General features: G+C 35.6%; 1 protein-coding gene and 2 non-coding genes across 3 annotated transcripts; 2 read left to right on the forward strand and 1 right to left on the reverse strand.

The window, feature by feature from the left end:
• Positions 1-20,730: 20,730 nt before the first annotated feature.
• TRNAE-UUC (transfer RNA glutamic acid (anticodon UUC)) lies at positions 20,731-20,804 on the reverse strand. The gene has a single exon. It is a non-coding gene; the product is annotated as a tRNA-Glu (tRNA).
• Positions 20,805-41,211: 20,407 nt separating this feature from the next.
• TRNAR-UCG (transfer RNA arginine (anticodon UCG)) lies at positions 41,212-41,284 on the forward strand. The gene has a single exon. It is a non-coding gene; the product is annotated as a tRNA-Arg (tRNA).
• A 2,816-nt stretch (positions 41,285-44,100) lies between these two features.
• On the forward strand, positions 44,101-44,499 carry LOC149182288 (UDP-glycosyltransferase 86A1-like). Its single transcript, XM_089414512.1, has one exon. The coding sequence runs from the start codon at positions 44,101-44,103 to the stop codon at positions 44,497-44,499; it is 399 nt and encodes a 132-aa protein (XP_089270638.1).
• The last annotated feature ends 18,664 nt before the right edge of the window (positions 44,500-63,163 follow it).

A 63,163-nucleotide genomic window follows, 5' to 3' on the forward strand; every position in this document is an offset into this window, starting at 1 on the left:
CCTTCAACATTTCAAGTTTTGATGAATTCCATTTTCAAACCATTCCTTAGAAAATTTGTGTTAGTATTTTTTGATGATATACTAATCTACAGCAAGTCTTGGAAGGATCATGTTGAACATGTTGACAGGGTGCTAAATTATTAGAGGAGAAACAATTATATGCAAAAAGATCCAAATGTTTCTTTGGAGTACAGGAGGTGGAATATCTGGGTCATATTGTATCTCATGAAGGAGTTAAGGTAGACCCTAGCAAAATTAAAGCCATTAAGGAATGGAAAATCCCCACATCCATAAAGCATCTGCGAGGATTTCTCGGGTTGACAGGGTATTATCGCAAGTTTGTTAAGAATTATGGGAGAATAGCAACACCTCTAACAACATTATTGAAGAAAGATGCATTTTCATGGACTCCAGAAGCAACAAAGGCCTTCGAACATCTTAAAGAGGCAATGTGCCAAGCATCGGTCTTAGCTACACCAGACTTCACAAAAACCTTTATTGTGGAATGTGATGCTTCAGGAAATGGAATTGGTGTTGTTTTAATGCAAGATGAAAGACCCATTGCTTTTGAAAGTCGTCCAATCAAGGGAAAGTTTTTACACAAAGCTATTTATGAGAAGGAAATGTTGGCAATACTCCATGCACTTAAGAAATGGCGACCCTACCTAATGGGAAGACACTTCAAGGTAAAAATGGATCATGATAGCCTTAAATACTTTTTAGAACAAAGATTATCCTCTGAAGAGCAAAAAAAGTGGGTCACAAAGATGTTGGGTTATGACTTTGAAATCATCTACAAAAAAGGGAAGCAAAATGTGGTGGCAGATGCACTCTCAAGAAAGGATGAGGATGTGGAAGCATTGTTGTGCGCCATTTCTATTATCCAACCAGATTGGATAAATGAAGCAAGGGAGGAATGGAAGAATGACGAAGAAGTGTGGGCACTTATTCGAAAGTTACAACAAGATTCCAGTACGTCTGATACATTTAGCTGGCAAAATGATTCGTTATGGTACAAAGATCGCTTATACCTATGTAAGAATTCCCAGCTAAAACAAAAGATTCTTATGGAATTGCACACTTCTCCCTTAGGAGGGCACCTAGGATTTTTAAAAACTTACCACAAGGTTAAGAAGGAATTTTTTTGGGATGGCCTTAAATCAGATATTCAAAATTTTGTGGCGGAATGTTTGGTTTGCCAACAAAATAAAGTTGAAACAATTAAGACACCGGGTCTATTACAACCTTTATCCATTCCAAGCCAACATTGGGAGGAGGTTTCAATGGATTTTATCACAGGTTTACCCAAGTCTGAGGGAAAGAGTGTCATCATGGTGGTAGTTGACAGACTTACCAAGTATGCACACTTTTGTGCATTATCACATCCATTTAAAGCAAGTACAGTTTCTACTGCATTTATGGAAACAATTCAAAAGCTACATGGAAACCCAAAGATTATTGTAAGTGACAGAGATCCCATTTTCACTGGAAATTTTTGGACAGAATTATTTTCTTGTCTTGGTACTTAGTTAGCTCATAGCTCATCTTATCATCCTCAATCTGATGGGCAAACTGAGATAGTAAACAAATGTTTGGAAGGATATCTTCATTGCTTTGTATCTGATAAACAGACACAATGGGTCAAATGGTTGCCTCTGGCTGAATGGTGGTATAACACTTCCTTCCATACAGCAACAAAAATGACCCCATTTATGGCACTTTATGGATATCAGCCACCATCCATCACATCATATTTAAGAGAAAATTCTAAGGTTCAAGCAGTGGAACATCACATCGAACATCAACAACAATTCCTCCAACTCTTAAAGGATAACCTCATGTTGGCACAGAATAGAATGAAACAACAGGCAGATCAACATCGCAGCGAAAGAAGTTTTGATGTAGGTGATTGGGTATTCCTACGGCTACAACCATATAAGAAAATGTCCCTCAAGCAAGCTAAGAAGGATAATAAATTATCACCAAAGTATTATGGTCCGTACAAGGTGTTGCAAAAGATTGGTACTATGGCATACAAATTGGAGCTTCCTGCAGCTTCTCGATTGCACCCAGTTTTCCATGTTTCATGTTTAAAGAAGGTTATAGGTGACAAGCTCCCAGTTCAAACAATATTGCCAGAACTTGACGAGGAAGGAAAAATTATATTGGAACCAGAAGCAGTCACAAAAACAAGAACTCGATAGCTACGAAATCGATCAATTTCGGAGTATCTTATCAAGTGGAAGAACTTATCCGCTGAAGATTCCACATGGGAGGATGAGAATTTTATACAGAAGCATCTAGAACTACTCAAGCGTTGAGGACAACACTTTTTTGAAGGAGAGGGGCATGTTGGGTCCCTATAATACTAGTGATTACCCCATTACTATTGTAGTTGTATCCCTTATTAATATTGTTGTGCACCTGTTGCCCCCATATTGTTATTACTGTGCCCCATAAAATCCCTCTATTGTTATTTTTGTGGCTTTATATTATTATTGTTAGGTCGGCTGGGTTATATTGTGACTCTTTAGACTCCTATATATAGAAAGGAGGTTTTGTCATTTGAATCATCCAAGAATTGTTCATTTATGTAATGTAAAGGAGGTTGCCCCCTCGAAGAGGCTGAATTCTAAGGCGTTGATCTATCTTTTCTATCTTTTTCTTGAGTTGGTTTCATAACATAGCTCGTTCATGATCCAAGCAGTAGCATGTCTATGTTAGATTCAACAATGGTAAAAACATTCTATTAAATGATGAAAGTGTCTGATCACTCATTATTTTTGGACCTCTAGCCATTATTATACAACCAATCAAAGGTATAAACAAGTTTTCATTTACTTTGATTAAGGCAATGAGTGTAAATAATGGATTCTAATTAGTGATCTTGCCTCCATCTAGTCGAGTCATGTGTTATCATAATTTCATATGATCCTCCCTCATGGAATTGAAATTCGTTATTGTCAGTACTCTAGATTGCTTTATCTAAAATGTATTTTACTCATTAACCTTTCATCATGATACATACACTTTGGTAGTTGCACCATCATTACAATTGAACAGTTTTTGGAATCATTTAAGAACATGGTTGTCTTTTCTAATTAATCCTTAGCTTATTTGAAACTCCAAGAAGTGAAGAATCGTTCGTCTCTACAGTGTTTCAAAACTTCATAAGCACCCCGTGATTAACTTGTGATTCCCTAATTTTACCTTTGGATTTGACATTGTTCTATCGCTGGCATGGAGGCCGACAGACATGAGCCTACCTTTGCACAATTATGTGCCATCCCAGAATATGCATCTTGCAGAAGAAGGTTTGAGGAGAAGGGGTGGATTAATTTTCTCAAAAAGTTTCAAGGATACAATGACAAGGTTGTCGTGGCATTCACACAACTTTGACAAGAGGATAGAAAAGGTTGGAAATTTAAAGGTTAAGGTTACAGAGGAATTTGATAAGCAAGGCAACAGGGTTACTCCATCTGGCAAGAGGCATTTCAAAGGCGGACCACTCGAATGGGAGGAATGTTCAAAGTTTACAAACCCGCATACAAGACGATCAACTGGTCAAAAGGGGTCTTGACAGGTTGTATTGAAGAATAATTGTGGCCACTCATCACTATGTTACAAAGGTTCATAACCTATGAAAGGAGCTATATGACTATGTTCCTCTATCATATTAGACTTCTCTTGCACTTTACAGATGGGCGCGAGCTTAGTTTCCCTTTCTTCCCTCATCAAATTTTACATAAGGTTGCTAGAGGTGTTCAATCGACTTCTAAGAAGGTTGAAACCGATTTGTGTCATTTTAGTCTCATACAAATTCTTGTTGTTCATGAACTGGGTCGATGAAAGGAAACGTGGGAAAGGTTATTAGCTAAAACAATTCGTGGGGAGGAAAATCAAATAAAGGGGAGGAAATAAATTATTAGTCCACGCTCTAATAAATCAGACAAAGAGATTGAAGCCCTTTCTGAATCATCCTCTAAGCAAGACAAAGCCTCTAAGAAAATGCCAGGACCAATAGAAGTTGAGGCAATTATGATGAACCCCCTGGCTACACGAGAATCGACCAACCCCATCACCTCTACAAAGAAAGAGCCCCTAGCTTCAAAGGGGAAGAAACAAAAAGAAATACAAGGACAAGAGAAAGAACCTGAGGTGAAGGATGCAACATCTGAGGAACCCCAGTAGAGTAAGCAGAATAAATCATGGGTGGAGGTTGAAAAATCATTCGCTTCAGCAACTGAAGAGCGGGTAGATGAAAAATAAAAAATTGTTCCTAAGAAGGGGAAGAGGAAGCTATTCCATGAGAAGGATGAAGCGGTGTCGATATTGACTCCACCACCACAATCAGAAGAGATCCCAAAAGTACCAAAGATTATGACCGCATAGCAAGGTCGGCGACACACGAGAAGTATGACTCATCAACAATGCCCTCCTCAGCGCACTCAAACCCTTGAGCCGATAACTATCTTATCCTATCCAAAGTTACAAGCAAAGAGTCCCTCTTAGGCATTCGAAGAAACAAAGAAGTTGAACAAAACCTCGCCTGAGGAGGAAGGGCTAGTTGATAATTTTCATGGTCTTCAGAGTGATTTTACACAAAACGATTTGTCTGAACTAGGCCCAAAAAAAGGGAAGTGAGTGGCCAAGGCAATGGTTAGCCAAACTCATAAGAAGTTAACTCGTAAGGGAAGCAATTAATAGAAGCATATCCTACACCCTGAAGATGTCTTTTTTCATAATGAAGGGAACTTGTAGCTGCAAGTAAATAAACCGCAAAAGAATAATATGAAGCTCAAGTATAGGTATCATAAGTATAAGACCCTATTTCTTCATTTTAAGAGAGAAAATGAAATGTATATGACCCAAAATCTAGATTTGGTATAAAAGAATGATAAACTAGTCTTGAATAACAAATGAATTCTTAGTTGGAAGGTGAGGCAATTAAAGCCTATTAAAGGATTCAATGTTCATGAACAAGCCTGGAGGTTTTGACAACAATAAATGAAGAAAAATCATGGTTTATAGGTTTTGGTTAGCACGGCGGGAATCTAAAAAAGGAGGATGACCCAATTTTGATGTCTGACCAGTTTTGAGGAAGATAGTTGCATGAGGACATGCATTCCCTCTGGCATGGGGGGATGTTGGGCCCTACTTTTGACACATTATCCTACTATTTTTCATTATATCCTCCCCCATTTTGCTCTTTTTTCCACCTCCAAACCATCCTATACTTGTTAAACTATTTTAACTCATAAATGGAGGTAATATTCATAATTAGGTCTGTTTTTACATGTATTTGGTCATTTCAAGTAGATGCTAAATGAATTCATACTCTTTTGACTCAATTTGGATGACATTTTTCTAGGGTTCCTAAATATGAGGATGGAGAATTGAATTCATTGACAGGTCACTCATGATTCAACATTCAGCTCTGAGTGCAATGGGCAGAAATTTGGTACCTAATTTTGTACTCAATTCGGTACCTAATTCTATACTCTATTCAGTACCTTACTCCACAATTGGCATCAATCAAACAAATGAACACTCTGAGGCAGTTTCTGATGATCATGATAGCAACAACAACGCATTCAGCCTAAAGATAGAATGTCTTAGATTTTTGTGGATATAAAAGAATGAACGAGTGATCCTTAAGAATTTGGATTATCTTAATTAAGCTCATGTCATACTCGTATTATTTTTCTTGATCACGTAGTTACATCTATCTTTAGACCATAATTTCTTTAAGAGGGCCAAGTACTATTATTATGGGTTAGGAGTTGAAGCAAGAGAATTGTGATTGTGAACATTGTATAACATTGTTTTAATTTTAGTTTGGAACTATTGTATCCATGTTTTATTGAAGACTCTTAATATAAGTGATAGTTGCTTTTATACATGTGAATTCAGTTTCTCTATATTGTAAAGTTTATTGAGGCAATTTAGCTTGTCTCAGGTCATGGCAAGGGGCCACCATCGACCTCAGCCAGGTCTTATAATTGATCTTAGTTATATAAGAAGTGTGTGTGTGTGGATTGGTATAGAGTAATTGCATTTGAAATATTTGTTCTGTTGTGGTTTTCAGATATTCAATACTTAGGGTGCGATCGAATAACATCTGGAATCTTCTATAGATTTTAACGCTTTGTTTCTTGAGCTCTCGGTTGATGGTTGACTTTTAAAATAATATATTCCCATTTCAAATTTCTTAATTTTATGAAGTCATTTTCATAGGAGTTACTTGAATCTGTAGGAATTTCTTTTACCAAGAATTTCTGAGTTTGAATGAAAATGATTTAATTTGAATTGGATTTATGAAGGTCAATTTTTATACAGTCTTAAGACTAAAATCTTTGATTTGAAATGAAATATTTTACTTTCTGTGAATAAGAAGTCCCAATAGAAGGTCTTTGCAACCAATGTTTGATATCTGGAAGTTTTCATAGGTTTGTGTAGGGACTGTAGATCATTTATCTCGTTCTTCAATTAGTTTTGAATGGATTTATGGAATTAGAGATTTGTGTGAATGAATTCTAAGTTTAATAGCATTGCTAGGACTAATTTTCAATTTATAGTTTGACCTTGTGGTTAGTTTTGTCTGAAGGTAGTGAGTGAAACATGTTACTTGAGTTGAATTTTGAAAATTCCAAAACATCTCTTTCTAGTGGATTGGCCATTTGACTTACAAAATTCTAAATACATATCACCATTATTTACAATTTTTCTTATAAAATGATATATTTTTCTTTTTTCCTATTTAAAATAACTAGTAGAAATGACAACTAGGAAAACCTTATACTTACATGACATAGGGTTGATTTTGTCTACTACCACTATAACCACTAGTTGCACTACCACTATAACCACTAGTTGCACAATGATGCACCTAACATGGAAATAGGTTAATCAGGGGAGTCAAACCCGGGACCTCATAATATTTTACTTAACACTTTACATAACATGCTTTTCCAAGTCAACTACACCCCTAGGAACTAAAATGATATCTAATGTCAATGTGCTTGCTATTTTTGTGAAAAGCGTGATTCTTAAACAAATTTATGGGTAAATTGTTGTCATAATAAACTAGAATTGGTCCTTCTTGTCCTTGTTGAAGATCACTTAATACTCTATGTAATTAAATGACTTGAAAAGCTATTGTTATTGCTATTGCATGCTCATCTTTTATTACTAATATTTTCATAATGGGATGCTTCTTGGATGCATGTTAAATCAGGGTTTGAGTATTAGAAGAAAACATATCTTATTGTTCCTACAACATATCTCAAAATCATTTTTCCAAATTCCCAATGCATTTCTCTAGGTGTATCCATAAACCTATAAATTAGGCTAGCTACAAACATAATGTTTGGTCTAGTGGTAGTGAGGTGCATGAGACTACCAACTCATCTCTTAAGCAATGTAAGATCTACATTTGAACCTTTATCTTCTTTGTTGGTTTTTGTTCTTGTTTCTATTGATGTGTGTGTTGCCTTGCAATTCATGATTTTAAACCTTTTCTTTACATCAAATGCATATTTTTTTGGAAATAAAAATATTTTAGAATCTAACTAATTTACTTCTCTGTTAAGCATGTACTTCATCAATCCCAAATCTATCATCTCAAATCCTTGTTTCATATTGATTTAATTGATCTAATGGAAAGTTTCCAATAAAAGTAATGTCATCAACATATAAACAAATAATTATAATTTTCCCTTGATAATTTACATTTATATAAAAAGTTGGTTCACTATTGCTTACGTTGAATCTATGGTTGATCAAATAAGAGTCTATCTAGAGTTCTTTGAGCTTGTTTGAGAACATAAAGAGCTTTCTTCAACCTATATACCTTATCTTCTTATCCTTTTATTTCATAGCATAGTGGTTTTTGCACATAAACTTCTTCTAGAATTCCATTTAAGAATCCATATTTCACATCCATTTGGTATATATTCCATTTGTTTTGAGCAGCTATTACTACTATTTCCCTTCCTCGGTGATCTAGAAATATCTGTAATGGGATGTAAAGAAATGACTCGGTGATATCACCTGAATAATCCCTAGGAAATCTGGATAGGGGTGTTATGAGAATATATCGATTGAGCATAGATTTGTACCCCTATGCGGCATCATAAGGAGATGGGGGGTGAGTTGTCTATTATACGTCAACTTAATGCCAACGAGGAATGTGGGATTATGGATTCAGTATTGGCCCAATGGAAAGTAAAGGGAAATGAGTGATACCTCAGACTAAGATGGGATTGAAAATAGACTGGCTCGTGAAACAATTTTTTATCCAACAACTTTAGTTTTACTTGATTTAGATGTCTCCTTTTCTAAAGAACATGAAGGAGAATTTTTTCTATTCCTCTACCTTTGGTCCATCCTGCTTGCATATCCTAATTGTATCTAATTTTCTAGTGGTGCAAATGTTTTTTTAATGTCAATTCTAGGTTATTGTGCAAACTCCTTTGCTACTAGTCTTTCCTTATATCTTTAAACTTCACCCTTCTCATATAATTTGGTTTTCTAAACCCATTTCACACCAATACAATCTATCTTTAGGTAAATCATTAGAGCCCATGTATCATTCCTCTATCTGGAATCTATTTGCTTTGACTCAATGTTCTTCTTTAATTGCTTCTTTAAATAGTGTAGGTTGACTTGAGGACAATGCAAAATTTAATGGTTGTCTAATTCTTCATAAATTTCTTGAAGATTTCTAGTGTTTCTAGTGTTTGGGCCAAATTCATTACTTGAAAAGGAACTAGGAGTATACTAACCTATTGGCCTTGATGACACACCTTGAAAATCATTTATTAGAGTCCTTGTTGGAGTACCCTTGATAGGTAATTGATCTTGTGTATCTTGTTGTCATGCTTGCTCATTCTTATCTTCTATGTCAACATTTCCATAAGGATTTTTTTCTCTTAACTGTCATAGTTTTCCTACACTTCCATTCCAAGATTTAATTTCTTTAAACTCTAAATCTCTACTGATTATAATTTCTTTGTCATTGGATTTTGCAATTTGTATGCTTTGGACCACTTACTATAAATTGTCAAATATACTTGTTGCTTTTTCCATTTAGTTTTATTCTTAGTTGTTCAAGTATTTAAGCATATTCCACACATCCAAGCACCTTGAAATGTGATACAATGCACTTATACCACTCCAAGCCTCTTGTGGAACTTTGTTTTTGACATTTGTTTTAGGAGACTTGTTTAAAATGTATACATAACAAGAAATTGCTTCACCCCAAAACTCATTAGATAAATTTTTTTATTTCAACAAAATTTTACCCATGTTCGTTATTTCTATCCTTCCTTTTTGTTATACCACTTTGCTACGATGTGTACTTAATTGTGAATTGTCTTTTGATTCCAAGGTATTTACAGTTGTTATAAACTCTTTGGAGGAATATTCTTCTCCTTAGTCAAACCTCAATATTTAAACCATTAACCACTTTTCTTTTTAACCAGGGCTTTAAACTTCTTGAACTTGTCAAAAGTTTCAAATTTGACTTTCAAGAAGTATACCCACATCTTCTCACTAAAATCACTAATAAATCTCAAGAAATAAAGTTTCCTCCAATACATTGGGTTTGCATAGGGGAACCCAAATTTGTGTGCAATAACTCCAATGGTACCTTTTCCATGTAAGAAGCAGTAGTGAGAAAGTTGTCACTATGCTCTTTTGAAAATATGCGACTCTCACAAGAGTTGGATGGTTCATATGTGATTGGTAGGCATTTAACCAATTACTTCTATTGCAACAAATATAGTCCTCCAAAATGCAAGTGATCAAATCTCAAATGCCAAATCCAAGACCCATTTAGACTAATTACTTTATGGGAAGTGTGGTTGACTAATTTACAATCGTCATAGTCAAATGATACATCCTATTCTTGGTCATTTCAATTCTAGAAATTAGACTCTTAGAAATTTATCGAAGATTGTATAAGTATTGCAACTGGAAATAACTCTGTAAAGATTTTGAGTATGTTGAACAACAGTCATAAGGTTATGTTTTAATCCTTGGGCTAAATAGACATCTAAAATGTTTTTATTTTCTCCCTTTTTAGCAAGGACATTGACTATACCCTTTCCAACAACATTAACAACATTTTCATCACTTAATTTGATTTTTTCCTTAACATAGTTATCTAGGCTTGCAAATAGAATCTTATTTCTGGTCATAATCTTCCTACAACCACTATCTAGTAACGAAAGTTCCTTGTTACTCTCTTGGGAAACATCACAAGTAATAAATAAACTTATAAATACTTTGGTACCATCAATGATTTGGTTGATGTTTTGGTACCATCGGTCAATAGTAATCATCAATGAGTTCAAGTGACTTTTCTTTTATTACGATCAATAGATCAACTATTGTTATATCAAGATAACAATGCACAAACTCAAAACTTGTTTCTAAATAAAATTAACAATGTTACCTGATTACTACGCCATGTTTAGACAACCAAGAACTCAACTCAATGAATCAATACAATGAAATTCTCATCAATATTTTATATTCTTCCAAGTAATGGTAGTTCCATGAATTAAGCTTCATTACATTCCAACTACCATGCTTTGAGTTATGCCTGCACATATTCAAAAGTATTATGTCAAAATAATGGGAAGGAGCAGCATTACAACCCATCCAATCATCCAACTCAATGTTCACAACCCAATAAACACAATGCAATGTGGTACGTTGAAGGGAGATAGGCATATGGCCTATACAAAGTTGCACGACCTTTAGCTTTCTCTTGGAATGCATATGGCCTCACAAGCATCTTTCGATTACTATGTGATGCAAGAGCATGCGGCTTAAAGAAAAAAGGCCTCATTTTATTCAAAAAATCCAAAAAAAGTTTACAAGCAAAGGAGTGGGATCCTTTAGCTGTCAATTTACAAAGTTTTCTAAATAGGATTTGAGCTAGAATATAGGTATTTTCATGATTTTGTAATTACTCCAAGTAGTTCAGACTTAGTTGATATTCTCGAGGAGAATATCAAGCAGCTTAGGTATTTATCTAGGATTAGATAGATTTGATCCATTGATTGAGGACCAGATTGTTGAATGTAAAGTATTTATGTAAGTTTTGAACTATTGTAAGAGGATTTGGCTGGATTTGGTTATGGAGAATTAGACTCTAAAAGAATTGGAATATCTTTGCATCTCTGTGTATTTTATGCATGAAAGATTAAATCCCAAAGTTGGATTCCTTCGAAATATCTCTGTGTATTGTTGAATTCCAATTGGCCTATAAACTTAGAGTTCTATATGATCTGGTGTTCTCGTGTTTAAATTCCTCATTCACTATGTATTAAGTTAAGTCGAATGTGTTTTGAACCCTAGAATTTTAATTAGCTAAACTCTGAATTCATTAGTGAAGAGCTAAACTTGGTGGAAGCACTAAAATCATAGCGGAAGGAGGAAAAAGTATGATAAACTTGTGAAGAAAACCGAAGAAGCCTAGAACCGTTAGATCTACAGTAGTCGCGTGCATATCAACGTCGAGGTTTAACCCGAAAACCGAACGTGATATTTTATCAAACTGGGTTAATAGTGCAGTTGATTTGGGCTGTCCGATTAGAGGAGCGAGATCCAACGGATATCACATGGAAAAGTGAATGGTGATTAATAATATTTTCGGACCCGATGAGCAATTCAACTGTGGCTTAATTGCGTTGAAGTACAAATGATCATAACCGTCCGTTGTGGAGGCTGCGATCCAACAGTGGTCGCGTGGTAAAAGTATACATGGGTTGATCCATATTTCAGACTCGAGAAATTATAAGCTGGAGATTTGTTTTCTTTCGATTCCAGGTAAGTGAAGTTCTGCGATTTTCCGGGTAATATTAGCAATTCGGTTGTTTTAGTAGAATATCTAACTTTGGAGGCAGATGACTGAAACTCCAAGGGAAATAGAAGAAGAACTTCCACCTGCACTTGAGGAGATCGTTTCAGGATTTGAACAATTATCCCTTACACCTGCAACCAGTCCACCATTTGTGGTATCAGAGCAGCCTACTGACACTGAACAGGATCTCAAGGATCAAAAAAATAAATCCAACATGGCTTTTAGAGTTGGAAGAAGAGGTGGTGGTCGAAGAAGAGGAAGACCAGTTGCAAATGCTGAAGTATTAGAAGATAATCAACATATGCAAGCTAGGATAGAAGCAATGGAAATGGCAAGAGATGAAGTTGTTGGAGATGTCAGTGAGCCTGAAGTTGGAGCTGCAGAAGAAGAGGAACCTGCAGATGTAACTCCTGAAATGAGATTATTTAAGTCAATATTGAGATCCACATCTAAACCTAGACTTGAAGTTTCAATTTATACAGGAAGTTTAAGCCCTGAGGAATTGATAGATTGGATTAATGACATGGCGAAATTATTTGACTATAAACAAACAGAAGAAGGAAAGAAGGTGAAGTTTGTTGTCACAAAATTTAGAGGACATGCAACACTTTGGTGGGATGGAGTGCAGGCAGAAAGAAGAAGACTTGGTAAATAGCCAATTAAGAATTGGAATAGAATGGTGGGAAAGCTGAAAAGTAAGTTTTTTCCAAGTGATTATCAATAGACATTATTTAGACAGATGCAGAATCTTAGATATAGGTCTATGACAGTAAAGGAATACACAGAGGAATTCTATAAAGTGAGTATAAGAGTAGGACAAATCCAAGATACAGATGAGAAGGTTGTAAGATATGTGAATGGTCTCAGAATGGAAATCCAAGATGAGATAAGTGTGTTGTCTCCTAAAACAGTAGAAGAGGCTTATTAGATGGTATCAAAGGCTGAAGAAAAACTCATGAGGAAGAAATCTGCCAGAAATAGAGTTACTTTCTGAGGAAGGGGAAGTCAAGGTGCTAGAGGAAGGTCTACAACACCTAGAGATGGAGCTAGCAGCAACTCAAGTCATCATGCACACACAGGAGGTGATGCAAGTGGTAGAGGGAGTTTTTCTAGAGGAAGAGGAGGCAGAGGCAGAGGAAGAGAAGTCAGATGTTACAGATGTAACAAGCTGGGACACAGAGCCTATGAGTGCCCAAAAAACATAGGAATGAATCAGAGGAATGCAATTGTTGCTAAGACTGAAGAGGAAGCAACAAAGGTAATAGAAGAAGATAATGTACTAGAGAAAGGGGAATATTTGGTAGTTAACAAAGTTTTGTTAAAGCCAACAAAGGAAGTTGTTGAACCAGCATAGAGAAAGATCTTGTTCAGGACTATGTGCAAGGTTAAAGGAAAATGTTGTCAGATGATAATTGATAGTGGCAACACAGATAATTTGGTTTCTACAGAAGTGGTGGAAAAGTTGAAATTAAAGACAAGGAAACATCCAAAACCTTACAAGGTGTCATGGCTTCAAAAAGGAGATCAGTTGTTAGTGAAGAAGTAGTGTGAAGTAGAATTGTAGTTGGGCAAATACAAAGATAAAATTATGCGTGATGTGATGCCTATGGATGTGTGTCATATATTGCTGGGAAGACCTTGGCAATATGACAGAGGAGCTATGCATGATGGAAAGAAGAATACATACAAATTTAGTAAAGATGGTGTCAATCATACATTGTTGCCTATGGAAGAAGAGGATGTATCAAGGAAACCTGATCCAAAGACCCTATTGTTGAGTGGAAAGGAGTACCTGCGACAGATTGAAGAGGATGAGGTAAATTTTGCATTGATTTGCAAACCCAAGGTAATAATTACTTCCACAAAAGTTTATGATTTACCAATTGAAATTCAAGAGATGCTGGATAATTATTGTGATATCATTGTAGATGATTTGCCTGATGAGTTACCACCCATTAGAAAAATCAGTCATCATATAGATTTGATTCCAGGGGAAAATCTGCCAAATAAAGCAGCTTACAGGATGACTCCCATAGAGAATGAAGAAATCAGGAAACAGGTTCAGAAACTGTTAGATAAAGGACTGATTAGAGAGAGTTTGAGTCCTTGTGTAGTGCCAACAGTGTTGAGTCCAAAGAAAGATGGAGGCTAGAGAATGTGCACTGACTCAAGAGCAATCAACAAGATAACAATCAGGTACAGATTTCCTTTACCTAGAATTGAAGATTTGATGGATTGTTTAAGTGGAGAAAGATATTTTACAAAGCTGGATTTAAAAAGTGGATATCATCAAATAAGAATTAGAGAGGGAGATGAGTGGAAAACTTCTTTTAAAACAAATGAAGGATTGTATGAATGGATGGTAATGCCTTTTGGGTTATCAAATGCTCCTAGTACATTTATGAGGCTCATGAATGAAGTTTTGAAAGAATTTATTGGTAAATTTGTAATAGTATATCTAGATGATATATTAATTTACAACAGAGCTAAGGAGGAACATGTGAGACATCTGAATTATGTCTTACAGAGGCTACAACAAGAGAAGTTACTATTAAATTTAAAGAAATGTTCATTCATGAAGGAAGAGTTGGTATATTTGGGTTTTATTGTTTCTGCTGATGGGTTAAAGATGGATCCAGAGAAGATCAAGTCAATCCGGGAGTGGCCTTCACTAAAAAGTGTCTTTGAGGTAAGAAGTTTTCATGGTCTTGCTAGCTTTTATAGGAAGTTCATAAGGAATTTTAGTAAGATCAATGCTTCTATTGTTGACACTATAAATAAGGACAGACAACTATTTAAATGGACTGCTGAAGCAGAAAAGAACTTCCAGCTATTGAAGAGAAAGATTACTGAGAAACCTATTTTGATTTTGCCTGATTTCAATAAACCTTTTCAAGTGAAGTGTGATGGCAGTGGAGAAGCCATTGGAGCCATTTTAAGTCAGGAAGACAGACCTGTAGTTTATTTTAGTGAAAAATTGAATGATTCAAAGAAGAAATAATCTTCTTATGACAAGGAGTTTTATGCAGTGGTGCAGTCTTTGAAGAAATGGAGACATTAATTGATGTCTAAGGAGTTTATACTTTATTCAGATAACCATGCATTGTAGTGCATTATGCAACAGCCAAATCTTAACTAGAAGAATGCAAAGTGGGTAGAATATCTTCAAAAATTTAATTTTGTGTTGAAACACATAACTGGCCAATCAAACAAAGTAGCAGATACCTTAAGTAGAAAAAGCATTTTAGTTCAAGAAAGTCAAATTCAAGTGTTAGGTTTTGATTTTCTTAAAGAATTATATGAGGAAGATTTAGATTTTAAAGAGGCATTTGAAGCTTGTAGAAACTCTGTTTTGTTAGACTGAAGTAAGTGGCTGGATTATTTTGTGCAAGAAGGACTGTTATTTAAAAGAAATCAGTTGTGCATACCAAATTGTTCTATGAGAGAAAATTTGTTCAAGGAAAAACATAGTGGTGGACTTGGAGGACATTTTGGTGCAGACAAGACTTATGAGCAATTGAACCAGTTTTATTTCTGGACGAATATGAGAGCTGAAGTAGAGAAGTATGTGAAAAATTGTAAAGTTTGTCAGTATGCAAATGGAAGGAGCCAAAACACAAGTTTGTATGTTCCATTACCTATTCCAGATAGGCCATGGGATATGGTAAGTATGGACTTTGTTTTGGGTTTGCCAAAAACTCAAAGGGGACATGATTCAATTTATGTAGTAGTTGATAGATTTTGAAAAATGACACATTTTATTCCATGTTATAAAACCAGTGATGATACTCATGTTGCTAACTTGTTTTTTAAGGAAATTGTAAGGTTGCATGGGTTACCTAAGAGCATTGTTTCAGACAGAGATACCAGATTTGTTGGTCATTTTTGGAGAACTTTGTGGAAGAAACTTGGTATTAAACTGAGTTTCAGTTCTGCATATCATCCTCAGACTGATGGGAAGACTGAAGTTGTGAACAAAATCTTGGGTAATCTTCTGAGAAGCCTTGTAGGTGAACATCCAAAACAGTGGGATCAAGTTTTGGCACGGGCTGAGTATGCTTATAATGATTCTCCTAATAAGAGTACATGGCAAAGTCCATCCATATAGTTTATGGAATGCACCCAAAAGGAATGCCTAAATTGAGAGATTTGGGTAAAACTTAAATGAGGAGTGCTCAAGGAGAAGATTTTGCTTTAGTGATTCAAGCAATACATAAACAAGTAAAACAACAGTTACATGACAGCAACACAAAGTACAAGAACAGAGTAGATTTGAAGAAGAGAGAAGTAAATTTTGAGGTTGGAGATTTGGTTTTGGCACACCTAAGGAAGGAAAGATTTTCAAAAAGGGAGTATAACAAATTAAAATTCAAGAAGATTGGACCATGAAGAGTTTTAAGGACATTTTCTTCAAATGTATATGAAATTGAGTTACCCCATGGTATTGGAATATCTCCAATTTTCAATGTTGTTGATATGTACAAGTATGAAAAGGGACAGGCAGATGACACAACAAAAGAAAGGAAGAACAAGAGGTGGATTGGGTAAAACAGTTACCTACAGCAAAAGCATTTTAGCCAGAGAAGATATTGGATAAAAGAGTTTTTAAGAAGACAAGGGGACAAAAGTATTTTCAGTACTTGATCAAGTGGAAAGATCAACCAATTGCTGATGCTACCTGGGTGACAAATACCATGCTACAGAAGTTGGGCAGTTCTATAGAAGATCTCATGGACAGGAGCCCATGAAGAATTTTGTCCTCAGGAGTCTGATGGAGGAGCATGAGGCTTAAAGACAAAAGGCTTCATTTTATTCCAAAAATCCAAAAAAAATTACAAGCAAAGGAGTGGGATCCTTTAGTTGTCAATTTACAAAGTTTTCTAGATAGGATTTGAGCTAGAATATAGGTATTTTCATGATTTTGTAATTACTCCAAGTAGTTCAGACTTAGTTGAGATTCTCGAGGAGAATATCAAGCAAATTATTTATTTATCCATGATTAGATAGGTTCGATCCATTGATTGAGGATTGGATTGTTGGATGTAAAGTATTGATGTAAGTTTTGAACTATTGTAAGAGGATTTGGCTGGATTTGGTTATGGAGAACTAGGCTGTAAAAGAATTGTAATATTCTTTGTATCTCTGTGTATTTTATGCATGAAAGGTTAAATCCCGGAGTTGAATTCCTTCGAAATATCTCTGTGTATTGTTGAATTCCAGTTGGCCTGTAAATTTAGAGTTCTATATGATCTAGTGTTCTCGTGTTTAAATTCCTCATTCACTGTGTACTAAGTTAATTCGAATGTGTTTCGACCCCTGGAACTTTAATTAGCTAAACTCTGAATTCATTAGTGAAGAGCTAAACCTGGCAGAAGCGCTAAAATCATAGCGGAAGGAGGAAAAAGTCTGATAAACTTGTGAGGAAAACCGAAGAAGCCTAGAACCGTCTGATCGATAGAACCGTTAGATCTACGGTAGTCGCGTGCAAATCAACGTCGAGGTTTAACCCAAAAACCGGACGTGATATTTTATCAAACTGGGTTAATAGTGCAGTTGATTTGGGCCGTCCAATTAGAGGAGCGAGATCCAACGGATATCGCATGGAAAAGTGAATGGTGGTTAATAAAATTTTTGGACCCGATGAGCAATTCAATTGTGGCTTAATTCCATTGAAGTCCAGATGATCATAATCGTCCGTTGTGGAGGCTTTGATCCAACGGTGGTCGCGTGGTAAAATTATACGTGGGTTAATCCAGATTTTGGACCCGAGAAATTATAAGTTAGAGCTTTGTTTTCTTTCGGTTCTGGGTAAATGAAGTTCTACTATTTTTCGAGTAATATTAGCAATTCGACTGTTTTAGTAGAATATCTAACTTTCGAGGCCAATGACTGAAACTCCAAGGGAAATAGAAGAAGAACTTCCACCTGCGCTTGAGGAGATCGTTTCAAGATTGAACGATTATCCCTTACACCTGCAACCAATCCACCACTATGGATGACTTGCATGCAACCATGAACAACCATAGATTTTTCTTATGTATTCTCTCAAAAATAAATAAGCTTAAGAATAGAATTGGAAACTAACCAAATTTATGAAATAAAGATGCAATGAAAACCATCTATCTCTTATCTAGGAATAAAATGATGGTGAATAGAGAGATGTTGGAAATTTTTAATTGCTAAAGAAAAAATAAATTATGAAGTAAATCTATAGTTTGCAAAGCTACAATAGAGATTGAACTCTCCCAACCATAAAAATAGCCATGGAGCCACTGAAATACAAAATATTAATAGGAAAGTGATTTTTTAAGAAAATCTAACATAAATACAATCATGAATTCTTTATTTTAACTATAATTCAACTATAGGCAACATATTCAGCGTAGACAAAAACAATAATATCTCCACAGGGGCTTCACTGGGGAAGCAATACCATACCACGTGCGTTCATATTGGGGGATATGTATTGAGGAAAAATGACATAATATATTGAGCATACAATACAAGGGTAAAGGGTTTTTATATTGACATGTATAAAAAATGGAGCTCAAAGTTAATGAAAAAATATAAAGGGGTATAAAAAATGTTAATGAAAAACAGATACCTACAATATTTAGTGAAAGTACGGGTCTTTAATTGGGAAGGTGTATTGGATTCATATTTTTAGAGGGTTAAATAATGTGATTTTTGGAAGTTTATTCCGATATGTAGTCAAATTAAGGGTATTGTTTAGCATGCCCCAAACACACGTGAGATGTCAAAAGTTCATTGAGTGAAGCCCCTGTGAGTATCTCACATACACAATATTTTTAGATTTCCATTCTTAATTTCCATCATTAACACAGTCAGAGCAACACATTAAACAAAATAACAACAACATGATATCACACATATAATTTACTCAACAATCACAAAATAATTCATACACAATGGCACCATATTTACCCTATAAATCTAAATGGGAAAATTAGCTTTGAATGGTTCCTCAATTATGTATTTCAACAATCTCTAATTACAGTGCATCTCATGTCTCTATATGCATACTTCTCTCTTTCAAAAAATACCTTTTAAAAGTCAAGTTACATTGAAAAATAAGAGAGCTAGAGAGTAGTGGGAAGGGCAAGAGACTAAATTTTTAGTTCCCATTCCTCTTTCTCTTTCCCTATCCTCTTTCATTTTTTTGTTATTTTTAATTCTATTTTCCTTTGTCCTGTTTATTTTGTCTACACTTGCATCATCCTTTATAATTTATTAGCCTTCATTTATTAGCAAATTACATTTGCAAGTACTAAGTCATATATACATTCACATGTTCAAAACCATTTCACGATATGCCCCCTATTAAGAGGTTTATTGGTCTCCAAAAGCTTAGAGAATGAATCTAGTACAATCTGACTTCCATTTGCTTCTCTAGAACATGGCTCTAATTCTAGCTCCCACTTACAACTTTAACTTTGTCTCATGGTTGTAGCGACTAGCTCTATTTCTAACTATGCCTCTGGCTCTAGTTCCTAACCCAACAAAACTAAAGATGGGCGGGGTCCAAGGCCCATTAAGATGTTATAGATATATAGAATTGAGAAAAGGGTTCATACATGTTCATCAAAAACCTTCTAGCAAAAACAGATAGTCTGGCAGAACATAGTAAACATCTAAAAGTGTGGAAATCTTACATCCTTTAAGTTCATCTAATAATGCAACCCCCCTTTTCATCTTCTATTACCTTGAAATAACCATGAACCAAAAAAACGTATTTGGATCTAAATCCTCTTCCCAAAAAAATAAAAAAATAAAAACAAAAATTGTGCATTTACCTTTTTCTATCAAAAACATCACAAAATTTCACATCTACAAACTAGAGTAACATTCTCCTTCCTTTTATACATATATGATATAGTCCATGTCGACTTTCCTCTCATACATCTATGGTATTATCTACATGAATACATAAAAATAATTCTCAATTTATTATTATATATAAAAATTAGAAAATAAGTAAACTTTGAAATCACATAAAATAATAATAAGTAACAAAAATTATCAACTTAACCATGGACAGATAAAAAAAAAAGAGATGTTTAAATCTAAATCCTCTTTCCCAAAAAAATAAAAAAAATGTGCATTTACTTTTTTCTATTAAAATTATGACAAAATTTCACGAGTACAAATTAGAGTAACATTCTCTTTCTTTTTATAAATATATAATATCTTCCATATCTGCTTTCCTCTCATAAATCTATCATATTATCTATGTAAATATATAAAAATAATTTTCAATTTATTATTATGTATAAAAATTAGAAATAAAATAAACTTTGAAATCACATTAATATTAAATTTACCAAAAATTATCAACTTAATCACAAACAAATGGAAAAAGATATAACATAAAATTTCACACCCAAGAGTAACATTCTTTTTCCTTTTATAAATCCCTTGTCCACTTCCTCTCATAAATATATGATATCATCTACACGAATACATCAAATTTTATTTTTTTTAAAAATACATCTATGATAGCATCTACATGAATACATAAAAATAATTCTCAATTTGATGTAAAAAAAATCATCACCTTGGTCACACGCAAGTAAGAGATGGCCGTGTGGTTAACTGAGCTATTCCAGCTGCAATTTTCAAGCGCTCTTCTATGCTACAGTGTAACCAAGTGGCTAATCCAGCTCCAATGCTCGGATACTCTGCTGTGCTTTAGTCAAAAATGATGGCAGTAACGTGAAAATTGATATACTCAAACTGCGCGGCTGCCATGCGAGTCTCCCATTTCCCTTCCGCAACTTACCGTTACTGTTGATACGACCTTTTCAAAAATTAAATCTGCTTCCAGGAAAACTATTTTCCGTTGCCGGGATTTGAACCCGGGTCGCCTGGGTGAAAACCAGGTATCCTAACCGGACTAGACGACAACGGAGATGTTTTGTAATTGAAAGCTTATCACTATCATTTATTCCTGAAATGGTTCAGACGAATTTCGACCCAGCCTGGCGGGCGCATGAACCATTAAACCCAAAATGGGAATCGCCAATGATATTGCTTAGATCAGATGTGAAGTCAATCAATCTATGTCATGTTTTCAAACAGAGAATGAGAGCTTTTATATTCTATGGCGGGAAAGATATTTGATGCAATGATTTTTTTGGCGGGAAGTTTTTACATTAATTTGTGGCGAAAATTTGGGACGGACAGAAAACGAGGATTCAACTATAATAGGTTTTTTTTAAGTTTCACGGATATATTTTAATAATATATATAATAATTGGTATCTAATTAGCAATTGAATTAAATGTTGTAAAGGAAACAAGGCCATACCATATGGAAAAAGAGCATAGATGAAGGGAGATGTGATATGTTATGTGATCTAGATGTTGTTTAGTTTGGAACTATTTCCTTTGCAACATAAATTACTACCTCTAATAACACGAAATAAATTAATTTAATTGTAGAAATCTCTACTCTTCTCAACAAAAAAGCATAGTACAAGATGTTTTGGGGACAATAAATAATTGATCTAATAATGGAGCCAGTGAATGCAGTGCCAAAACCAATTGTAGTTAAAAATGTTTTGAATAGGTCCCATTGTTGCAATGGCAACATCCTGTAGGTGCAAAAAAATAAAGTCATGAAATGCAAGTCCTGAAGTGCAAAAACTGTAAGAGTAAGCATATTATTGAGCATGCAAACTCATAGGTTCACTTTGAAGAAATGGAAACCACTAAGGCATCATGTAGTGCATGATGACTACTAATAAGTATATTGGACCCTACTTCTATGACATAAGCTTCATGCTTGGAGACCATTTTGAAAATGTATATGAGAAATATGTGTAGTGATTTTTGGTTTCTATGCATTTTTTGGAGAGAAATTCATGGGAGGGTTCAAGGAAAACTGGTTATTTTTCTTGGGTAATGAGTGCAAAGATGACTTGGTTAGCACGAATTGCAGCATGAAAGATGTAGAGAACTTTGCAAGTGAAATTCCATCTCATGGAACTTAAGATGGTCATTTTATCTCTGAAGAATGTGAACACACAGTGGAGCACCAACATGAATATCTATGTCCTGCCTTCGCTGATCAAATGGATATAAAATTAGGAGAGGATAAGGAGGAGAAAAATTGGAGAAGTCGCTGAGGGGAGAATATATGTACGGATGGAGACTTTAATCGCCTAGAGGTTCGAACTGATAGCACGGGATTGCATCTAAGCACCAGTCTTGGTCTGTCAAATGAGACTCTATATTCAAGCAAGTATGAGAATAACAAATATTCGAGTTCATTTCAACATAAGACTGATCTGGATCAATTGAAGGATGATGCAAAATTGGGCACTATGACTCTGAGACAATGGCTTGCAAGACCAAAGAGGGTGGTGGATTGGTTGGAATGCCTACACATATTTTTGCAAATTATAGAGACCATAGACCTTGCACATTCTGAAAGACTGGTTTTACAAAGTATAAGACCCTCATGTTTGAGAATTTCATCAGTCACTCACATATCTTTTACAGATTGTACTAATACTTTTAGTAGTCATGGTTCCAATTCATCAGATTCTTGTAATGGAAGGATCTCGTTGCACACGAATAGACATAACAATATATGCAATATGAATGAAGAAACACAACTTGTGAGGACAAGACAAGAGGACCAAAGCATACCAACACATAATACAAGTCGTGATTGTCAAGAAAATAGGATTTCAACAAGATTGTGTCCTTGGAAGGGCACAATACCTAGAGATGCCATCAACAATGGGTTAGAAACACCAAAATGATGCTCTCATTCTGGTGCCCAAATACGACTGAAGAAATGTTCACATAAGCATTTATCTTTCGTTGCATCAACATATTATTCCCATGAAATTTTAGTGGAAAAGATATTATATGCAAGGAAAGAGATGAGAAATACTAAAATGAAGGCCAAAGTCGAGGAAGAGAGAAGACAAGAGAAGTTTTGGCAAAACCAATTAAAGCAGATCTCTCATATGGAGAAAATGTGGTACACTAGTCCAAAGGAGCTTGTACGGGGATCATTCTCATTTTCTTCAAATATTTACTCTCTAGGAATTCTCTTTTTTGAGGTGAGTGAAGCCGAGGTAATCTGGATTGCATAATTTCAGGAGATATTTTTTGTATCAGAATAAGCAACAGACTTAATGCTTGGAATGCTAAAAGTAGTGTGGTTAATTTCATATGTCAAGAAGATGGCATGTGAAATGTGGTTTTTAAAATCCAACAATTAAATCTATTTGCAATATTGTGTTACAAGCTATTCTGTCGCTTCATCTTAGAAGCAGAGTAATAAAAAATAATGTCATATCTTAAACATCATGTCCCCCTTCCTCAGTGGCCACTAGAGTGGCCAAAAGAGATTGCATTTTGTTTATGGTTGCTTCATCATGATCCAAATTGTCGTCCAAATATGAGGTTCGTAGCTTCAATATTATTGATTGGTCATTGCTCTTTTGTTTTGCAATGTTATTGAGTTCAAACTCTTGGAAACCAGTTATTTATGTCCTATGACTTATCAATTCTATGAAGCAATTTAAATGTTCTGGAACTGTCAAGAATCAAGATGAGGTTTGATAAATTTTATTGCTCTAAAATCTATCTATTAAAAGGAAAGTAGTTAAGTAAGATTTGGATGTTTGTATCAGAAAAGGAAAGTTCAAATTTGTTGTATCAGTAGACCTCATTTGTTTACGATATTATAAGTACGAGGTTTCTCTAAAGAAAATGCATGTGGAAAAAAATTCTATATACCAAATTGGTGAATGTGCAGCTAATTCAAGTATTCATCAGTTGACCCTAACAAGACAATGATGAGATGAAAACACAATACCAACTACCTACTATTAGCCTTCAAAGCTAACTTATTAAATATCATGAATGTGGTAAATTTAAGTGTACTCTTAGCTTACTTTCATTTACATGAGTGGGCTTATTTTTAAATGGCCTATTTTAGTTCACTTTTGACAGCTCCAAGTTGCCACTTAGTTGGAGGGACACAATGTTTAAGATTTGACATTATTTTTTATTGCTTTTATTATGAGATGAAGGGATAAAATAGATGGTAACACGATATTGCAAATAGATGTAATTGCTGAATTTTAAAAAGTGTATTTCATATGTCATATTCTTGACATATGACATTAACCGCACTACTTTTAGTACTTATCATGATACATAAAACATATCTTTTGAAATTATGCAATCTAAATTTCCTCAGCTTCACTCACCTTAAAAAAGAGAATTCCTCGAGAGCAAATATTTGAAAAAAATGAGCATGATCCTGCCACTTAATTTGAATTTTGTCAATATAATAATTTTCATTATGTGCTTAGGAGCAAAATAAAAATAAGTTAGTTCATGATTAGGAAAAAAATATAAACTTATATTCTTAAAAAGTTATTCCTCCAACTGCTTCTAACACTTGTATACCTACCTACACCTCACTGTGCACTACCATTGTTTCCCCAAATACTAACCTGCTATTAAAAAAAAGGGGGATGGGATGACCTCTAAATTTGAAATAAGCATCAAGGGTGGTGACGAGGTTGGATTGGCTTGAATTTGATCGAGTCGCGTCATGTCTACTGATCATTCCTCCACTGGCTAAAATAATAAGAACACATAATCTAGTGCACCATAATCTTGCGCCCCCATGATGTTATCTTCCTCAACAGGCTAAGTGGAATTTTTATTGAGGCCACCCCTTCTGGACTATTTCTGATCCATTTGACTGAACAATTTGGTCTCTTTGCATAACCCATTTTCTAAACCCCTATGTTTGGATGACAACGAACTCACGGGCATTATTCCCACATTGATCCGCTTCAATTGCACTCAATTGTGAGTGTTGTTGCTTAATCTTGGCCAAACTTTGGCTCTCCGGAAATTGACTCTCCTCTAGAATCATGGATATCAATGTGTTTCTTAACAAGTTGAGAATATCTAATTGCGTAATGTTGTCCAACCATGGTGATATGTTGCCACTAAGGATGTTGCAGGAAAGGTCAAGCAGAGAAACAAGCCCTGGCATTTTGGACAATGAATTGGGACTTCTTCCTTGTATTTCGTAACCAGCGAGGGAGAGGTGATACAATCCAAGGAGCTCTGATAATAATTTGGGCATACTCACAAACTTGAAATTATTGAATGAAATATCCGAGATTTGCAGATCAGAAATATCTAATAATTCCCACTGGAAAGATTGTTATGAGAGAGATATAGAAACAAAAGATTAGAAACCTTTCCTATAGAATAGGGATTCAAACCTGAAAGTCTATTATTGTTGAGGTATAGCTTCAAAAAGTGTATATTCCTCAGGCCTTCAAAACTATCCCGTAAGGTTCCTCTCAAACCATTATCAGACAAATCCAATTCTTGAAGATTGTGAAGTTATGCCAATAATGGAGGGGCCGAATCGACGAGTTTATTGGTGTTGAGGCACATCATCTTCATCTTCCCGAGCTTCCCAAATGAAAAGGGAATATAGCTAGTGTATCTTTTGAATCCCTTCAAAAGAAGTCTTTTCATTAGGTAGTTATCTTATGTAACTAACTTCCATTGATCCAACAATAGAAAATGTTTTGATCATCTAACACAGCATCACCAACTCATGAAGGTACACAGTGTCCAAAAGGGGAGTTGTTCTCAAAGGGAAATGCCTTACTATGTAAAATAAATGAACGAATATTAATTCTCAAGTCTTTTGTTAAATACTTTAGCATTTTGGGTATGAAACACCGTTGATCTCTCGAAGAAAGCTTCAAGCAGAAGATAAATTATGAAATATCAATGAAAAGTCAAGGTAATAAAAATACATAATAATGCAATCAACAATGTATAAACAAGAATATATACACTATTTTATGTGTAGAATGTGCCCTACACATTACCTTAGATATATGCATTCAACCATGTATAATCCATTGAGAGGAGTGAAGATCAAACTACTTTTAGTTTTTTATTTATATGATTATGGAGCGAGGAATGCACAGACTCATGGAATGCAAAGAAGATCAAATCCTAGTAGAACAAACTCAATGAGCAATTGCAATTGTTGTGTAAATTGGATTTTAGCTTTTTATTTATATGATTATTTAGATTTGTATTTAGGTCACCATTATTTATATGGTTATTTAGATTTTTATTCAGGCTAACATTATTTTGTTTGAAGAAAATTATTTTTATTTATTAGGCACATGTCAACTCTATTTCGAACATGAACATACTTACACATAACCTTCATATTACCGTATAAAATGACCCTTTAAAAGCAATGAGCCTCTCGAAACAATAATTATATTAGAAAATTAAAATATATTTTTAAAAATAAATTAAATATATATATATATATATATATATATATTTACTACTATTTTTTTTAAATAATTATTAATTTTAATTTTTTAAATATCTTACCATTTTCATCTCGATTATTATTTAATTCCTCTATTTGAAATTTTGAAATAAACTAAATATGCATGTACGAAGCTTGTTTCATTAAATGCTATGACATTTGATGTCTATCTAATTCGATATGAAGCTACGACTAAAGGAAATCAATTTGTATTTTGGATGTATTCCCTTGGAATCTCATAGTGCAATTCTATGAATAATAGAGTAACCTAATGCAACATTGGGAATTGATTCTTGATTTGGAACCATGGGCAATCGTGGCCAAAAGGTGTTCCGCTTTATTCGTTCACGGGTTAACGAAACATAGAGCACAGCTAATATGAAATGTGAGGCTATTTCACACAAGTTAATTATTATTAACTATTAATTGACTATTAATTTTAAACTATTAATTGATTATTAATCTGATTATTAAGAAAGTGCAAAATAGTGCAAAGTGATACCTAGGGAAGTCTTTCTAAAAAGAAAACCTTATAACGTAATTAAACTATTATAAGAAATTTATAATTTATAATAATTATTTAATGGGGTTTATTATGAGAGGAATGATTTTTAAGCTATTTATCAAAGTAATGAAACATGTATATTGTGATAGTTATAATTTTTTATTTCATAGACAAGTGTGGACATGGAATTTCAACAACTTATTGAAAGCTTAGATTTTACTTAAAGACTTGAAATTTACACTGTAAAAAACCTTTACTGTATCTAGATTATACAATCTATAAATCTCATATGTGTAATTTTATTTATCAAATTTTTATCCAAAATCTCCAATTTGACTTTTTGTTATTTTAATTTCTAGAAAAAAACAATATTAAATTATTATTCTACTTCATTTTATTCTTCCAGAATCTCCTATAAATAATGGATTATTATCAAATATAAAACCCTATTTTCTAATTTCTGGAAAAAAAAAAAAAAACAATATTAAATTATTGTTCTACTTCATTTTATTCTTCCAAAAATATAAGACCCCATTTTCCATGGAAACTCTTAGTGGTCCCTAAAAGCTTCAATGTAACATCATATGGCCAATTCCTCTTTCGTGTTGATAAAGACATTGCCCTATAGATTTATTACCTCAACCTGAGTTCTTAAAATTTATTTAGTATGGGTCGTCTAAGAAGAGAAACATTTTCTTGCTAATTTGTGATTTTCATATTCAATTGTTTATGGGGTTGGTAATTGATTGGAGGGTTTTTTAAAGAAGTTTTATACATGGATATAATCTATTGACCGGAAAGGTTTTAATAAAGAAATTAATTTACGTATAAAGATTTTCAATTTTAGAAACTAATTTTTAGTTAAATAAAATTTTAGTTTAATATAGTCGTTACTTAATAATATTTGTTTTTAATAAATTAATATTATAATTTAAATATTATTGATTTCGATTTTTTAATTTTTTTCTTTTCGATTATTTTCCATTAATAAAAAAATTAATAATATTTGATTTAATAAATTAATTTAAATATTATTTTTCAAAAATTATTTCCATTAATAAAAAAATTAATAATATTTAATTTTAATAAATTAATTTAAATATCATTTTCAAAAATTAGCCGTTTAATATAGCCCTTACTTAATAATATTTGTTTTTAATAAATTAATATTATAATTTAAATATTATTGACTTTGATTTTTTTTATTCTTGTTACTTATATTTTTATATTATTTCAAATTTTTAATAATATTTGATTTTAATAAATTAATTTAAATATTATTTTTCAAAAATTATTCATTACTTAATAATATTTGTTTTTAATAAATTAATATCATAATTTAAATATTATTTTTAAAAAATAGTCGTTACTCCAAATTATGGTTATAAACAATGCTCTCTATTCAAGCCTTTGCCATGGTCTACCTCTTCATCTGGTCCTAATGATGAACCGTTGGTTCGAAACCCATCGGCCAAAAATTCCTATCTTTTCTTAAAGTTCAACTTATTAGCAAAGGGCCTTGGTTTCTAAATATAGAGTTAGATTATTATGACTAAATAACATGATTATTTATTTATAATAATTCAAAAGTTTGAATAATCAACTTTCACTTATGTTTTTTTAAGTATAAACATTATATTTGAAATCTTAAAAAAATATTAATTATGATATAATTTAATAATATTCCTAGTTACAAAATTAATTTAAAAATGTTCTACTACAATTTAATTTATTTATAACCTACAATTTTTAACATTTAAACAACTTTATCTACCTTTATAACAACAATTTTATGCATAGGATCAATATAAAAGTTGATTTGCTTCTTATTCCATTTAACATGGTAAGTATAAAAATGACTTTGCTACCCCACATATTGAACTACCTAGAAAAATATGTTAAAAAATCGCTAAAATACAAACAATTTTTAACATAATAGTAGTATTCTTTTTATCCTAGTTAAAATTTTAAAAACCAAATTCCAAAATAAAAATATTTATCAACTTCATTTCTATTTGAAAATATAAACAAATTGAGTCATTTTTTCGTAGTCTATACCAGACTCATCATACGAATCTTAGAGTAAAAATTTGTTTCCAACTAATAAAACAATTTTTTAATTTGAATGGTTCACATAGTGTAATAAAGTTTCTATCGTTGGTGTCTACTTCCATAACCACACTACCTTATCATTCTACCAATCACAATCAACTATGCATTAAAATATAAGGTTGTTAGACGAATCAATGAATTGGGACAACTTGATAAGTTATTATATTAATAATTTATATGATTTGGGAATCAAAAATTTCATATTCTTATTTTATTCAACATTAATTAGGAAAAATATAAATCTCAAGTCTACCTTAAACTAAGGTTTATGATTACCATGTAACATATCTTGTATAATTAATGTATAATAATTTAAATATAAGAAAAATTATAAATTCCAAAACTACCTTAAATTAGGATTTATGAATCATTTAGGATTTATGATTACTATGTAACATACTTTATAAGTAGATGGTTTTGGAGGGTTTTATCTCTATGACAATTTAAATTAATACGGAGTCTTAGCCAATGAATAAAAAACTTCATAATTTTATTTTATTCAACATTAACTAAATGAAAAGTTATGAATTCCAATGCAAGTCTTTAAGTTATGAATTCCAATGCAAGTCTTTACCCCTTAGTAGACAAATAATTTTTTCGTTTGGTTATATATATATATATTAAAAGAAATAGGGATTCATTTCGTTATAAAAGCCTGGTTTGAAGGCCAAGACCTTGTACAACATATTCCAGGAAGTCTGCTACGACTATCCAAAAACTCCATATCATACTATCGTAATTTACCCTTGAGTCATAGATTACAAGTTTGAACTGATTACTTCTATAGATTCTCCAAAACACGCCAACAAAGACTGCATCTCTACATAAGATAACAAGAAACTATAAACTTAATGAAACTACATTTCTTCCATGTCAGAAGCAACTTGGTCTTTAGTTGCTTCCACTTCAAGCTTATCTGGGATGACTTCCTGGTCATCTGCACCATCACTATTGTCCTCCTCCATCTGTTCTGCAAGCTTGAGCTACACTATGCAATTTTTGTCTACTTGAATGTGTGCCTCAATGCCATGCCATTCTTCATCCCTCACCAAATTTTCATCTCGAAATTCAATCATTTCATTCGCCAACTAAAGGCAATCCAACTTAAGCTCCAGCAGGGCCGAGCACTGGGAGAGTAATTCATTTTGTGCCTTGGATTCTACCATTATCATCTCAACATTACAGGATATCAAAGTTATTACAAACTCTAGGGCCCCTTCCATCCAAATAAGTGACAATCCAACCTCCTCCTCCACATCCCCCAAAATGCGCTCCATGGCATTGATATTGCACTAGAAATGACTACAAATTTGACAAATTATTTTTCTCATGGCAATTTCGCTACCTCCATACTCGCCCCAACATTCCATAAATACTTTGGAGTTATCCCTCCTTGAAACGTTCTTGCACCATGCACCACTAATGCCTACTCTGATCACCGATACTGAATGTGCATACATCGTTATGGAAAGATTTCACGTACAAAAAATTTCAATGCAAGGTACATCGGCGAACTGAAGTTCAATTGCTGAAAATTCAAAACTTCACACATTCAAACTGCTCTAAGAATCAAGTCATTCCTTCTCCAACTGTTCGGTTTCCATCTCAACGTGGCGTCGACGATCCAAGTGTCCATGATGGAATGACTCTCCAAATCGACCAAACGTCACCGCAATCTCACATTTAATAAGATTCCACTGTAATGCGAAATCAGATTAAATGAAATGACCCATCTTGTTGTCCTATGCTTAATTCTTCTTGGTAAAAAATTCATATTCAAATGATTTATGGTCATTAAGGAATTACTTTGGTTATTATATCATCATCGGTGATCCTTAGCACTCCTTGTTCCAACTGCACACCTTGATTAGCCAAGGAGTCAGCCTCCATGTTAAGATTTCTCTTAATATGACAAATTTCAATCAAGTCAAATTTGTCCATTATTAACTTGATTCAGTGCAGAAGAGAGCGAAGGGATTGCACATCGTTTCCTTGACATTTAATAATCTTCTAGATCACAATCATAGAGTCTTTGAAGACCACCAATTGGCGAAGACCTTTGGAGTGAGCCAATTCCAAACCCTGCCATAACGCTAGATACTCAACCTGATTATTAGTTGAAATTCCTAGTCCCCAAGAAAATTGGATCTCTCTTTCTTCATCAGGGTGAAAACCAACACCTCCCTCTCCTGCCTCCTCACTTTTGGTTAATATATTTGATAAATAAAACACAATTCTTTTAAAACTAAATGTATTAACAAGATTTAATATTTCAATCAATATTTTTGAAATGATAAATAAAACCATTTCACTCCACCTCAATATAAATACAATAAAATTAAAATCAATAATTCAAATAACAAATGTTGAAAACTTAAAAATATATAAATTAATCACTATATTACTCCATCCAAAGATGGAAAACCTAAAACTTATCATGAATCGAATCCAATTTTAATTCTCTCAGATAGTTTCAATTATTGGAATTATGATATTTGAATAATGTTTTAATTGAGAAAACATTTCCATCTTATTATTTTTATTTTAATTTAGCTATCAATTACTTTTTGCATAAGAGGTAGGCACCAAGCAACAACTTTGCATATTACACTTATCATGAAATATATCTAAATTTCGAGATATTAACCTGACCAACCTTTAAGTAATTAATGACAAATTTGAATCAAATTTCATCTTTTATTAATGTCATAAACAACCAAGGAAAAGTCATATAGTATCCATAAGTACCAAACCTTTACCTCCATATATGAATTATGAATTTTGGATATTAAAACTGATTACATTTTTTTCTCATATCTTAAATACAATTTTCAAACCATTATTATCCCATATTTAACTATGAAATAAATTTATTTAATTTTTTTTTAATAAAAACATTAATTTTCTTAATAAATATAAACTTTGATTATAAATCCCATAATCACGATTTATGATCTCTCACTGCTCTTACATAAAGTTATCAAATTATATGTATTTTTTTTCCATAATAAAGGATGCAACTTTATTTCAAACAAAAAATTAGTTACATTTAAAAAATGTTGAAAACGAAAAATTAGGTGCATTAAGAAAATGTTGAAAGATGTTGAAAGAGAGCATCTAGATTATCCAGGAGAAATTGCGACATCGTCACCACTAGTAAAAACATCAGCCGAGGAGCAAGGTGAGCCTGGTACCGTCGTGCCGCTACCCGTCTCAATCCCAACTTATTAATCGGTGAATTTTCATGTCCATATATCTTTCCTAACTTATAAGTACTGATTATTGTTTGTGACACATATTTAAAATGATTGTGTTAAGATTAAAAATTGTTATTTTATGCTTATGTCACAAAATGAAGAGGTACGTAAAAGCATTAAAAAAACACATGATTTCTTTGTACACCACCTTTAGCACTTAGCAATTTGTTACACGATATCGAGGCAATTCTTAGTCCAAGAATATTTTTACACTACCTAAGGAAGCACTTAAAAAGTATTCAACAATTATTGATAATCCACTTGACAGTGACATTCTTGGAATATAAATAAGTAACCTCATCATATGCCTACAACAATCATTTATTAAGATTTTGAAAAACTATCACATTAGAAATGAAAAAATTAGAAGATTTAGTTCCTTAATTGATGGTAAATAATTATTATTTTTTGTGTATATAAGTTGGCTTAATGACTCAAAGATTCATTCTCACTACCTATGTTACCAAATACAATTTTTTAGTTATGTTAGCATTATATAAAATTGTTGTTTGTACCTATGAGTCGAAAGAAAATACTTAAAATATATTTAGTAGATCAATTCATGATCACAATCTTCGTGTTATTCACGTGATCACAATGACTCTTGAACAACCTCCCATGAGAAGTTCATGGAGAAAAAAAACTAATGAGACCATGGATTCTTGTCAATTTAAGGTCATCACCATGAGGATTCAACATTAAAAATCCTCCAAACTAGAAAACTAAGCATATGAAACCAGGTAAGGCTCTGTGAGCGCCACTTCTTAATTGAATCATTTTTATAGTTTGAAGAATCTAGATTGCACTTATAAAGTTTACAACAAATTCAAGAATTACATTCTAATTACTAACCATGAAATCCTCCACAATATCTTATAGATACAAATTATAACAAGAGCCACGTGGTAACATGGCACTGCAATTTTTGTATACATGAATTATGTGCATGTAGTTTTATTTGAATTCCTATGTCAATTAGATTCATGATTTGGTCTTTTCCAATGGATGGTATTCTTATATCATTGTTTTTGTTGCTTTCATTGCTTTACCAAATCAGCCTAGAAGTTGTTCTACAAATTTTGGGGTCAGCTCCTCCTTTTGCTGCTTTCGTTGCTTTACCAAATTAGCCTAGAAGTGGTTCTACAAATTTTGGGGTCAGCTCCTCCTTGCCCTCATTTCGCAAAAGCTTGTCCTACCAGTGAACATACAACCTTTGTCGGTCATGTTTCATGCTACATGGAAATTTATTAGAATTGAAGTTTTATTTTATATGAAAAAAATAAAAGAAACTTTGTTTAATAAGTCCCAAGAAAAAAGTAATTTTTCTTGGATTGGAAAAACCTTGATATGTGTTAATATTTGTTGGACACCTAATTCGCTAAGGGTTATGGTGGAAGTTGAACAATCAAAGGGAGTCCAAGAGACCTTGGAAGATGAATCCAAGAGTCACACCAATGTATTATAAATGTACATTGTGTGAATAATAAAGTATCTCACGATTATATTTAATATATGTCCATTAAGTTTATGTTGTTTAACATGGTATCAGAGGGGGTGAATACATGACCTACTCCAATTTAAGCCACTAGTTTTGCGGCCTATTTGTACATGACAGTTCTGCTACTAGTCCTACATTTAATGAATCATCTAAATTCTAGCTGCATTCTCTGCCAGTTCTATCATAATAACTCCTTTGTTCTTTGTCTATGCTTAAAGCTTTTATGCCCCAACCTGGGCTCTTCCAGCACCTGTCACCTACCCTCTCTCTACTCGCCTTGATTCCACTAAAACGCTCTTATGCACACCCTTTTTTCCTTCAACAAAATCTTGTTTTCAATGTTATTAACCTATACTAGAGACTCTTATATACAACAAGTAGCATAAAGTTATTTTCCCACTACTGCTTTCCTTTTATAATGCTCAGATGGTGAACAACCAGTGAGATAAATTAGGAATATGAATCGTTTCTTATGTCATAAATCCTCTCACGCCCTTTAGGAATGCCAACGCTGATATTTCTATTACCCTTGCTAGACACGCACTTTGTGCATTCTCCCATGCAAATAACACTCAGATTCTCCGTTTTCTAGATGTTTTCCTCTCAGGTTTTTTAGTGAACGTAATGGTGTTATGTGGACAAAAACAGAACTGAGTCGAAGCTGGGAACAACTGTAGCGATATAGCCTTTCTGGAGATAGTTTCATTCGAAGAGATAATGCTTGCTTTCGGTATGTTGCTTCCTTTGAGCAGTTCATTTTAGTTATAGTGCCTAGGTTTGTACTTAAAGGTTGTTGTATATATGACCGTTGAACTCTTCACAGTCTTCATGTGAAAATCAATTACTTTATATTGAAATTCCAAGGAGATCATGATTCAAGTGTAGTCTCTTTTGATGCCTACATGAGGAGGTGAGAAGTATGGCTCACACAGTTTTAAAACCGTGTCAATGAAATCATAGTTGTCCGTGAAATCATAGTTGTTGAAATAAAGCATCATTAGCATCGTCTTGGTGGTATCGTGTTGTTGGACTGACATATATGTTTGTGAGTTTCAAATCAAGATTGAGAACAAATTAACACAAGATTGAAGCGTTATATTTCCTCAGGTATGAGAGCACATTTCCTTTGGTGATTAAGTGTGTATAATTAGCGATTGAGTTCATCTATTCATTAAGGATGAAATTCTTTTATTGTAGGTTGAATGCTTTGAGGCAGCATGAATTCATAATTTCCTTGGCAATTAAACGAACCTATTCTGGCGGCCAAGTTTATGCCTATTTCTGGAGATTGAGATTGATCCTTGAAGCAAGTTGAATTTTCCCGCTTTGAAGATCGAATATCTTTTGAGCCTGCTTGAATTATTCAACCAAAATCCTCTGTATTCCTTGCGACTATGCTTCGCAACCATATGCACGTATCGTAGGGAAAGGTATGTACGAAATTTCATGAACTAGGGTTGTGTGTTGGAATTTCGTGAATTTTCCAAGAAAACTGAATTTTTGTGACACTCCATGGTATTGTAATTTGGTGATATTTACATGCTTTGAGAAGGGAGCTGAGTTGGAGAGTTAGGGCTACCCATTTGTTGTAAGATTGACTTTATAAAAGAATTGAAGGATGGGTCTTTTTAAATCTGTGTGTAACCGATCATTTACCAAGAGCTTTTTCTCTTTTTCTTTCTTCATTTTTTTTTCTAAATAAAATTACTCTATTAACATTAAAGGGGAGAGCTTCTTATTTTAAAGACCAAGATCTATCATCATTAGAAGGAGGTCTAGAGTTTCTTGTTATCATTATCTTGGAGCCATCCCTTTGGAAGCCGAACAAAAGATTATATGGGAAAGACGAGATCAATATCATTGAAGGACAAAACTCTCCTAATCTTAGGTCGTGAAGCATCAACAATTGAAGCAGTGGGTCATATTCCTATAACAAAGGTTCTAGAAGTCGAAGAACACGATGTGATCTCTCTTGTGAATTGATGTGAGTTGGTCTGTGTTGAGTTATATCCTTTGTGTTGGTACTAGTTGGTTTATTTTTATATGTGTTAGTATAAGTATTGGTAGCATTTGGTTTATTTACTCTTCATATCAGGAGCCTGATAGGCCCTGCATTCAAATACATTGGTAGTACTAGCAGTATTTTTATATAAGTAGAACAATTCTAGCATTTCATCCTTAGCTGTCATTTTTTGGTGAAGGAATTGATTACTATAATTTCTTCATTCTTGGGAGCAGTGTCTGTGAGATTCACATGATATGTTCAATGAAAATGGCCAGAATTAATGAAGTATTAGAGTTCCTAAAAACTTTGATATTGTCTGTAACTACTCATGATACATTAAAAGTCAGCAAAGTTTCTCTCACAGAAAGTCATACCTGTCTGCAAAATGCACGAGACAAAATTGCTTTTTTGTAGCTTGAATCACAACTACAACAAAATGAGTCACAATAGTGTAAGCATCATTCTGAAATTATTTTGGTTTAGAACAATCCTCTCTTTGAGATTGAGATAGACTCCCATCAACTACCAGAAACTAATCAAGTCATTGAAAGGGAATATTTGCATGCAAAAGACCTTGGGAAGAGCTTGTCAATAAGACCTTGGGAAGAGCTTGTCAATAACAAACAAAAAACAAGTCTTGGATATGATAAGGAGGCATCCTTTCATATTCCAGATTACTGAAAGCCTATCAAATTTCAGAGTGCTGGATTTATTCGAGGCAGTTCATCTTCACTTATTCTTGCTTCTCCTCCACAACAACAGATTGTGAAATGTCAATATCATGACCGAGTTTGTCATGTGAAAGATCACTTTTTTGATCTTCACCCGTGCAAGAATTGCGGTTAACACACTCATTCTTCAAACAAATTCTTCAAAAACAAGCCTCCTGCAAGAACAAAGATTCATCTTGGATCTATCACTTTTTGGCAATGGGCTTAAAAAACCAAGAAAATATTTCAATCCCATGTCAAAATTTCTTCTAGAGTATTAAAAAGTCTTGTAGTTGAGTTTTCTCCATCATCTCACCTTGTATCTGATAAAGGGGAATTGATGGTTATCTACAAGTTTCAAATATAAATCAAGCGAGTCTAAGCCTACAACCAGAGATAAACATACCCAAATTCAGATTTGTAGCTAGAGACATAGAAGCCCCTAAACATGCCTATGGTTGGTGGCCTTCCTTAAACCACTGCAGGTTGCAGACCTCTCTTTTCCAAGTTGAAGGTCTCCCTCTTCAAATCATTAAGGAGCACTTCCTCCAGCGGAAGACTTCAAATTCTTGCCATATTTGGAAGAGCTATGGGAATCAAATTAAGGAGAACTTCCTCTGGCAGAAGACTTCGGCTTCTTGCCAGATTTGGAAGAGTTCCAGGAACTGCACTAGGCATTCTAGTGTTTGTGATCATCCTTAACCACCACTGGTTGAGACCTTGAGTTCTCCCACCTTATACCTTTTTTCAAAGAGCATAGTTAGCCATTGATTATGACTATTGTATTATAGCTCTCTTCTTGGGCTCAAATATACCCCTTTGGATTAAAGGGGGGAATGTTGGACACCTAATCCTCTAAGGGTTATGGTCTGGAAGTTGAACAGTCAAAGGGAGTCCAAGATACCTTGGAAGATGAATCCAAGAGTCGCACCAATGTATTATAAATGTACATCATGTGAATAATAAAGTATCTCACGATTATCTTTCATATTTTTCCATTAAGTTTAAGTTGTTTAACATTATTTAACTGCAAATCACAACGCAAGTCCAGAGGATGGTGTTGGTTGACACCTATGCTAAGTCCGGGAGTACTATAAGGGGAGCCATACACCATGAGTAGGGAGCCTCATGTTGAGTCTCAAACACTTTTTGCTCACTCCCAACAGTATTATCGCAATGGGAGGAGGCCAAGACATAGAGCTAGCTAGGCTATGAAGGAGGAGAGAGTGTTTCCATAGTTGTCCATGCAACCCTCCAACACAACCAAGGAATGCTACATTTTTACACTTGCACTAGCAATATCAATGAATGAAAAGCAGTTAGAAAATGATGGCTAGGACGCTTCTATTCCTAATGTAGATCCAAGTAATTATGGGTGTGGACCCAACAAGAATGAGTAGGAAAGATCTCCTCCTGATGTAGGATGGATCTCGAGGATAGCCTAAATGATTTTTCTGAATTAGTTTTGTCATTTTTTTTTTGTGCCAGAAAGGATATCTTTCGTGAGACTTTGTTTAACGGCTACATGACCAGGTGACTCTGGGAGGACATTTGGTGTAATTGATGTGTGGCCAAGCGACATGTAGACGATGAAAGACAATGTTTGTGGTTTTAATGGTTTTTTTAGCGCTCTTTCTTCTAACTTGTAGATGACTTCCCCATAGTGCATACTCATAATCGGTAGGCCAAGAAGAGCTTGGAAAAATTGTTGAGAAAACCTAATATATTTCATTGATTCTTGATTAAATGGTCACTATATTTGATATATGATTTTGGGAGAATAGGTCTTATTAACCAAGTTAGCTCTCAAAGGGCTTCTGGGTCACGAAATTGAAACTACATTTGGTTTCTAATTTTGGAAGAATAGGTCCTCTCGACCAAATTAGGTCTCCGAGGAATTTAGGGTCACAACATCCGTGTTGTAATGAGATAAGAAGTTTTTTCATATACTTAAAAGGGGCATGAAAGGGAATTTAGTACCCGTTGATTCTTAATGCGAGTGGTTGCGTTATTTCATGTCAAAACTATGTCCCCTGCACAAAATCCCTGCAATGTGATCATATTCTTTATCTTGGGCACATAAATTGGCTCCTTGCAAACCTTGGGCAAGACATCAATGGTAATTCTCTAGTTATTTCAGAGAGGAACTGTGTCTATGGCGTCCTAGACGTTACTAAAATGCCCTCTCCCATCCTGTTCCAAAACTAGCACCTTACCACCCCCGATCTGCACCATAGAAAACCTAAAACGGTTTATAGTTCAAAGAAATTTTCTAGCGTATGTTTATCTGGGCAGGATGTGGTAAAGATTATAGCTACAAAAATATATTGCAGTATTCAGGATGCCATTTTGGAACAGAGTAGATTGGGTCATGCACCGTTTTTAACCATTTTTTAATCAGATAATTTGGCAGGGACTCGACAATTCAATTGGTTGGATGAAATGGCCTATTTTTGGAGCTCCGGATCAGATTGTCGGAATCTGTGTCCTAAGAAACATAGATTGCTACTGGGCTGGCACAACACGAGGAAATAGTGTTGCAACTTACTTGGCATGTTATCAGAATGCCGCAGTATACATTTCGGCACATTTTATTTTTCAATATGAATCTTATCTATCCATGCCCATGTAGAATGATCTACGATCTCTCGAGGGTCAAACCATCTTTTAAAAACAATTAAAAGGTCATACAAGTATTCAGTTTTGATAAAAGCATTGTTAAGGCTTCGACAGAGCGCAGGAATTAATTAGTTGGAGCCATTTGTGAGCATTAATTAAGAACATTGAGTAGCAACGAAGACGAGTTCGTGAGGAATAGGTGGGTACAATCTGCATTGAATTGTTTTGTTAATGAGAATAAATCGCATTAGATTCTCACACAGAGTTTAGTGGGTATGTGTTGTTGTATCGGGTTTTGTAGGTGGGATACTGCAGTGCGGCTGACATCATCTTCAAAGAAAAATAAAAAACCAAAAATAAATTATGAAAAATGTAGAAATTTGTTGCAATTTTTTGTACGATCTGAACAAAAATAAATTATGAAAAATGTAGAAATTTGTTGCAATTTTTTGTACGATCTGAACTAATATTAGTATTGATCCTATATGTCACTGTTATGTAATTACATAATAATAGATAGAGGAATAATAAATCATACACTGAGTATTAGAATTGAGATTCAATTATTAGTTATTAGAATGGTCTAACAATTCTACTTTTTAGATCCATTGTATTTATATATATAACCTTTTTTTATCATACACTGTCTAAAAACTAGAATAAACACCTTTTTAGTCATTCTTAAATAATTTTGAAATAAATGTTCAACATGTTTAACTTATCTTCTTGTTATTATAATCATGAAAGGTCACTTAGTAATGTCTTCTTGTTATTATAACCACAAAAGGTCACTTAGTAATGTCTTCTTCTTATTATAACCATAAAAGGTCACTTAGTAAACAAAGTGCAACCATGTATATCCATGGGCATATCAAACTACTTTATAAATTCGGGTTGTTCTATTTTTTTTTTTCTTCTAAATACTCAATGGTATAATTTTTTTATAAATGTCAATTGTTTTTATAAAATTTTATAAATCATGTCCAAAAAAAATGTGGTAAATATGTGTAACTATATATAATATTATTAAGAATTAACAAGTTATAATATTATTAAGAATTAATATATTTCAGATTAAAATTATGAAATCTTTTAAGTTAAGAACATTTTCTCAAATTTTATATTTAAAAAGAAGTTTGTTCTTCTATTAGATCCAAAATTGAAATAAATTTATATCATTAATTTCCAAATTCTAAAAATAATAATACAATTGATATTAACACATATTATCTCGATAAAATTTTTTGGTTCACAGATACCTTGGTCATTGGTTGGTCGCTACGTCCACAAAAATATTTGAACTGATCAACCCCGAAGGGAATCGATTTGGGTGGCCACTACGTCCACATAAATATCTGAGCTGATCAACCCCGAAGAGAATTGAGCCCTGCTATGTCCACGGAAATATCTGAGTTGATCAACCCCAAAGGGAATCAAGTTGGGTGGCCACTACGTCCATGGAAATATCTGCGTTGATCAACCTTGAAGGGAATCGAGCCCCATGGCCAATAACTAGGCCTAACCCCAAGGGCTTCGGGGAAAATTCACCCTGTGACCTCCCGATCGGCGAGGCACTAATTTAACCAGTTGAATTAACCCTTGGGGCTTCATATCATCTCAATAATATATTAAGTATATATATAATATGTAAATTTGTAAGTCTAACATAAAAATAATAATACAATGGATAGTAACCCATGTAATCTCAATAATAAATTAAGTATATATATAATGTGTAGACTCAATAATAAATTAAGTATATATATAATGTGTAGATTTGTAAGTCTAACTTAAACTTATCTCTTTCAAATTTCAATCCTCAAATAAAGTAAGAGCATTCTTTTAAAATTACAACTTCGAGTTACATTGATACGACATAATACGAAGGAATAACATTGTGAAAGGGAAAGGTTAACACAGAGCTTTAAGCAAATTGAAGGCAACCCTACGCATATACACACGGGGATATTTCTCCTCTCTCTTCTGTGTTTGATGAGCTTTTCTTCCAATTCCTTGAAGCCACTCTAGTTTGTTTACATTCTATCTCTAAACTAAAAATGGTTGGTGTTGATGATTACCAAGCAAGCAAGAATGTCAAAAATGTTAGTGTGTGAGAGAGTTGTCCACTGCACAGTGTAGTGAATTGATTGTTCTGCTCGGTGAACATCAGGAGCAACATGAGAACCCCAACTAACGGTCAGATATATATGCTTCATTCTCCCTTCTACTCAAAAGGCGAGAAGAATGTATGGCGCCCGTGGCCTAATGGATAAGGCGTCTGACTTCGAATCAGGCGATTGTGGGTTCGAGTTCCACCGGGCGTGTTAATTTTGGGTCTGGACTGCGAAGCTTGTAATTTTTGGGTCGGGTTGTATCAAATTTTTATAGCGAAAACAATCAAACCGGCCATTTGATTCAATATTAAATTTCGTAGGTGTCGCGTTTGATTCCTGCGGATGGTTGCAGCATATTTGGTATGTACCTATAAATGTATAAAGAAAAAAAGAGGGTCCATGATACTTCTGTAGGGAACTAGCCTTTTTCATTCAAAAGAATTTGTGTTAATATTGTAGGTGATTTAAAATTAGATGGAAGAATAACATTCCACTGTGTTAATATCGTTATATATATTTTTTGGTTCAATTTTAAATTTCATGATTTACAAAATACATTACGATACACTAATTATCAATTAAATAACACTTTTTAAGTAGTACTTAACTTATATAATTAATAATAAATTATGATAAATAATAAAATATAATATATATATATTTAATTATCAATTAAATAACACTTTTTAAGTAGTACTTAGTTCATATAATTAATAATAAATTATGACAAATAATAAAATATAATATATATAATTTAATGGATTAAATTAAAAATAAAAGATTATTAAGTTAAGTTTATCAATGAGTGGTAGTCAAAATTATTTAACTAAATCATAATAAATATATCTCCACCATATAATTATAATTAAATAAATTAGGATATACATGACACACCAATCACTAATTAAACAACACCTTTAAGTGATAATTTATATAGTTAACACTAAATATTAACCAATAATAATATATAATATATATAATTTAGTGGATTAAATTAAAAATAAAAAATTATTAAATTAAATTTATCAATAAGTGCTGGCTAAAATTTATTTCACTACATCATAATAAATATATCTCCACCATATAATTATAATTAGATAAATTACAATATATACCTTTGAATCAATTTCAACCTATTTAATCGTTGTAGTGTTTATTATTTATTCACTAAACATACAAATTAAAAAAGGTTATAGGATGATCCCTTTTCATTTTTTTTTGGTTTTAAATGCTCCCGTATGTTTCACATGTTGAAATGGCATGAAAAAATTGCTATTTCTAATTGTCATTTTAGGCCATTTCTCATTTCAAAGGGCAACTCATTTTTCAAGATCACTTCTCATTTCTCAATAAAGTATCTTTTTTCTAATGTCATTTTTTAATCGTTAGAGACCCTTTTTCTCTCACATGTTACTTAGAATGCTATCAAAATTACAGGAGGCTTGCATCTATTGTCATCTCAGGGATTGAGAACTTGGATCTTCACATTAATATATGCCTGATGACCTTATTGCTTATTACTAAACCACACACATCTGATCACATCTTGTGTGATCACCTTAATATATGTCTGATCACCTTATTGCTTATTACTAAACCACACGTGCACACGTGCGAGCATACCAAGAGAAATTTGTGATAAAACTATTTCTAAGTTTATATGGGCTTCTTATTAATTTATTTATATATTTTAATATACTTATTAGTCCCTGCCTGGGACTATAGTGATCGATAGATCGTTGACCGCCTATTAATCCATTTGTTGACCATGTTTTTTTTTGCGTTATCATCGTTTAACCAATGTTTTAGAATGACAATTTTCGTCTATCAAAATTTTAACCAAAGTTTTTGGCTGGGCAAAAAAGAACCTCTTATTGCAGGCTTCGCTTATACCAATGTAAAAATGTGGTGACAAGTTATATTTTATCCAAAGTCTGGAAAATTGTGGTGACAAACATGAAACTTAGGCGCATGCAAAGTTTATTATATAGCTGCCACCTCTCACCTCTCAGGCAGCTGGCTACCACCGTCTGCCACCATCTGCCACCTCTCAGGTAGCTGGCTACCACCGCCTCTCAATTTCTTGCCACCAAACACAATATGAAATTAGTCTTTACCATCTGCGGAGGAAGGTTTCCGGTTACGGTGGTCGCTGTTGGTTATCTAAACACTCGGCTTCTCCTGACATATGTTGGGGTTTCGCAGTGCTCATGGCGCGGATTTCGTCCGCGATCAGGTTCTTCAACCGAGTTAAACCAGGTATATCTTGCAGAATGTCATCATTAAGGTTTCTCTTTTGTTCTTATTTGTTGTGTTATGGTTTTTAACCTCTGTTTCTCCTCCCAGTTGGGGTGGAGGGTTTTTTCAAAGGCAAAGCGTCGGGCGAGGAACTGGATGAGACCGTTGTTCGGCTCCCTGAACGCGAATAAAACAGGCCCATATGCTTTCTGGGTATTTACATTGTGCATGGTTCCTTGCTTGGTTTATGAGGTGAGCGCTTCAGCTCCATAGGGAGCTCGCTGTATGATTTATTTTGTCGAGTCTGTAATATCACAAGCTTTTGCTTAAGCTTTTTCGAAAACTGTAAACACTTGTGATAGTTAAGGTTTTCTATGCGGCCCTCCGGTCTTTATAAACTTTCTGTTTTTATACCGGCATGTCAACCGGGGTTTCATGTTTGTATATGTCGCCGAGGGTGGTGAATTTCAAATCCTGGCTGGTAATGGTTACATTCGTTTTTTGAAGACAGTTAAGAAAATAATATTTCTATTATGACTATAATTACAATGTTTGAATGTATTATTTTCCATCCTTATTTCAGAGCCGAAGTCTGCAATGGCAGGAGTGGCAGCAATGGAGGAGTGGCAGAAATGGAGACTCCTTTCATCTGCGCCTGCACCACAGAAGACAAGGCAAGCACTGAGAGCAGAAAAGACATGCGTGAGAATCGCTGCAAAAAACACATGATTGACTGTGAGAATCGCTCCAAGTGAGGTAAGTTTAATGGTTAATGCTCATAGTCCAATATGTTACCATGTTCTTCATCTGATTCGCAAGCATACATCAACAATGTTGTTCAAACAACTGCTTTAGACATTCGCTGTGCAGAGATTTCAAATAACTTGGCCATGGATTTTGATAGGTCTTTGTACAACGAAGGATTTTTACAGTTTACTCTCAATACAATGATGCAGCCAGTGGACGAAGTAATCGAGACGCTGAACAAACAGGAGGACAATCAAATTTCCCGCATCATTGCAGATTCGTTTCTGCCATGGACGGTGCTCATTGCCAAGAAATTCAACGTTCCTCTCATCTCGTTGTGGACTCAGTCCGCTGCATCGTATATAATATATTATCACTCAGATATGCTCATTTCCAAAGGCCATTTCCCCTGTAAAACCCACGGTAAGACTCAATCCTAAATACTTTCAGTAGACTGCCATTAAACCCCGTTTCTTTGGTTTATATTTAATTTGCTACTAAGGACTGAAATGTAATGCGTATTCCCAAAATAAAAAGAAAATAAAGAGATTGAGATTAGAGTTAAGGGAGTGGTAAAAAACAGACACTTATGCTAGGAACATAGTTTTTAAAACCGTTTTTGAAAACCGGTTACCGGTCAAACCGGCCGGTTAGCAAGGCTGCCGGTCTGAACCGGCCAAAAAACCCGGTTTGACTGGGCCTTTCGCCATTTTTCAGCCCTAACCGGTGAAAACCGGCCGGTTTAGGACAGAACCGGCCGGTTTGTATCAAATCGGCCGGTTCTGTCCTAAACCGGCCGGTTTTAGGCATGCCCACCAAAACATGGAAAACAGCGGATTTTTTACTATGGTTTAGGGAAATTTGACTGTGGTTTAGGGGTTTTTGACTGTGGTTGAGGCTGATTTTGATATCGACACCACAGGTTTGGATTTGTCATAGCCTATAGGTTAAGATTTCTCATGTATACTCCTTGTCTTTGCCATATAAAACTCCTCCCAATCCTTAGATGCTTCATTATATTAGACTTTGATGCTTCCATGTCTACTTTAAACTTCAGGAAATTCAGATGCCAAAGATAGCTCAGATCTTGGACAAGTATTATTGTTTCTAGTTGTCATAAAAAACGCCTTAAATCTGTCAATAAGTTAGGTTACAGAATTCCACGTTTTTGTACTTTAGATGTCACTGTCCAAAGAAACTCGGATGTCAGAGTTCTGATTTTTCATAGAGGTGTTATTTTGGATGTTCGCGGGGTAATGTAATTCAAAGAGTTTCTGATGTCCACAGGAACTTTCACATTAACATGTACAGTCATCAGAACTCCAGTGTAACTTCTCCTTAATTTCTAGTGAGGAAGTTCGGCCTTTATATCTGATATAACATAAGCTTTTTGGTTCTCTTTCAAAGTCTCGGCTCACCTTGCTATAGTACATAGAAATTTAGAATTTGCCCTGAAATACAGAGAGAGAAAATGCAAATGCCTTACAGGTCTTGAACAGACTATTTAAACCTTCTTATATTCTTATTCCTTTGGAGCACTCCTTGACCTCAGCACTTTTATGATCTTTGACTTCTCTGAAAATCAGACTTTTTGCTCTGAGCCGACATCAGAACCAGGATTAGTAGCGACATCAAGGAAAGGCAAAGAAGCAATGGAAGGCACTAGTCGTGCAGGTCGACAAACTCGTGCTTCCATTAGGTCCACTTCTATTATCATTGGTGGCATTGATACTGAGGTTGCAGATCAGGCTGAGGCATCCTCAGACTCTGAACCAGATGATGTCTATGTAGCTCCTGATGATGATCCTATGTCTAGCAGTGGTGATGAACTTGATGATTGATCATGTGTACAATGTAGACTTGTAGTAGGCCAATGGCCTCATAGCTTGCAACATTGTTTTTGGACTTTATAGGCCATTTAGAGCCTCATTTCTTATGTATTTTGCTATTTTGTCGATGATATGTATTGTATTGGGTGCCATTTTGATATATTCACCTTTACATGGTATATAAATGAGCAAACTTTACATATTTTGTCTCTATTGGCTTGGAATCATGGTTTTACATCTTAAAATAGTTTTGTTTCATTAAAAATTAATTATTTAATGTATTTTTGTAAAACCGGTTCGTTTAGACCAAACCAGTCCCAGTTAGACCGGTTCCGGTCGGTAAACCGGTTCATTAGGTGGACCGGTCCGGTCACTGGTTCCGGTTTTAAAAACATTGGCTAGGAATAGATTTTTTGTTTTGCTTTTGATGCTGAGAATAGATATATCGCTTCTCTTGAATTAATTATACATCTCCACGTAGAACACCTTGTATGAATGTATTCACATTGCATCAGAGTTGGTGTATGAATGTGTTGTACTGAAATCATTATTCAATTGCGTAGGAGTGAAGCAAAAGCCGTGGTTTTTTAATTTAATATATTGTAAATCAGAATTCTAAAATGGTTTTACATAATATTGAATTTATTAATTATGAAAATGAGGTGTTGTCTATGAGGATTATTTAAATTTAAATCTTTAGATTTATACATGAGTTTAGAAAAATATATATTAAATATTTGAAAATTAGAGTGGTAAGGAACCTGTATTAGATAAATATACTAGCCAAATTATATCACAAAAATACAAAATTAATTATTAAAAACCATATTAAAAATAAACTATTGAACTGTTGCCAAACAAAATTACTTTGTTCACTTGTTAAGTGACACGACATAATTCTTTAAATCTATAAGATATTCTCTAAATATTAGGCAATCACATAGATAAGATATTCACCAAATATTAGGCAATCAAACAGATAAAATATTCCCCAAATATTAGATAATCAAACGTTAAGATATTCCCCAAATATTCGGCCATCAAACCGATAAAATATAGAAGCATGAGGACGTTTCTCTTGGGGTAGTTAGGGTAGCTAGTGAATTTGTTTTCCTTACTGCACAACGTTTTGGCCAAGCAGATTGCTCTACTATGAGTAAGTTGGTTGTGTGGCCAAGCAAATTGCTCTACTATGAGTAAGTTGGTTGTGTGCCGAGGCCAGCGGTCAGCTCGCAATCCAACCAAACATAAACACGAACCATGCTGAAAAAGGAAGCAATGACAGGATTAGTTTCATCCTGTGGTCTTCTGACATACTAACTATGTGTTTGGTTTTTCTTGATGCCCTTCTAACACAGGTAAGATATTACTCCTCCAGTTGCAGACATTCCAATCCTATCGGGTCACCATGACACGGGCCGCAAACACACATGCTTAGCTAAGCTCACATGTCGATATCGTGCTTTTGTTAGACATTCCCTCATTCATAGGGTTCCTGCTACACATGTTATCACCAATTTTCTTACTATTAACTCAATAAAATGTGATTTCAACCCAGCAACAATATTGGACAACGACAACAATCACAATTACACGTAGTTGGTGGAACTTGATTTTGTAACTTGATTTTGTATTGTAAATTTTGAAAGGTTTCGAAAATACGATGAGCATAAGCTAAGTGAAATCCTTGATTTTACTCATATTTATTTAACTTTGTTAATTACAGTTTAAAAATGCTATAAGTTTTATAATTAATTTAAAATTAATATAAATAATAAAACATAAATCATAATAATATTTTGATTTTTGAAATTATTATAAAGTATGTCAACATATCTATTTAATAATGTGTATAAGAAAATAATGTAAACAAGAACCCCAAATAGCTTTTTTGAAAATTGTCGTTGATATGAGACTTTCATAATATTAGGGAGAGGTAAAATTTTATGTGTTCAATTTCTAATTGAAATACTTATTTTTTTAAATAAAATAAAACAAAAATATTTTATATTATAATAAAAAATTAAAATGAATATATATATATATATATATTGGTTAATTTTAATTATAAATATTATATAATATTAATAATATTATTTTTAAAGTGTTTTTAATGTTATAACTAAATATGAGTGGCAACAATTGTCACACACTTGCAACAACTGTAATACACACTGGGTCAACCCCAACCCCACGAGAATTTCTTTTCAGATAACTTGCTAATTTTTCGGTTATATAGGCAGGGACTACCGGGTGCATGCAACACTTGTTTATTTGGGAGAAGTTTGCGAACAAATTCATTTTTTTTAAAGTAAGAACTTTTTAACCTTCCTTTAATGAAAGGTTTTATAAACAGTAGCCTAACAATTATGCATTTTTGTCTTAAAAGTTATGGAAATTTTAGTCATATTTTGAAAATTCTGGAGAAATTTTTGTTTTGTAAATTCAAGTTGTCAAACTTCATAATTTTAGTTGCTCTAGAAATTTTTGATGGTATTGAATCTATTTCCACCACTAAAAACATGATTCAAACATTGCCTCTACAAGATTTTTTGAAATTTTTTTACCTAGATTCCTACCACTTTTAGCTGTTCGGACAATTTTTCCACCTCTGTAAATAACTCTATTTTTTAATACCATTTATTAAATTTTTTTATTTTTGTTATTTGCTTTTTACTAGAAGGTAATTTTTTTTAATAAAGTTGGTTTATATTATTTATGATTGTTTGTATTTCTCAAAAGGTTATAACATTTCAAATAAGGCTGATTTAAATTATTGTTCAAATGCTTTGGTTTTATGTCGATGGTAGATTTTGGAATCTAATATGTAAGGAGCAAAGTCAATAGTTAACTTTACTCTATAACCATTAGATACATATGTGGAATTCCAAAAGGACATTACGATGATCTTTTTCATATCTTTTAAGAGTCTCATCAACTACATAAATATATTTGGAATAACTCTCTTTTCTTTTTTAAAAACAAAAGTTTATCTCAAACACATGTTTATAAATTTACTGTAGTTTATCATTTTGCTTAAAAAAGAAAAAATCATGATTATTGATTCTTTGTATGAAGTCATATGTGGTTGATATTATTTTCTTTTTATTTTTTAGATTGCAATTATAGTTTATTATAATAAATCAATGATAACATTGTAATATTTCTATGAAACTAATGATAAACAAATTATAACATTGTAATATTTCTATGTGAAAGTTTCGTAGGATGTGATTATGTTTAAATAAAAATGAATTATCTTTTTAAATAATTATAATAAGTTTATTATTAATAATTTTATAATAATATAATAAAATAAATTATTATGTAATTTTAAAAATATGTATTTGTTATATATTTGAAAAATTATATAGCAATTGTTGCATGTATATAAATGCATATGCAATTATATGTAGTAGGTGGGAGCAATCTTCATTTGCATCTGAGTATTAAGTCTAGTATGATGACCAAATGAGCTCATAACTACAAGTATAATGAAGAATAGTGGAGTTGGACTATGGGCAATAAAATCTGGCTCATGATAACTTGAAAAATGAAATTATTCATGACTCTGTGTTGGGAATGTACAACCAAGGGAAACCCCAGGAGGGGAAAATTAATATGGTATCAACTAATGCACTTGAAAATTAGTTCTACTCGCAATGAAAATGGAAGAGTGTCCAGTTCCAACATCTTCAATTGCCCTTCAAAAAGCTTCTTGCTTGAAATTTATAGGACATTTTAGTTCATTTTCATCCAACAATTCCAAGAAAAAACCTGAATCTCTTACTACTATTGGTAGAGAAATATATGGGGTTCTATTTCCTTATTGGATTCAGAGGACTGGGGTTCTAGACCACTGTGAGCTTGCAAACTGAAAATGAAAGGTGACAAAAGAGGCTCTGAGCTTTTGTATTCGAATTTCTTGTTATTAGGTTCCATACTACTCGTATTTATCTATAATTGTTTCTGTTGTCTTGTCTTTTCTAACTTGTTTTTGCAGAGATTGGAAAGTAGTTGGGTTTCATTGGGATTTCACTGCCTCATGTCTCTCTATCCTCAGTATTAGCTCCCTTATGTTAGAGTTTTTATCTTTTTCTGTAGATGTTTCTAGTTGGATTCAAGCTATTTTACATTCCTTTTTCATAGGATTTTTTAATGCTAGCTCTAGGTACTCTTGTACTCCTTAGTCTCTGATTTCGCCTTCTTTGTCTTTAGGATCCTCTCTACTTTCCTCTTAATTTTCACTTCCCTCCCCCACTTCTTGGTGTAGATTTTCCCACTATAGATCACCTGGTAATGCAATGTACTAAAGAAAAACACTTGATCTACTTCTACAACCAATTGAGCGGAAGCTTAATTGAACATGAGCAACCTCAAGCATGAGCAGATATAACTGAGAATGAGAAGTAATCAACCATAACACAGAAGATATAACATTGGGGAAAGCACCAGCCTAAAACCCCAACTCTATATTATCTTACAAGTGGAAATCTTGTTCAAGTTACAAAAAGAATCAGCGCTCAAGCTATCCTGCTCTCTCTGTAATCAAACAATACTACTCACAAACTCAATAGACATAGAATATATCTTCCTCAAGCCCTCCAAGCCTCCTATTTCCTTGCGCAGTTTTGATTGGGGTCCAATGATATCACATGTGTGAATTGGCCTCATCACACTCATTGTAACCTCGGGTCCAACTACACAATCCTTAAGGAATAATATTCCTTCTGCATGCAAGAAATATTCTAGCAATTGATAGTACATTGTCCCTCCATTTGATCTCACCTGGGTCTCTGAATAAACTGACATGCATGAGTTATCCATGAGTGAATCTTCAGTTATCTAAAATACAATAGTTACATGCATGCAATCATTAACTAACTGAACTCTCATTAATTTAACAATTGTTAAATTAATCTAACTAGACTTGACTCAGTTAACTGAACCAACTAATTTCAACTCAATATTACAACTCATCCTTATCTCTTTAACTGATGGATAAATCCCTCAATCAAAGGAGAAACTGTTGCATGTCCTCACATAGACTTCAAGTTCATAATTCCTTAACTAATTAACTCAAGATGAATTAATTAATAAATTTACAAACTGTTGTTAATATCAAATTCGAATTTTTCTTCCTATGTTTATTCTAGGGGCTGACTAAAATAAGAAGGGATCCCGAAATGCTATTTTTAGAAAAGCTATTTTTAGCACTTTCACTTTTCACCCATTGTAGCTAAGATCTCCAATGACTGAACTGCTATTTATAGCCCGGCTATTTATAGCAGTGCTATTTTTAGCATTTTCTATTTTTAGCATTTCTTGTTGCAAATCTCAACACTCCCTCTCAACAAGAAAGGGATTATCAGTAACCCCAATCCTGTCTCTGTGGAACTTGAACTTGCATTTTGACAATGCCTTAGTCAAAATATCTGCATCCTGCTCCTCAGTTGAAACATACTGCAACATCATGATCCTCTTGACCACACAGTCCCGTAGATGATGGTAACGGATATCTATATGCTTGGACCTGTCATGAAACACTGGATTCTCAGAGAGTTTTATGCAACTCTGATTATCACAGTATATCACTATAGGATCCATCATTTGACCAAACAATCCCACTAGAATCTTCCACATCCAAATGGCCTCACATGCTGCCTGACTAGCAACCATGTATTCAGCCTCTGCTGAGCTAAGTGCAACTGATCTCTGTTTCCTGCTATACCAAGAAACTGCAACTGAACCAAGGTTGAAGATTCCTCCAAAAGTGCTCTTCCGGTCTAATGGACTACCAGCCCAATCCACATCTGTGAAGCCTTGCAGCTTCACTCCCTCTGTCCGTCTGTACCATAATTTGTACTATGTAGTGCCTCTGAGATATCTCAGCACATGCTTCGTTGCCTTCCAAAACAACTTGGTAGGTTGAACCATAGCTTGACTCAGCTAGTTCACCGCAAAGCATAAGTCGAGTCATGTGTTCACCAAATACATAAGTGAACCCACCAGCTGCCAATAAACAGTAGCAGCTACTACCTCACCTGAAGTAGCATCCTCCTTCCTCCAGTTCCCAGCTAGAGGAGTCTGCATGGGTTTGCACTTCTCCATGTGAAAGCGCCTGAGTATCTCATTGGCATACTTGCCTTGAGACACAAATACTTCCCCATCTTTCTGCCACACTTCCATGCCTAGAAAGTAGTGCATGAGGCCCATGTCCTTCATCTCAAACTCTCTTGCAAGGTCCTCCTTACAAGCTTTGATCAATTGATCATCACCTGTGAAAATTAGATCATCGACATAAAGTTCAATAATCAATGGCTTACCTTCTACCATGATGTGGTAAAGGTTCACATCTGCTTCACTCTTGGTGAAGCCCAATCCGGTGAAATAGTTGTCGATCCTGGTATACCAAGCATGGGGTGCTTGCTTCAGCCCATACAGTGCTCGCTTGAGCCAGCAAACATGCGACTCGCGATCGAAGGTCTCAAATCCTTCGGGCTGCTCAATGTATACCTCTTCCTCAATCTTCCCATTGAGGAACGCCATCTTCACATCCATCTGATGGATCTTCCAACCCATCTGAGTTGATAGAGCTAGCATCGATTTGATAGATGAGTACCTTGCTACGGGAGCAAAGGTCTCATCGTAGTCGATCCCCTCAACTTGTGAGAAACCCCGGGCAACAAACCTTGCCTTGTGTTTCTCAACACTGCCATCAGCTTCCTGCTTTACCCTGTAAAGCCATCGGGATCTAACCACTGACTTGTCCCCAGGTCTAGGGACAACATCCCACACACTATTATGTATGATAGAATCGTACTCTTCTACCATTACATCAACCCAGATTGGTTGTTGCATTGCCTCTTGAAAAGAAGAAGGTTCGGTCGCTACACACTCCCCAACCAGGGCCATGTAGCCAGTGTATCTCTCGGGAGATCTCCTCTGTTTGAGCTGAGAGGATGGTTGCCCCACATTCTCTCTCGCATCTAGCATCAATCTGTCAGCTTCCTGCGAACGTTTTTGCTTGTCTCTGGAAGACTCTCCAAGAGTGGTGGTCTCCGCTACTGGATCCTCTGCATGTGGATGATCCACATCATAAGGAGGCTCCTCCTCCTTTGGAACTAAAAGTTCCTCATCGCCATGCAACTTGAGCTCCCTCTCAAGTGACACTCGCATGGCTCTCTGCTCATCGAAATTCAGATCCCTGCGCACTACAGTCCTCTGACTGGCAGGCAGAAACACACGATAGTTATGGGGTGTATCTGTGTACCCCACAAGTATCCCCAACTCAGCTGTTGGGTCTAGCTTCTTCTGAGCATCTTTGGTCACATGACAGAAAACTGGTGATCCAAAGATGCAGAAGTGACTCACATCAGGCTGCTTCCCCGAAAAAGCCTCCATAGGTGTCTTCATCCCCAAAATACGATGAGACGTACACTCTAAAGGTACACTGTTGTATTGCATGCCTTAGCCCACAGATGAAGTGGTAGGCTTTGGTCATGCAACATCACTCGAGCCACTCCCACAATAGACCTGTTCTTCCTTTCGGCCACCCCATTCTGTTGTGGGTTATGAGGTGCCGTCAGTTCCCGTTTAATTCCTTCTGCAGCATAGAAGTCTTTAAACTGCAAGGAAACATACTCTCCACCATTTTCACTACGCAAGGCTTTTACTTTCTTTCCAAATTCTTTCTCTGTCAAGGCTTTAAACTCACGAAACCTCAAGAAGGTTTGATCCTTCTTTTGCATGAAGTAGATCCAACATCTACGAGAGAAATCATCAATAAAAATAACATAGTACCTTTGCTTAGCGGTAGAGTCTGTAGAGAATGGTCCACATACATCTGAGTGAACTCGCTCCAGGATTGCTCTAGCTCTACTATCCCGATCCTGAAAGGAAGCTTTTTCATACTTACCCAAGGTGCATCCTTTGCATGTATCTGTTTGCTCCAGTTTTCCCTTGGGTAAGCCGGTAGAAATTTGTTGCATGATCTTCAAGGCCCCGTGATGCAAGTGGCCTAGTCTCCTATGCCATAGCTCGCCAACATCTTGGCTTTGCACCACCTCTGCTTTGGAACTCAGTGCAACATAGTCATCTACCTCCAGCTTGTAGAGATTCTTTACTTAAATCCCTATTCGCTTGGTCTGTCCGGTGCCGATATGCCTCAGGAAAAATTTTCCTTTACTAAAGACTACATCATAACCTTTATCTTCTAGCATAGCAACAGACACAAGATTCTTTTTCAAACCTGGTACATACTTAACAGCAGATAGGGTGAGAGGAGCACCATGCTCCCTTTGAAACACAACTGTACCTTCACCTGAGACACAGTACTTTCCATCATCGCCCATCTTGATCCGCATCTGGAGATCCTTCTCCTCCAATGTACTAAAAAGATTCTTGTCACCCGACATGTGGAAAGAAGCTCCACTGTCTAGGTACCAAACACATCCCACCATGGATGAAACCATGCATGCGATAAGTGAGAAATCCAGCTCAAACTGTGAAGCTAGTGCATCACCATCAGATCCCTTTGAGGAACCCTTCTTGGATTTCTTCTGTGGACAATTCATAGCATAATGGACCACTTCATGACAGTGAAAGCATCACACCTTCGACTTGTCAACCTTCTTCCCACCATGAGAAGATTTGGATTGGGATGCCTTCCCTTTCCCTTTATTAGCTTTACTTGCTAAAGCTATATTTTCTTCATCATCTTGTTTTTATGAAGATCCATCCCTGGTGCTTCACCTTATCTCCTCCTGCATCAGATCCGACCAAAGTTGTTCCCAATTTGGTAATTTCTCTCTTCCATTAACCGAGTCCTGGTAGCTATGCCAACTCTCAGGAAGACTGAGAAGTGCAAGACTCACCATGTCATCATCAGCAGTCACGATCCCTACGCTTCCAAGCTCATCCTTGCAGGTGGTGAGCTTGTTCAGGAACGTAGAGATTGTGTCGCCCTTTTCGCACTTGATCTTTCAAAGTTTATCTTTCAGCGCCAGCTTCCTCTGATCGCTGCTATTCTGATAAATATCTTTCAATGTTTTCCACATTGAAAATGGAGTCTCCTTCCCATGGAGGCTCAAGACAATGTGATCTCGAACTCCCTCCAGGATGATTCTCCTAGCTCTAGCCACACACTTTTTCCATTCCGCTAGTTGAGTAGCATCAGTCGACTTCTGGACTTCTTGATCAATGAAGTCCTTTAGGCCGTTATCTTCTAATACTGCCTCCATGCGATCCTTCTAGGCTATATAATTTGAACTACCATCAAGGGCATATTCAAGTCTCAAACCACTGAACGCCATCAATGAAATAGATGTGATAAGAACTCAATTCAATATTCAGAAACCAAACTTCAAACTTCTCCTGCTTGTATATTGTTCTTCCTTGATCACCTTTGCTCCGATACCATGTAGATTTTCCCACTGTAGATCACCTGGTAATGCAATGTACTAAAGCAAAACACTTGATCTACTTCTACAACCAATTGAGCGGAAGCTTAATCGAACATGAGCAACATCAAGCATGAACAGATATAACTGAGAATGAGAAGTAATCAACCATAACAAAGAAGATATAACATTGGGGAAAGCACCAGCCTAAAACCCCAACTTTGTATTATCATACAAGTGGAAATCTTGTTCAAGTTACAAAAAGAATCAACTCTCAAGCTATCCTGCTCTCTCTGTAATAAAAAAATACTGCTCATAGACTCATTAGACATAGAATATATCTTCCTCAAGCCCTCCAAGACTCCTATTTCCTTGCGCAGTTTTGATTGGGGTCCAATGATATCACATGTGTGATTTGGCCTCATCACACTCACTGTAACCTCAGGTCCAACTGCGAAATCCTTAAGGAATAATATTCCTTCTGCATGCAAGGAATATTCTAGCAACTGATAGTACATTGTCCCTCCATCTAATCCTAACTAGGTCTCTGACTGAACTGACATGCATGAGTTATCCATGAGTGAATCTTCAGTTATCTGAAATATAGTAGTTACATGCATTCAAGCATTAACTAACTGAACTCTCATTAATTTAACAACTGCTAAATTAATCTAATTGGACTTGACTCAGTTAACTGAACCAACTAATTTCAACTCAATATTACAACTCATCCTTATCTCTTTAACTGATGGATAAATCCCTCAATCAGAGGAGAAACTGTTGCATGTCCTCACATAGACTTCAAGTTCATAATTCCTTACTTAATTAACTCAAGATGAATTAATTAATCAATTTACAAATTGTTGTTAATATCAAATTCGAATTTTACTTCCTATGTTTAGTCTAGGGACTGACTAAAATAAGAAGGGATCCCGAAAATCTTTTTTAGCACTTTCACTTTTCACCCATTGTAGCTAAGATCTCTAATAGCTGAACTGCTATTTGTAACCCGGTTATTTATAACAGTGCTATTTTTAGCATTTTCTATTTTTAGCATTTCTTGTTGCAAATCTCAACACTTGGGTTCTTGTGTGTGAGTGGTATTACATGTGTCAAACTTCACTCCTTCAATATGCCCAAACAAGATCGTGGTGGAAACTAAGGAGGATGCTACAATAACTCTCATTGTCTAGCTTCAAAGCATAATGTTGGTTTGGGTTGTACAAGGAATTAAATGAAATCCAAGAAAGGAAATGAAACACACATACAGAAATATAGCAAAAAACACAGTAATATGGAGAAAACCTAACTTCTATTAATAAATGGAATAGTAGAATATTGTAGAATACAAATTGGCTAGAATGGCGATGGTTATCTCCGAACAGAGAGAGATGTCTATTACATATCCATTTGGGCACATCACTCCCATCATCCAGATCAGTGTTTTAGGGCCCATCAAACCCTAATTTCACTTGCTACATGCCCTAAACAATTCACCCTTTTGAATGCCTCCTTCCCAGACAGTTTCATGACTTGAAGACATCCTAAAATGACCTCTAGAGGGACCAGCACAGGTAGGCCCATGTAAGGGTGCGCTGCAGAGCAGTTGAGTCCATGCCAAGGTGCTCTGTAGAGCACTTAGGCCCTCTTTCACCTGCGTTGGGTGAGATTGAGTGAAATTCACATAGGGTTTGGGGAATATTCTTATCGCTTGGAGTCATCTAGAAGTTTCCATCACTTATCAACTCCTGTGAGCTCGAAAATGGATGAGGAATGAGTTAAGATGCATCCTATCCTCTCATCCCTTCCTCCATGGAACTAATTCTAAGTATGGAAGGCCATTCAATACCCCAATTTATGACATAACCTCCTTCATCCTCTTATAAATTGAACACTCATCTAAGTGATCAGGGGTTGGACTATGTTGAATTGTAAGGAGATAATGTTGCTATGAGAATTGGCTTTGAGACAAGTATTATTATGCTACAAGTTTGTCATGCTTTTGATGTGATGTGGATGGGATCCAAGCTGGAGGAATGACTTTGAATCAGACATGATGGTTGTAATTCCTTCTTCTATTCAATAAAGTATTTGAACCTTTTTCCCATATGTTTTTATTGATATATGATGCTTATATGTGTGAATGTATCTGATTCCATTTACTTGTATTCAATAGATCTTTTTCTTTGATCGGTTCTTTGTCTTCTCTTTGTTAAGTGGTACTTCTCAAGCATGTTAAGTATGGGAAGGAGTGACAGGATTGATACAAAGGAGATAAGAGGAAAGCGGAACGTTCATTCTGTGCAGCACATCCCGTGATCATTTATGAGTTTTCAGAATTTTCCCACTCCGTCGCATGCACATAGTTGAGCACTGTACATATTCGATTGAACACTGCACATACACTACTACCTTTCTTTCACTATTAAGGCTTTAACGGCTTAAGCAGATTGAATGGAAGCGTACGATTTCATAAATAAGAGCGGAAGTGGACAAATCGACGTATTAAATCGACGGAAGCGTAAGAACGGAAGCGGATGACCTCTAATGTTTCATCAACGTATATAACGTTTAAGAATTCATTCCTCTCAATTTACTTATTGGGTGGGGGGGCTTATGGTCGAGCACCTAAAGGTGATGGCGGCCTTAACAGTCGAGCCTGCTTACGCATCCTTATCAGTCGAGCCCCCTGTCGGGTCCTTGCACTAGGAAGCGCAAGCCCCTCCGGGACCTTCAATCCATTCGATGTAAGAACTCGTCAGGCGTAAGGTAAGCGGATGTAGGAACCAGGCCGGCCGTATTCGTAAGTGAGCTCGAGGTTATAGGGTATAGGGCAGAGGGCTATGGTTCAGTGACCACCTCCTTATTGGCGACCACTGGTTTCTTCCAAAACAGAAAAGAAGACATCGGTGAACAGAAGACATAACAGGGAACATGGAGACAATGAATTATTACAAGCATCCACATCGGTTCGCAAACGGACAAGAAGAAATCGACACCTGGATCGAGTGATTGAAACCTGTCATCGAGTGATCGACAGCATCAACTAGCGGGAATGGGCACCTGCTGGGAATCATTTCATATTGGATGACCGGACAATGACTGGCTGATAATGAGCTGCTATCGGTTGGCTGGAAATGACCAGCTGTACTTACTTCTTTTGATGATAGGGGCTGCTATTGGCGTGCCCTCTCGACTGGCTGTCAATACCCCTTTGGCAACCTCCTGCCTATGATACAGGCTATGCTCGGCTAGTCCTCCTGGCTATTCTTTATGGCGCTAGACCCTCTGGCTATGATCAACGATGATCGGTGTCTATCTATGATCGATAAGCAATGACTGGCTATCGTCGACTACTGGCTCTGATCTTACAATAGGTCTACATTGAATTATATATGTCATTACGGCAGCATCTGAATCTCTATTTTATGAAGCCGCAACTACTACATGCTCATATATAACTAACTACCACCATGCCCAGGTACGTTAGTGACTCGACTGATAAGGACCGGCAACGGGGCTCGACTGATAAGGAGAGGTCCGGCAGGGTGAGGGATTTATCGCTCATCCATCATATGGATGAGGGTGAGCCTGTCGAACTCTCGACCTATGGGAGAGGTAACGAACGCTCGACTAAAAGGATGCGTAAGCAGGCTCGACTGTTAAGGCCGCCATCACCTTTAGGTGCTCGACCAAGAGGACCTTTAGGTGCTCGACCATAAGGGCCGCCATCGAGAGGAGAGGGCCCTCACCATATGAATAGTGAGTGACCCCTAAGAAGTAAGGGCCCTTTTTTTGACTTATTTGAGAGCCCAATAAGTAAATTGAAACTTTAGTTGCTTGACCATAAGGATGCGTAAGCAGGCTCGACTGTTAAGGAGAGGACCGGAGGGGCTCGACTGATAAGGAGAGGAACTTTAGTTGCTCGACCTTAAGGGCCGCCATCGAGAGGAGAGGTACGTTAGTGACTCGACCAACGGGAGAGGTACGTTAGTGACTCGACTGATAAGGATGCGTAAGCAGGCTCGACTGTTAAGGAGAGGACCCTTTAGGGGGCTTGACTGATAAGGATGCGTAAGCAGGCTCGACTGTTAAGGATGCGTAAGCAGGCTCGACCAACGGGAGAGGACCTTTAGGTACTTGACCATAAGGACCTTTAGGTGCTCGACCATAGGGAGAGGATGCGTAAGCAGGCTCGATTGTTAAGGAGAGGACCTTTAGGTGCTCGACTGTTAAGGACCCTTTAGGGGGCTCGACTGATAAGGAGAGGAGAGGGAGAGGAGAGGACCCTTTAGGGGGCTCGACTGATAAGGAGAGGAGAGGAGAGGTACGTTAGTGACTTTTTTAGTTACTTATTTGAGAGGGGCCACCCAATAAGTAAATTGAAACGTAGTTGCTTGCTTTCAAAGGTAGGATCGACCGCGTCAGGTCAGGTGGGTGAATCTTACGGTTAAAGCATTGTGATGGAGAGGAGATCATTAAGAAGATAGAGGAGGATAAGACACACATTCCACTACAGCCACCCACTAAGCATAGAGTAGTAGATCTAGCACTCATTTCCTATGACCTTCCATCCTTCCCACCACAAGTAAAGTCTCATAAAAATATTCTTATGATTGTATTACCTAGGCGGCCATCTAGAGTAGCAAGACTCATATAGTGTAAGATAATGATCGAGGTTTAGGGCCAGTGAGGCTAGCATGTAGATGATTTTGCATTATTAAGATAGGAAGGGATACTAGAGGCCATGTGATGGAGTCAGATATCTATATATAGTGCAAAATCAATTGAGAGAGGTGCTTCTTAACTAGGATATAGAGTCACACATGTTAGATTTTCATAGGATGCGCAAGCAGGCCCTTTTTTTGACTTATTTGAGAGCCCAATAAGTAAATTGAAAAGAGAAAAGGCGCCTACTTATTGAGAATTTATCCTACTTCCGGTAAAGGAAAGACCCTTGGATGAAGGACACTCCGTATTCCAGCGGGAACTAGAGGAAAGACCCGGTTCCGTGGGCGTTAAGGATTGGATGGAAAGACTCTTGAGAGCCTGAGGAAAGGCCCGAGGATCCATTGCTTCTATAGATCCATTCCACTAATCCAGCTCAAGTTATTGGAAGGACTCCAGCGTGGTCCCCATCCCAGCGACTAATGCCTGGTTCCGTACATATTGATAAGAAAGTAAGAACTTGAATATGAATGTAGGGGCAACTCTAAAGGATCCATTCTCTTTTCACCCTTTAGTAGATTTGTGAATTAGCAGCTTATATTGGAGCGGTAGGTAACTGACTCTGGTTAGGAATGGCGCAAAAAATAGGGCCTTAGGGCATCGATCGTACCCTATATATCGTATACAAATAGATATATCTCATTATCAAAGCCCTAAAGCAAGCACTTGAGCTAGCCGTAAGAGCGCGGCAAAGCAAGCCTTCCTCGATTGAAGCATGGGTCGCATGCAACCAAGCCCTGCCTTACATGCCCCACCCCCTTGCACACGCTACAGTTTCCAACCCATTGACCTCCATCAAACCAGTGCCCTACATGTTCAACTGCAATCAAAGGAAGCACCATCAAGGCTGTTGACATTCACTAGGCCAAGCAACGCTTCAACGCAAAAGGGACTTCCAATATACCAATTCAATGGCAGGGAAGGAGGGTCTCCATCACATCAAGGAAGCATTTCAGCTTGTTATTCTAGCACATTTCTTTGCTAACCTTACTTCACCTTCCTACCTACCTTCTGACATTCAATGGAACGAAGCACATTCATTAACGCCCATTTAGGCTCTTGACATTCACTAGGCCAAGCAACGCTGTCAAGGCACCATTTTGACCCTTAGCAAAATTCAATTGCAGGGCAGGGGAACAGGAAATTCTATCCCATCAAAGCAAGCGGATCGGGTGAAACGAACAGGCATTCTCAAAGCGGGTGTTATAAAAGCCCTCCCGAGCTAGCGCTCGGAAACTCCATAAAAACGAATGGGTGCGTAGGACCGGACCTGGGAGCTTCTCCTGCTCATTTCTCATCCTTTTGGCAGGCATAACTATCTCATTCTCCATCGTACCTAGGAGCGGCACCTTAACCATATCCTTTTTAAGCAGTACGAGTTTGAGTTCGATCGGATAATAGAGCTGGAGCGAGTGAGAATTAGAAAAGAAAGTCAAATAGAGTCATCATCAGCCGAGGGAAGTCGAGCAGCAACGAAACCCTTCTTTCTCGGTCGCATGCATAACTCTTTCTTTTCCGAAGAATATCCTAAGGCTCCGGTAGGCCCCCTGAACCAAACGAAGGTGGGATGAAACATCATCGGTACGAATTGAACCTGTAATGACTAAAGTTGCCGAAGCCTACTCTTCTTTTATTGGGCTATTGAGAGAGAAGAATCGAAATTTGATCCGGCCCGAACAGGCGAATCAGGCAGTTTCAGGCACCTTCTCAGTAGCGGTATCATAGTCTCGGTATCGGGTCACATTGATGCTATGAAATCCTATTCCATCGGCAGGCTTACCAAAACCTAAGTTGCGGAATGAAACCACTTAAGAAAGCTTCAAAGCAGTTGTTATTGAACCGGAATCAGAGGCGGAATGAACTAGTGGGTATGCAGGGGCGGATAAATTAGTATCATATTATCATATTGTAGAGTAGAAGTAACAAGATTCATGGGTTTGTCAACAGCTTGGAACGAACGCTTTATCTAAACCATTCCTAGTGTTTCTATTGCCAACTCTATTCCTTTCACTGCCAGTAGGACCTCTTCCCTCAACCTTCTATGGCCGACTAAAACCAAGAGACTTAGAAAATCACTATTCGAACAGCATCCTTCACTCCGAAAGGGAAACACCTACTAATCTTGTTCACCCCGGGCGCACTAGCACCCGAACCTTTGAATCGTAGTCAAAAGCTTGATCGTATGCACTGGCGGAACACTATCTATCTATGCGGAGATCAAATCTTGGGGTGTGTGGGAGAAAAGTGTCTGGATTCGAATAGGCAGAATATAAAAGTGAGTACTTTTCCTTTTGCCTCCCCTTTCCGGCGGTGTACCAACAGCCCCGGAGAAAGCAGAAACAGTAGGGATTGGACCATCATTAGCGTGAAATAGTTATTGGGCAGATCCAATCATTGTAGCGGCAGAATGAGTCAACTATGGATCGGGAGTAGAATCGGCTTACTTGTAATCAGCAGGGGCTTCGTCACCAAGTGCTTCATCATAAGTTCAAGTTCCGATCGGAGCTATATCGAATTGAATTCGACCCTAGCTATAACAAAATGATTAGCTGCAAGGAGGAGAGGAACCAATAGCAGAGTCAACAGGTGCAACCGAAACACCAACCATTTACGCATTACGGAGAGGAAATTCTCTCATTGGCGAGCACAGATAGGCGTATCAGTAGCATTCATTATTATGATTCTGATTCTATCCCGGTCTCGGCCAGCGGCAGCTCACACAGTATGGTGTCCTTTCTTATTGGCTAGCGGCGGGATCCCCAAAACAAAACACAGATCGGCTATGATTGGCTATCAGCTATGACTTCCTTGTGTCTATGATTGTCTATCATCTATGATCGGCTACCGGGTATCGGCTATAACTGGTGGTTATGGGGGCTATGTCTGGCGGATCATCGAAAAGTTCATTAACGTATGTAACGCATCGTCATTCCTTCCATCCATGATTCGAGGGAGGAACGGTTCCGTAGATGTAAGTGAGGTAGGAACCCCGTGTTCCTTAGCGGTAAGTGAGGTCGAGGGTCGAGGGTAAATGAAAGCATCGAGTTATTCGGTGGGGGAAGGTTACAAGGTCGAGGAGGTAGATCTAGATCGACGGGTTTGTCTTATCTATTTCTTATAGGAAAAGGCCAAAGTGCTTTAAACTG

This window comes from Pinus tabuliformis, chromosome 3_2 (genome assembly GCF_031772625.1).
Source record: "Pinus tabuliformis cultivar Carrire ecotype Pingquan chromosome 3_2, CPIR1, whole genome shotgun sequence".
Classification (NCBI taxonomy): domain Eukaryota; kingdom Viridiplantae; phylum Streptophyta; class Pinopsida; order Pinales; family Pinaceae; genus Pinus; species Pinus tabuliformis.

Bases quoted from the DNA above. Each gene is read 5' to 3' on its own strand.
- LOC149182288 (XM_089414512.1), top strand. From the start codon at position 44,101: ATGTTACCATGTTCTTCATCTGATTCGCAAGCATACATCAACAATGTT.